The 72,089-nt window shown below is 40.6% G+C and overlaps 1 pseudogene; it reads right to left on the reverse strand.

Moving 5' to 3' along the window:
* Positions 1 to 14,774: 14,774 nt before the first annotated feature.
* LOC115644302 lies at positions 14,775 to 43,426 on the reverse strand (annotated as a pseudogene).
* Between the last annotated feature and the right edge of the window lie 28,663 nt (positions 43,427 to 72,089).

Raw genomic sequence — 72,089 nt, forward strand, 5'->3', positions numbered from 1 at the left:
TGCTTGTACGAAATAAAGGCGTCTCAGGCTGTCTGATCAAATCATTAAAGTGGTGGTCTTTTCCCCTACATCATCGTCCAGAACAACCATTCTACATGGCTGGAATCCACTATTCAAGGATTTAAAAAGCACCATTCATTTTTCTCCCTGAATGTGTCACTAGTCCCCCAATGTTTTCTCTGGTGTGCTGTCCCTATGTTTAACTTGGGTCCTCATGTTTGACTTGCAGTACAAATATAGCTTCCACTGTGTTTGACTTATGAACACTTAATTTACATCAGACAGGGGTAGGTGAATAGATCTGCTTTATCTGGGAGAAAACCTCTCTGTCAACTCTACCATGTTACATAGTTTAAAACAATGTTTCCCAAACTTGGGACGCGTCTTGTTTAGGGAAAGCCCCTGAAGAGCCAGGTCGGTTTCTTTACCTGCCGCATCTGCAGGTCCAGCCAATCGAGGCTCCCACTGGCCGTGGTTCACTGCTCCAGGCCAATGGAGGCTGTTGGAAGCGGTGCAGGCCGAGGGATTTTCTGGCCACCATTTCCAGCAGCTCCCATTGGCCTGGAGCAGCGAACTGGAGCCAGTGGGAGCCGCGATTGGCTGAACCTGTAGACGCGACAGGTAAATAAACCGGCCCGGCCCGCCAGTGGCTTTCCCTAAATAAGCGACAGAACAAGTTTGGGAAACACTGGTTTAAAACATATATTTTAGTAGGTACACACAACTCTGTGAAATGTATGTAATGATGATATTTAAAATGATACTAATGATCAGGAGGACACTAGTTTTCATTTGCTATCTTACAAGACACTATTTATGAATAAATACTAAGCAAGTGGTGTGTTAGATGTTATGAGTTTTTCAGGCCTGTTAGGAGTTGCTGACACAGAGTAGTGAATTCTTTTTTTGCCAACTGACACCAGTGGGACTCTGTCACAATATTTCAGTAAGGATGAAAGAACTCAAAAAACTTTCCTCTATTCTACCCTCCTTCACCCCTCATCCCCCCCAAAAAACTTTTCAAATTATATGAAATTCCACCATAAAAAATAAACTTTGACCAAATTTAATTTCAAGCCATTTGGTCAAAAATGTTTCAAATTAATGTGAAATGATTTTTTTCTTCATTTTGATTTCAATGAAACTAAAACTTTGTTGTCCTCCCATCTCTTCTTATTCCCTCTTCAAACCCTATCCTTATGAAAAAAGAAAAAAAAATCCATTCAATTTGAAGTTGATTTTTAGATTTGAATAATTTTGTTCAAAAATCACATAAATAAACAGAAAATTTGAATTAACTAAAAATAATTCATTTAGCTCCTTATCTTTTTAAAGAAATTAATTTCCATTTTTTTTACCCCCTATGTCTTTTTATCTGTCTCCATTTTACCATTGACTGGAACCCAGGTCTGGCAATAGAGAGAAAAATTGCCTATATATATCCAAAAAAAGAAACATGACTCATATTCCCTTTGTTTTTGGTAGGATACCACTAATTTGATGAGTGTATGCAGAACATCCTATACAAAGGAGACTTCCGTTTGCTTCAAGTTTACTTTATGTGGATTACACTCACGTTTCAGATCAAAGTGACTACATCTGAATCCAGAGATGTTACCTCTGTCTGATCTTTTAAAGACCAAGCTATCTGAATGCTTTAAAAAATGATGACAAGATCAAGAGACTAGTGGCCTAGAAGTGAAGTAGCTTTTGAAAACAAGTGCTAGAAATCACAATTTTTAAACAAAACAAAACAAAATCCTCAGTGTTTTGTGGTTGGTTTTTAAAGTCTTGAAATAGTTTTGAGTAGATATCTTAAAAATAGCAAAGAGTCCTGTGGCACCTTATAGACTAACAGACGTTTTGGAGCATGAGCTTTCGTGAGTGAATACCCACTTTGTCAGATGCATGTATTCACCCATGAAAGCTCATGCTCCAAAACGTCTGTTAGTCTATAAGGTGCCACAGGACTCTTTGCTGCTTTTACAGATCCAGACTAACACGGCTATCCCTCTGATACTATCTTAAAAATGTGTCTTCATGCTGAAATACCATGTGTAGAACAAATTTGGAGAGGTTTGCACTTCATGTACCTCTGGCTGCCTTTGAATTTTGCATTTGAGCCACAGATTTTTTGACTTTCAAAGTATGTCACCTGTGCTTTGTCAGGGTTCCCTCCCCACACTGAACTCTGGAGTACAGATGTGGGGACCCACATGAAAGACCCTCTAATCTTGTATTCCACCAGCTTAGGTTAAAAACTTCCACAAGGCACAAATTCCTTTCCTTGTCCTTGGACGGTATTGTTGCCACCATCAAGTGCTTTAAACAAACATTCAGGGAGGGGCCACTTGGAGCCCTATCCCCTCCAAATATCCCCCCAAATCCCTTCACTCCCTTTCTTGTCGTTAACAAAGGGAGTACAGAACAAATCCCTGTTTTTTAGGATACTTAATATCAATCAGGTTCTTAAAAAAAGAATTTTATTAAAAAGAAAAAGTAAAAGAATCAATTAGGATGGAAGATAACTTTACAGGGTAAATAAAAAGATTTAAAACCCAGAGGATTCCCCTCTGATTCTGCTTCTGAGTTACAAAACAGGAATAAAATTACCTCGTAGCATAGGGAAAATTCACAAACTAAAACAAAAAATAATCTAATACATTTCCTTGCAATTACTTACAATTTCTGTAATTTCAGGATCTTTTTAGGAGATGTTTTTTTCCTGCTCTGGTCCCTCTCTCTGTCTGATAGGGCACACACAAAGAGAGTACAAGCAAAACCTCCCGCCCCCAGCCCCTGATTTGAAAATATCTTCTTTCCTTATTGGTCCTTTTGGTTAGGTGCCAACCAGGTTATTTGAGCTTCTTAACCCTTTACAGGTAAAGAAGGGATTTTATGCTACTCTTATCTGTATGTTTATGACAGCCTCATACTGTCTCTTTAGTGCAGAGTTCTGGAGGGGTGGAAGAAAAGGAGTTTACATGAATTGTTTGGTCACTGGATATTCTGTCAGAAAGCTGTCAGATTCTGAGATGGGCATGCTGCATGCAACATGTTGTATTTGATTCCATCTTCTCCAGAGATGTAGGGAAGTTGGTGGATACATGCTTCTGAGGGAAACATGACTGGATGACTTCACTCTTCCCTTCCACAAGTTTTAGAGCTCTTTGCCTCTTTTGCCAATTCCTTTGATTCCATTTTTCAGAGCAGGGGAAAATGAGACCAATGATTTTTTTTTTAATTTTATTGTTTTTGTGGGGGGCAGGTATTCAAGATGCTTGTACAATTGAAATAAACAGGATTTCAGTTTCTTCCTGAACTATATATCTAACATATTTTATTACCACTAAATTCACATATGGGGGTGTATTTAGAAACAAACATATGAGAAAAGAAAGGTTTCCTGGGACTATACTAATAAAACATTTAAAAAACCAAAACCTTCTTCTCCTCATTTGGAGGACAAGTGAGTTTTTTAAAACATTTTAGAAACTATATAAAAGATTCACTTAATCTATCACTGAAATATAGCTGCCTTTGGGTGATATGTGGCAGCTGTTCACACACACCACACTACAATGAGAGTTTACACAATTTATGATCAGATCATGGATTGCTGAGAGGTTTGTTTTTTTTCTGAAGTCCCAACTTCTGGGATTGTGTAATTACATGAGAATCTCAATTTTCATTTTAAAAAAAAGTAAATTTCTAGCCCTCATGAGTTTCAGGGGAAAGCTTTCAAATATGACTTGAGCGCATTTGGGGATGTAATACTGAGTCAGTGGACAAAAGCAGTGTATCCAGCTGAAGCTACAGGGGGGATTTTGTATTGGCAGAATGTATGTATTTGACTTTGGGATTTGGCTGAGAGACTGACATTTACATCTCTACTCTTGTGGAAAGTGCCAAGTGACATTTAATGAGAATAAGTGTCCAGGCTCTTAATTTTACAACCTTGGCAACAATGCTCTGTTTAATACTATGCCTGGACAGGTGTAGGCCTGAGTTATAGGAAGCAGTGTTACTATAATTACTAACACCATTTCTGGCAATACACTGTATTTTACTTGGGGATCTCCCATTTAAATACTGACTGGGTCCAATTGCTCTTAGCTTGTGAGAGCTGACAAGATCACATTTTGGGTTCAGAGGGAAGCAGGATAGAGCTCTGACCTGAAGAAGAGCTCTTTGTGTCTTGAAAGAATGTCTCTCATCAACAAAAGTTGGTCCAGTAAAAGACATTGTCTCTCTAATATCCTGAAAGACTGACATGGCTACTATTACACTGCATACGTGTAAACAATTGTCACTTAAAACAGATGTGAGCACACAAATCTGTATCAGACAATGCACTTTAGTTTCTAAGCCTCCAAGCTTTCCAATTGTTTACAATTATTTATTTGGTTTAAAATGCATTTCTAGGTTTAGGGAGGAAAATTGTAGTCTTATGAGTTGTTGCTTCTGTGTGCGTGGATTTTTTTTTTAAACTCTCAGTGAACAATCACCTTTTTGCTTCAACTTCAAAATAAACCAATAGCCTCACTGCACAGCTAGGTGAATAAAAAGAAAGATATTTTCAGCTTAGTGCACACTTTATGAATAAAATGTGCAGCTGCGTGAACAAAGACGAGTCGCTTTTACTGAACTATAAAAGTCCTTCTCTGCCCTTGAATTCAGATAGAAGCTATACAAGTTACAAATAGTTCAAATTTATGTTCTTCCTGCTAGTTTTATTTAAATATAGTAGCTTTAAAGATAAGCCCCTAGTGGGATTGGGGGAAGGGAAGAATTGGATGGATGTGCATGTTTCTTTTTGCAAAAATGTCATGTTTTTATGTTTCTGCAGTGAGTGAGAACAAAGGATGTGGTTATTTCCATAAAGGGAAATCAGCTACTCTAAAAAAGAGATACAAGAGGTTTCAGAATGAAACAACAAAGTAGTAAGTCAAGAATGGATGTTGTAAACAGATAGTGGTGTTTGATCCATCTGGGAAGTAAAGTGTGTGAGAGGGTGAAGAGAATCTATTTTTTTCTCCTTTTACAAGAGTTACAACAGCCCTATATTTGCAGCTCTAAGAAGGCATCGAGACATGAGTGTAACTAATGTGAGTTATCCATGGTAAAATATCTGGCAGGAAGATGCTAGCAGATAAATACATTAATCATCTGTCTGCTTACTGCTGATAATCAGTGGATATAGCTACAGCAATATGTTGAGTCTCTACAGGGTTAGGATGAAGATTTGATCAAGATGGGATTTGCTTCTGAACTCAGTTGTACCACTGAAATATATAACAGCATGTGTAACAGTAGCACTGCACTAGAATACTTCGTATATTTAGCTAGGAAAGAAGGGATAAGTGATTTCAAAAGGAAAGAGGACAAGTGCCTTCTAAAAGCAGAAGAAAAATCTCTCAAAAGTTTTGAGACAGAAACCAGGCTGAGGAGAAGTAAAGCAACAGTATATGAGAGAGTGTTTAAGTCAGTTAAAAATTCAAACAGGTTTCAGATTTGTAGGCAATCAGTCAAAAAAAACCCCACATATAGATGAAGGAGGGAGCGTGGTATAGTAGTTTAAGCAGAGGACTGATTTTCTGAGTAAACTCTGGAAAGGCCCTTAGTTCTGTTTCAGTCTTTCTATCTGTACAGTAACGCTGTACTAAAGAGAAGAACAACATATTTGTATTTTCATCTACTTCCTCTAATACTAATGTTTACTGAGCCTTGAGGTTCAGTGCCGATGTTCCCCGCTATTATTGCTGTTTCACATCCAATACAGCAGCTACACTCCAGTCATTGGAAATCCAAACAATGAACAAGTGTTCTAATGAGATACCTATTGCCATCTCACAATATTAATCTTGCAGATCAGTTTGTCTGGATGTCAAGACCTTTATGGAAATACAGCTAGAAAACTCAGGAAAGAATCTTCTGTTCTCATCTAGGTCATCTGCATAACAAAAAAACTTCATTCTGACATCGCAATTTTCTGTCAGCTTTCTGGCTCAGAAGGTCAAATATTCTCCATTATTGCCAGGGATTAGCAAAAAAATTCCAAATTTATGGGAATACATTGTCACTTCCAATTTGGCACCCAGTTTGCAAGGATCATTCCATTTTTTTTCTGAAGTGTCTTTTATATTTGGATAACAATTATTTTTAGGTTCTTTTTAATAGCTGTATTAGTATTTAACTCTATGCTCTTTATAATTAAAGACATTGATCTTAAATAGCACTTTTCACAGCTTCCCAGGTCAGGATGGTGTCTGCACTGAATTTTCAGTCCCATGTTCATTATAATACCATCTATTGCCATGGAAATTTCTATGGTGTAACAGACTTCTCTTTAGTGCATCATGCAACATCCAAACAGGTCAGATGGAAAATGAGGAGGAACATTAGTGCTTTAAATATAACTGGTAGTATCTTAAAATATCTTTCAATGATAAAATCCCTACTGGAAACACACATTAAAAGGCAAAATAATTTATTTAGTTTCTTTTTATCACTGGAAAATCCCATGAAATATGATTATGGTTGGGACATTGATGTAATTAAAAATGACATTAGAGAAAATTAAACTATGTATTTATATATATTAGCTTGTAGATAGTATTAAAAAAAAACTATGTTCATGAAAGATGGAATTGAGATATTGTGTATAAAACTAGCCACAGCTATGGAGCAGGACATGAACCTACTCATTTTATAACATTATGAATGAAAACTGCATTAAAATTCTTTTAGCAGTGGCATCTCTCTAGTTCAACTTGCATACACTTTTAATACTGATGCAAATAGGTACTAGAAGAAATGTTGTTGTGAAAGAGGGAGCTGTATCCATATATAGTGGGCTTGTAGTAATGTAAAAATATGACCGGAGAAAGACTGGAGAATCAATAAAACTAATTATAACCTGCAGTATTGCTAATGTTCTAACAAAAGTCACACAGGGTCTCCCAGTGAGAGGTGCTTTCTACAGTAGTAGTTGCTTCCCAAGAGCCCCAGTACACGCAATAAGATTGTTGTACTCATTTGGGGCATGGGGGAAAGTATGTATCTGCATGCATCCCCTTCTTCCAGCATATTAAAGTATTCAGCCTTTTTCTCAATTTCTTTTTGATAAAAATGCTTAAAAATCCATCTATCAAAAAGACATAAAAGAACAGAACTTGCTAGAATAGTTGGTCTAAGATTATTATTGTAGAGAAATTGTTGATATGGTGTATGAATTTAAAGTCAATCACTATATAGAATATTTCTAAACAGAAGGGGGCAGCTTGGAGGTAAAGGGCCAGAAGAACAGTATCTGGTACAGAATGTACAGATGGAAGTTATGGTAGTACACTTCTACCCCAATATAACGTGACCCCATATAACACTCATTCAGATATAACATGGTAAAGCAGTCATCTGAGGGGGCGGGGCTGCGCGCTATGGCAGATCAAAGCAAGTTTGATATAATGCAGTTTCACCTATAATGTGGTAAGATTTTTTGGCTCCCAAGGACAGCATTGTATCGGGGTAGAGGTGTAAAAGTTTATACCTGTTGTCTGAATTGTCATTGTCTTTTAGGTATAGATTTGTATGTCACCTCCATGTGGATTAAGTAATTCATGTTGATTTAGCTGGCAAATTGTATTGTCTTTGCATTAATTGACAACACTGCAAGCACAAACTAATATTTGAAAGCCAAGCTGTAGTTGTTTCTATCTTGCACATCTATGTGTGAACTATTAACATTTTGGAATTCTGCACCAAATGCTTACCTATACATCTGTTTCTACAAAGTATATCCCCACTATTTGTGTAACTGTTGGTAGATAAAAATCTTGCACCAAATGCCTGTATATTCTTTGGTGAATAATATTTCAAGTATCTGTATACAAAATCTGTATTTTTGATATGCATATTTTACATTTGTACCAGTATGTCCCTGTAAATACCCTAGAAACACGAGGTTCAGATTTCCCTTGCACCACATCTAATCCAGGAAACAGACACTGTGTTGCTGTAACATAGGAAAGTGTTTCAGTGAGCCTAGAGAACATTATAATGATCCAAGATGACCGAAGTACATCACATTGTAGCCATGCCCTTTGCTTGCCTCAGAATGCTCTCCATGAAAGGGTGGGTGGCATGAATAGTATAGACCTTTCTATGCTGGCTTTACACTATGTGGGATTGCCCTACAACAGAGCAATTTCCATCTTCCCTTTACATCCATTCCAACAGAATTTAGGTTGAGCTGAAGTTCTTGTGTAAACAGATTCTAAAATAAAAAGAATTTGACTGGCAAATTTATTACATGAAAAAATAGAAGGCAGCTCATTTTTCCACAGGTCTATGGACTCTGTAGTGCTGACAGCAATAAAAAAATCATTTCTTGTTAGAAATTAAACAGTTATTTTTCAGAACATGCACATCTGATATGTGTAGTAATGACGTGACAGTTTTACAAGTACTTTTGTGACCATAATCTCATTAACCAAATCAGTTATCTCCTAGTATGAGTTGACATTAATAGGCAGTGAAAGTAAAACATTCAGGGGCAGGTAGAATAAAATTAGAAAAATACCCAAACCTATTTTAATTCATTATCACATTGTCAGAACTGACTTTTAGGGACTATTGTATAAACAGTGTTGATAGTGATGAGATTGTATCTTACTGGTCTGCAGAAACTTGAGCTGTGTGGTATTTGACAGATACTAGAAACAATAGGGTTAATGACATCATAAACTTGAAGTATCTGTACACTCAAAGAAATTACATGGAAGGAATGACTTCTGAGCTGATAGAAAAGGCTTGTTGCTGTTTCCTGCTGTTTGGGAAGACAGTTTAAAATAATAATGGACCAAGGTTGGGTGGTTCAGACTGGACAGGCACCAAAGTGTTGAAATGCTGATCTGAACTTTATCCAAACTCTTTGAAACTCTTGAGTTTGCAAAACTTGACTGAATAAATCAACTGACTAGAATTTTTTGGGTCAGATCTAGGGTATTTCATATTTCCAGGAGGGCCTGAAATACATTAAGAAAAGGCTTTCTTTGTGATTTTCAAAACTTATATGTCAATATCTGTAATTTCAGTCTGAGCTAGAATCCAGAAGTACTAAGGCACAGGGGAAAAAAGAGAAGTAGAAAGAAATATTAACCAACTCTTTTTGTACCTCAAAGGGCTTGATCTGGGATGTGTTGGACTTCTGGGAGAATTATTAAATGGGATAGGAACTCCTTTCCACATCCCTAGTTATAACAGATTATATATTTCTAAGTGTCTGTTTTATATAGTAACAGACTGAGACCAACTTATCTTGACATCTGTTTCAGATAATAATAATAAAAAAATAGATTTGCAGCACACAGCTTTCTTTATACAAGGCCCCAAATGGTTATATTTAGATAAAAGATTATGAATAACAATAGCATATCTATTGCACACCAAACCTTTTCATTCTTTGACACTGAAAACAAACAACTGAAATTTAAAACATAAAAGATATTTTGCTTATATTGAATATATTACTAATTCTGCATTTTCTGTAAATAAGGTGATATCCAGGATGGTTCTGTTGCGATTACGTGGAGACAAACTGCTGTCATTGGCTCAGACATGATCTCTGAGGAATGACTGTGTTTTAGATGGAATAATTGAATAGATTATCGCTCATTCTGACTGAGGCCTCAATCATGCAAGCACATTTATATGTGTATAATTTTATCCTCATAAGTAATGCCTATACCAGTGTTTCTCAAACTGGAAGCAGCGTAGGCTGAGGGACTTACTGGCCACTGCTTCCAGCAGCCCCCATCGGCCTGCAGCGGCGAACTGAAGTGAGTGGGAGCTGCGATTGGCCAGACCTGAGACGGGGCTGGTAAACGAACCGGCCCAGCCCACCAGGGTCTTTCCCTACACAAGTGGTGAGCCCACTTTGAGAAACACTGGCCTACACAATCAATGGATTAAATCTTGGTCTTCCTGAAGACAGTCGTAAACTTCCTATTGATTTGAATGGGACTAGGATTTCACCCAATGGGACTATTAACAAGAATGAAGTTATGCACATGCTCAATGAGTTTACAAGACTGGGGCTTTAGTACAAAGCACAGTGCTTCAGACTGCAAGTAGTCTGTTCATAGTGTTTGAAAGTGGATGTTTGTATTCCTTTTCCTTGATCTCCTTTGAAAAATGTACATTATTTATATTCCCTGAAATAAAATTGTTCCCAAATGGAAAATCTAAATTAAAAATATCATTCATATGTTATTAGAGTTTGCTGCAATAAAAACACAATACTTTTTAGTTTCATTTTAGCAAATAAACTGTTTTACAATTTGAGCTTTCAAGGGATTGCCATAGCAATATAGCAAACATTTTCTCAAAGCACAAACTCTTTTGAAGAAATGATTGGGTATATTATCACTCTTGCATTTTATGCAACCTAAAACTGTAACTTTCTTTTTTGGGAGGGGGAAATAATAAATCATGTACATGGTTGCATAAAATGTTTTATTCTTGTTGACCAGCTGTTTAGATTCCACAAGAATGCAGCCATGGGAAAAACTGAGTAATGCTGACAGCAGATGTTCTTGCTTTCCTTCAGAGTTTCACAGCTTATGATTCTAAACAACGAAAGCTATAAAAACTCTTCTTTCTATTTTTATTATTGTAGAGAACCTGTTATCTAGAATCAATAATGGAAAAGTAGGTGGTTATCTTGTTTTTAGTGACTTCAGAATGCTTTTAGCACTCTAATACGTCAAACCCCAAATGTCCTATAAACTTAAGCTAATAAGTTATCTTTCCTATAGAAAATTACATTCCATCATCAATAAAGATGAGGTTATAAAGTTCCATTCCTATGGCTGAAAACTTACTCTTGTTTGTCATCAGATGGATGTAGAATAGTTTTTCTCACACCTAAACAAGAGAATTCTGTTATGTCAGGGTTCCCAGTTAATTTAAGATCAATCATATACATTTATGAAACTTGAGTATTACTTGCTTTTAGGGTAAAAATTCCTAAACTCTTAAGCTTATACTCCATCTCACTACTTTTAAAAAAAAGTGGTATGATGTGTACAGAGAGACTCTGGGCACAGGAAGATCTAGTTCACAGCAATCACTGTCCCAGATATAATACTATTATTAAGAGGTATGCTAATGGACTTTGGGTAAAATTGATTTTATTTATATTTGGGGGTTTTGTAGTAGCTGTTAAAGTTAGTATTTTTTTTAGCACTTAGCAAACAATAATAACTAGAGATTAGGAACATAGCAACATAGTGCAACTAAACCCACAAACATAGAAAAGGGGTTTATTTTCCAAAAGCCCTATGCCACAGGGCCAATTGAGACAAGACAGCGGAGTCTGTAGATGTAACAATCTGTATATACACAGGATATGCATTGTGTAGATGATATCCTCAATAGCCTGCCCTCTTCTTTTCTTCAGAGATCGCGTCCAGCTCCATTGAGGCGTAGTTCAGTGTTGTGGCTTGTTTGTTTTGCTTTTGTTTTTAAGTGTTCAAGGCTGCAATCTACTTCATCGTCAGGGGCAAATTCTGACAAATATACATGCTAGTAATGAAATCATCATTTTTTGCATCACGGGGTAGGGAATAGTAGGCTATACTGAGGCTTTGTGATGGCTCTTTCTGTAGGAGGGTTTGGGGTCAGGATTTCTACAAATGGTTGTGGCTAGATAAGTCTGCAAAGAAGGACCCCGATTTAAGCATGTATGTAATTTTGTTAAGGTGAGTAATGTTACATATGTGCTTAAGCATTTGTAGGATTGGAGCTCTGTGTGGCTCCCTTGGTCAACTTCTATCCCTGAGCACATAGTAAATCATAGAGGTGCTGTTAGTATGGCGAGGCTGCTGTCACAGCTTCATGGTGACTGAGCAACTGCTCCACACTCTGGACCTAGATTTGAGGTGATTATTATATATCTCCCCCAAAAATCATTTTAAAGAGAACAGTGTAATGAAGAACCTTTCCATTTGAAAGGATATCTAATTAAACCCATAGCCCAAGTATTTCTTTCTTTAAAAAAAGGTTTAATTTGTTTGTTCAACAACATTTTGGATTGTCCTGCTTGAGTTGCAATTAAGGCTTTGTCTTCAATTGAAAGAAATATATTCACGTTATTCGGCATATGGACTTAAAACTGAGGCTACCAGAAATGGATTTTGCGTACCTGGCATGTATCAATTTTTATCCTTCCAGCTCTTCATTTGCAGTAATTACATTGTTAAAAGATACAGAATAAGGAACATTATAGTTTAACTAGTGTGTAAAATGCAGCTCTACCCTGGCCAAAGCCTACAAGTCCTCTTTCAGTTCTTCTTGTGCAAAACTTGCACTATCTTCAATGAGAGCAAATGCCCCAGATAAAGGATTGCAGGATTTGGTGAAATTGGCAAAACCATGATATAAAATATAGGCAAAATCCAAACTCAATTTTGTATAACGTTTGTCCAAAGTCTGTTTTTTTTTCTCTTTGCTACTGTAATTCCTTTAGTTTTCACACTTTCCTATAGGCTATTGAGTGTAGTGAAAAGTGTGTTTGGAAAATTTGCATGTTTTCTGCTTAAGGCATGCCTAAGCTGAAGGGACTTCTTTGCAATCATTCACATTCAACCTACACTACATAGATTCTACATACTAATTTTAAACTGTGGATATGTGAGAAGTGACTTCACTGTACATAAAATTGGCACACCTTCAGTGCATGCAGGGGAATAATTTGACCCTCTATGACATGACAGTTTTCTGTACAATTTTTACTACTGTGAGCAATGCAGAGTCAATATAACTACAGTAGTGAGCACTGATTTCCCTTCTGACTTATGTATAATCAACACATTCAAAGTGCAGTCACTATCTGTGGTGATCATGCATGAACCAAAAAGATCCTAACCTGACTTTCAGGTATTGAGTTGATTTTTGCAGAGCTACTGATTAGAATTAAAAAAAAATCTTTTGATGTATTAACTAAGCAAATCTAATGAGGCTTGTGAGATAGGAGAATTATGGAATTTGGTAAAATTGTTTTTTCAGGCATTTTTCTGACAACAGTACTTTAGCAGCTAGTAGATACTGTATATAAGTTAGTGAATTACATTGGAGAATAGAGTTAGCTTGGCCTTTTGGATGGTTTACAGTACACTTAGCATTACAACTGAAGCCAAATGATCCTTTAGGAAATATTCTTCCCTTTGTTACCTCTGTGCTTCCCACTGCCTTTGTTGGGGTTGCATAGGTTTCTGGGGGGTTGTTTTTCTTTTTTTAAATATTTACACATAGCACCTAGAGGTCTCATTATGGTGGGCACTGAACAAACACTTAACAAGAGACCACAAACATTTACAATCTAAACAGAGAAGATAAACAAAGGATAGGAGAGAAAACTGCAGGACAGTGGCTGAAATAGAAACCTAGGTCTTCTGCATCCCAGTACAATGGTCCACATTACCTCTGGGGTGTAACTAAGGCATTAACTGGGCTCTAGGCATACAAGTTCGACTAAAGTCTTGTTGTGACAGCCTCAGGTGCAGTTAGATGGGAATAAAGTCACTCCATATAGTGAGTGTGGAGGATACCAAAGCCATAGATATAAAGTAATCCTTATGAAGTGCCCATGGGAGAAGGGCAGGGATGAAAGTAAGATGAAAGACTTACCGGTACGGAGACCTGACTCTGGGCCCCCGAAGGGGTGCAGGCTAGGGGTCAGCCTTCCCCAGCCAGCCCTTCCGTGCCACTGGGGCTCCAGCGGCGACTTAAAGGGCACAGAGCTCTGGCCACTGCTGCAGTAGCAGAGGCTGGGAGCCCCAGGCCCTTTTAAATCACCAGATCCTGGGGCAGCTGCCCCTTCCTCCCTCCCTCTGCCTCACCCCATCCGCAGCCTTGTGGGGGAGGGGCAAAAGGGACAATGATGATAAAGTGCTGCCACAGCAGTGCTTTAACATAATCTGTGTACAGGCCGGTGCCAATAGCCACTTCTTACCAGTATGCTGTACCAGCCTGTATCAGCCCACTTTCACCTCTGGATGAGAGAATCAACAAGCTTCAGAGAAAGTAGTTATTAATTAGACTGCTTGGTATTGGTTGGTAGTATGTATTACTGTTACAGGAATCTCACATGCGAATGGACACTGGCTACTGTCATGTGACAAGCATATCTGCCTTGGGAACCCTGAACCAGATCATGTCACTAGCCAAGAAATAAAGTTGCAGTTTCTTGCCAGCACTCCAATATGTCAGACCTTCATTACAATTAACACAACTATTTTCCTCTCCATAAGACCAAATGACTGGCTGCAACAACTAGAGGCATGTTTGGGTGGGAGTGCAGGTACAGGGAGAAGGAGATAGATGTGATGAAAGTCATCTAAATAGAATCTTAGGGCCTTCCTCAAACAATAAAACCAAACCAAAGCAAACCAAAACAAACAAACAAAAAAGCCACAACAAAACAGAAGATGGCAAGGAGAGGTACAACCAAATGAAGCAAAAAGGAAGCAGCTTTCAGGACTAAATGCCCCACATTAGCATGAAGTCACTTGGAGAAAAGGGACAAGATAATGACATTTGATCACCTCTAGTCTCCCTCCATGAGCCTTTTTATCATCCATTCAATACAGATCATGATCTTCCATAACAAAAGCCGCTAGTCTGGGGAATTGCTGACTATTTGCAAGATTATTTTTGTGGTGGATCCCATCAGAGCAGGAATGGGACAGGTTCTGTTCCTCCAGGAGAAAAGCTTACAGTTTCTCTTTCATGTGGCTTGGAGACTTCAGCTGAGTGCGTGGCCTGGGCTGGGGGGGCACTGCCTGGTACTGAGTTTGAGACTGTGGAGGGGGTCTCTGCTGCTGACATGGCTGCTTCTGGGGAGCGTGAACTGGAGATTGAGGAAACTCCTGATGTTTCAATTCATCACTCACTTGTTGAATTTACATCAGTGTCTCGTCATCTGCAATTACAAATCCACCAGGTAATTAGTTAATGACTCGGCATGAGTCATGTCACCAGTACAAACAAACAGAAGATAATCCATGCTGGTTACAGAAGGAGTCTGCAGGGCAGCCTGTGCCTGTCTTAGTTAGGGAAGCTGCTGAGATCTTTCCTAGGCCCTGTTCCTCTTATGCAGTCAAAGGTTTTCACTGCGCTGATGGTTACTGTTAGCAGAGGTAGCATACAGAAGCTAGTGCCTTTTAGTTATCTGAATATTTTGGAAATAAACAGAAGGGCAATAAGAAAAAAATTAGTCAAAAAGTAATGTGACATTATTATTTATAGTGAAAAGCTACTACTTAGGGAAGGAGGCTTGGATACTGACAAGCAGTCAAATGCTTGCATAGTTTAAGTGGTATGGTTTTGGGGACCCTGTTTATTTCAATGAAATAATCAAACCTGAATTTGCCATCTATTCCAGACTACCCATGGCCCATCTGTTGGCTGGTAGGGGTCACGGTGCTCACAGGATATTTCAGTCAGTTCCATCCCCTCTTATCTCAGTGCGCTTGCTCTGCTGGACAGCTACAACAGCTTACCAGAAAGCAGGAAATATGCCAAGGAGACTGAACTCCTCTCTCATCTTTTGGAAGTGATCCCTTGAACACAGGGTTGAGACACATCAGCAGAGGGTAGCATAAAATAAGTTTGTCCTGCTGCTGTCTGTAGTGTAATTGTTCTGCAGGTAAATAGAGGATTCCGTACACAAGGGCAATCAATCTTGTACTTTTTACCCATACTAAATGTACTTCATATAGATGAAGTAAAGTAATGGTATTTGGCCACATTATTACCATTTCTGAAAGGCCAGTGACCATTTATGATTTGATTTAGGGACTGAGTGACCCTTGGCTTAGATATTGATCTGATCCTAAATTCCTGTTGAACCATTCCAAAGGACCTAGTTACCCTGATAGTAACTAACACAGAGTTAAATGCACCTTAACACTCAGTGAGGACAGGAACAAGTCAGTTTTAAAACTGTGTCAATGGATCACCAGTAAATCTTTGGTTCCAGTAAGGTTATCCATGGCCGCTGGCAAGATGTTAAACACAACAGTCGCTGTCTACACTAACTGCTGGGCACAAAGTTAATGAAACATGGCAACTAAAACAAACTGTTTCCCAGAAACTGGGAATGGGCGACAGGGGATGGATCACTTGATGATTGCCTATTCTGTTCATTTCCCCTCAAGTTCCTGGCATTGGCCACTGTCAGAAGACAGGATATTGGGCTACATGGACCATTGGTCTCACCCAGTATGGCCATTCTTATGTTCATGACTCCTCAAGGTCATGTTCTAACATGTCTTAGCTTTCTAGTGAAGCCAAGCCTAACAGGTTTGTAGTTTGGGTTTGACTCACATGAGCAACCAAAAGTTCAGTTGAACTATCCAAACCTCCCAGGTCTGCAAGTTCAGACTGGATATATTCCAAGAAAAGGCTATTGGGAGATTTATGGTCCTCCCTATTGCTGGTCAAGCCAGTCACACCATGAAAACATCTAATGAACATGTAGGACTTAGTTAAACCCTGTTCACCCTAATGATATGATTTACCTGTAATGATGATTTCATTGTTAATTATTTATAACTAATACTCTGTTGTATTCTTGAATTAGATTTCTCTCATTACATATCTTTTCTTCTTTTTCTGTGATCACTAAAACTAAAACTCAGTCTAAAATTTCAAAAATTACTAGTGATTTTTGCATATTTCTATGTTCAGGTACTCAAGTTGAGACATTTTAATGGGGCCTGATTTTTAGAGGATGAATATGATGTGATGGCCTAATTTTGGCAATTAATTTAGCAATTGATCTTTGATTATCATCAGATAAGTAAGCCCAGTAGTCTGTGATAGGATGTTAGATGGGTTGGGACCTGAGTTACTGGAAACAATTCTTTCCTGGATGCTGGCTGGTGAGTCTTGCCCACATGCTCAGGGTTTAAATGATCACCATATTTGGGGTAGGGAAGGAATTTTCCTCCAGGGCAGATTGGCAGAGGCCCTGGAGGTTTTTCGCCTTCCTCAGCAGCATGAGGCATAGGACACTTCTTGGAGGATTCTCTGCAGCTTGAGGTCTTCAAAGCACAATTTGAGGACTTCAGTAACTCAGACATAGGTTAGAGGTTTGTTATAGAAGTGGATGAGTGAGATTCTGTGGCCTGCAGTGTGCAGGAGGTCAGACTAGATGATCATAATGGTCCCTTCTGACCTTAAAGTCTATGAGTCTATAATAACAAAATCTCTCTTACGCTCTATACTTTCTGAAAATCTGATCTCTTTAAAGTGTCTCAGGCTGCATATCCAAAAAAAAAAAAAAATGGAGGCATCTCATATCATTCTCTAGGCATGCCTACATTTCAAATGCAATTAGTGAAGTTGGTTGTCTTTACATATATATAACTTAATGAGATTCTCAAGCTTACATGTAGATCAAGGATGTTCAAATAATCATGGATGATTCTCTGAGACAAGCTTTTGGACGATCTGTTCTCCCCTCACTGGTAAATAATAGTTCTTGAAAATAGCACTGTCTTGTTAAGAACAACTATCAGTAACCAAGATTAAAACTGGCAATTTAAGCGTAGAATTTCAGTGTGACAAAATTCCGTTCTTTCTCTTCACTATTTCTGAGCAGTTTGTGAAAAGAACTAGGAGATTTTAAGTGGTCAGACAGCAACATGAAAATTTCAAGGGCTTACCCTGTTCATATCTTTGTGCTCTCTTCTTCCTGATACAGTAAATCAGCAGAGCCAAAAAGATGATAAAGAAAACTGAACCTCCTGCAATGCTCCCAATGAGAACAATGTCCAGCAGCCCTAGCTCAGAGAGAAGAAGGAGATGTCACAGGGAGAGAAGAAAACTCCAATGCAAAGTCTGGAATTTGGTCCCAGTGATCTGGAGGATGTACACGTGAAGTTTATGACATGGATAATGATTAATTGTATGAAAACCTTGTAGTTAATATAGCATCTTTTGTCCTAGCATCTCAAAGCATTTTCACAAACAAATTAAGACTCATAATACCTCTCTGAGATAATGTTAAGTATTATTATCCCCATTTTACAGAGGGGTAATTGAGGCACAACACGGTTAAACCACTAGCTTATGGTCACAAAGAATTCTGCTTCCTGCCAAGTTTTCATGGAACACAGAGTTATGAAATGTGTGTGGCATAGGCTTTATTTGATGAGAGTTCTAAGGAAAGTTTGAGGCAGAATTCACAGGAGTACCAAGAAGTTTTACCTAAGCAACAGTAGGTGTCATCTTGCAGCTAGATAGTCAAACTTCAAAAGTCTTGTTCTAGATTGGCACACAAAGATCTGAATGCCCTTCTGGCCCTTTTAGAGACTTTCAAAATGCTTTGAATGGGCAAAAGTAGGGCTCACAGTCTGACAAAAAACAGACTTTTTCAGTGGTGCTTCCTACTGGGCCAGAAATACTGTGAGAAAAACTTGTCTCGTGGTATTTCAGAGCATGCTTTTCTAGCCTTGGCTGGAACTCTAAAGAACTACACAATAATTAACAACAGTGAAGAAACAGAAAAACTAACCAGACTTTATGTAACCTCAAAACAAATGTTTGGTTTGATCTGAGGGTGAAGGTTGATTGGATTGTTCCTTATTTTATCCAAATAGGCTCGCTTATATCTCTACTTCCCACATCCAGCACCACGCTTCTTTGGGAGTGCACCTAGGCATCTGGAATGTCTATTTGATTGCATGCATTCAAAAGCAGGCCCTTTCAGAAGGGATGCTGAGGGGGGCTAAATTCAACACAAGTGTAAAATTGCTTGTTGGGGGTAAGTTGGTCAAAAATGAGTGTGAAGTACAGTAATGTGCACTGGGTGTGCAAACAAATACCATGTACGTAGTGAGAATCAAAACCTGACTCAGTCCTTCCTTGGGCAGAACTCCCATTGAAGTCGATTACGGTTGTATCTACATAAAGACTTCAAAACTTGTGCCCAGTGGATAAAGGAAAAGTGAGTAGCAGGAAAGGCAGCCAAAAGGAGAGTGTAAGACACAGTCCTCTTCTATCCCTCAATGTGTCACTCAGACTTGCTTTGCACACTCACTGAATACCAAACCTTTACACCTTAAAGCTTGTGTGAGTTAGAGATTTCTGCACCTATATGATGCACAAATCTCTAATGTAGAGTAGATCCTACATAGAGCTGGACCGATTTTTTTTTCTCCTCACTGACAATTATGACTTTTCAAAAAATCATAAGCAGAAATATTTTGGCTGACAACTGAAATAGCTGAGTTCAGAAATGGCACCTAGGAGCCCTATGGGAATTGTAGATCAGGTGCTTTATGCTTCAATTCTCCTCTGTAGGCTGGGCTCCCAGGTTAAACTATATCCTCAGAGATGCATCACAGTCTCCCTCCACCCTCAGGTTAGGGAAGGGGATCAGGCTGGAGAAGCCACCCTCAAACAGCTCTACAGTTGATCTATTGCCCAGGGAAGAGGATTCCTCCTTACTGGCCCCAGCCTCTTTGCCCATCTATTTAAGACAGATCCTTGGCACAGAATTGGAAGAAAGGGAGGTTCAAACTCTGCACATATTTTTGCATGTTTACACACATTTATGTTTGCATACAGTTCTCCCAAATGTGTGCGCATATGGGGCACTGGATCATAAAACAAATGGATATTGGAAAGCCCCATTTAAATTTGCAAATCCGAAGTTTTGCTCACAAAATGGAAGTGATTGAGTATGCAAAAGTGTGCACATGTGTGAGCAAAAAGGTGTACATACTTTAAATTCTGTGTCTTGAAATCTGTCTTTAATTATCGCAAGGCTTCCCCTTCTTCTCTTGTAAAAGGACTGGCGTGCTGCAATGCTTAATTTCTTAGAGTCTGCGAAGTGCTTTGTGATCTTTCAAAAAAAAATACCCTATACCAGTGTTTCTCAAACTAGGGTCGCCGCTTGTGTAGGGAAAGCCCCTAGCGGGCCAGGCCGGTTTGTTTACCTGCCCCGTCTGCAGGTCCGGCAGGCTGCGGCTCCCACTGGCCACAGTTCACCATTGCAGGCCAATGTCAGCAGCTGTTAGTGGCAGCCAATATGTTCCTTGGCCCGCGCTGCTTCCAGCAGCTCCTATTGGCCCGGAGCAGCAAAGCGCAGCCAGTGGGAGTTGCAATCAGCTGGATCTGCAGACGGGGCAGGTAAACACACTGGCCTGGCCGGCTAGGGTCTTTCCCTACACAAGCGACGACCCCTGTTTGGGAAACACTGCCCTATACAATTATCATCATCGTTATCATATTATTTGGGTTGCAAAATGGCACCTGTAAGTAGCCCAATTAAAACAAGAGATTCAAGTAATAATAATATTGAGCTCTTATACGTTACTTTTCATCCATAGATCTCAATAGGTCAGTATCATTATCCTCATTTTACTACAGAGGAAAACTGAGTCACAGGACGGTGAAGTGACTTGCCCAAGGTCCCCTAGCAGGCCAGTGGCAGAGCTGCAAATAGATCACAAGTCTACAGAATCCAGAGTCCAGTGCTCTGTCAACTAGGCCAGTGGTTTCCAAACTTATTTTCTGGCAACCCAGTTGAAGAAAATTTTTGATGCTCATAACCTAACGGAGCTGGGGTTGAGGGGTGTGGGGTGTAGGAAGGTCTCAAGGCTGGGCCACGGGAGTGAGGGCTGCAGGGTGTGGGATGGGGCTCTGGGCAGGGGGTTGGAGTGCAGGAGCAGGTCAGCACTCTGGGCTGGGGCCAATGATAAGGGATTTGGGGTGCAGGAAGGGGCTCCTGGTTTGGGAGGGCTCAGCGATGGGGGTTGGGTACACGAGCAGGTCAGGACTCTGGCCTGGCAGTGCAGGCTCTGGAGTGGGGCTGGGAATGAGAGGTTTGGGGTGCACAAAGAGGGTCCTGGTTTGAGGGGGCTCAGGGCTAGGGATTGGGGCCTCGGTTTAACTTGAGCGGCTCCTGGTCAGCAGTACAGTGGGGGTGTTAAGGCAGGCTTCCTGGCTGTCCTGGCACCATGCTGTGCCTGGAAGCAGCCAGCATCAGGTCCAGCTCCTAGGTGGAGCATGCAAGTGGATCTGCTTGGCTCTCACCCACAGGCACTACCCCCGCCCCTGCTCCCATTGGCTAGGAATCCACAAATGGGAGTGCGGAGCCAGTGCTCGGGGTGTCGGTTTACACCCAGTGAGGATTGGCCTTGAGTGATGAGAGAATGAACTTCATACAATAAGCTCCAAGTATTTAATATACACAAATGACTGTGACAGTAAGAAACAGCAACTCTACCTGCCTTAGGGTGACTGCATCTTTGGACCATCCACCCTATGCTTGTGTGTCAATTTAACAGAATTACCCCTAGCTACCTTTGAGAATTATTTCTTGAGTCTTATATCTGCACCTCACCCCCTTTGAAAGCTGACTGGTTTTATTTATTTGCAGGCTTTCAGTGGCACTTCTTGCTGCAGCATCTGGCGTAAAGGGGGACATGACCTGAAAAGTTTTGGGACCAGTGATCTAGATTATAAACTCATTGGGGTATGGTCAATAGGCCAAACTCTCTGCGTGGAAAACTTCACTGAAGCCCAAGGAATTAATTCCACAGCAAATTTGACTCCATATCTTCACCTGTATACCATACAGCATGTACTGCAGAGTCACTGGTCAACGCATATTAAATAGTGATGATTTAACCATTGGAATCTCTAATTTAAAATATATGATTCTTTTGGGGTAATAGCTGTAAATGCCCATTTCTGTAGCTATGATTCTGGCAAAACTAAAGGGGTAATGCCTGCAGCACTGTTCCCATTGTAGTAAGTATGTAGGTTTCTACCACCTGATTGCCAATTTTACTTATGTTACTGTTAAACTGCTTGGTGTCTGAAGCTGCCAGATGCCCAGATTAACACGTCAAAGGGAACATGTGAGTTAATTGCATAGTTGGAGATTCCTAGACTATAAAGCAAGCAGGGACTATTGTGATCATCTAGTCTGACTTCCTGAATAAAACAGGCCACAGGATTTTACCACAGGTGGGAAGCCATCAAATTTGTTCAGATATTACTTTTAAAAACACACAGGTAATGAAATTTAGTTTTTAACAATTTTTCTATTGACATTTTAGCTAATTAAAAGTGAAAGGATTTTGGAGACCTGATTAATTTTTAATTTGTTGACTTCTTGTATTTTACCAAGTTGGACAATTAAAGACTGGTCATTTTCAGGTGTGTTTCACTGATTGCACACTAGCCTAATGCTGCTGGGCTTGCCTCTCCAACACTGCAGGACACTGTTTCGTTCAAACAAAAACAAAATTTCCACTGACGTTTTCCCCCTAAAGTTTCATGAAAACATTTTTATGAAGAGCAAGTTTTGTAAAACCTCTCCTTTAAGAAAATCTACACCTGAGGCCTCATCTACTTGATTGCTCATTTAAGCCGCTCACCTCCTAAAACACAGCTAATTTCCCAAAAGCTCATTGCAAAGGAAGCCCATGCTTTATATGCACATGTTAAATAACATAATAAGGACATCCATTTCTTTCTATCAGAAGAATCCATCTGCCAATGTGGCACCACTGGCTGTGTAGATACAAGGGTGGAAAAGATCAAGACTTCCTTGCACCTAATTCTCCTGTCACTTGGGGCTTGTCTACACTTGAACACTACAGTGGCACAGCTGCAGCACCATGGGCACTACCTACATTGACAGGAAGGTAGCTTCGCATGGTAGCTAAGTCGATGGAAGAATTCTTCTGTCAATCTAGCGCTGTCTACGGTGGGGGTTAAATTCTTTGAGCGATGTAGCTGGGGCAACCTAACTTTTTTTAAAAAATGAGATTGATCTAAATATGTTCCTCAGGCTCATAACAAAATTTGTGCCTTGAGCACCTCAGTTAAGTTGACGTCACCCCCAGTGTAGATGCATCTAGGTCGATGGAAGAATTATTTTGTCAACCTCGCTACTGCCTCTCAGAGAAGTGGATTAAATATAGTGATGGAAAAAACCCTTCTGCCATGGTAGCAAACATCTACACCATTGCATTACAGTGGCACAGCGGCAGTGCTATAGCTATGCTACCGTAGCACCTGTAGTGTAGGCACAGCTTTACACTGGTGTAAATCAAGAGCAATTCCATTGAAGTCAATGAAGTCACATATGTGTACAGTATAAATCTGGATTAAGAGAGAGGAGAATCAGGCCCATTCTTGGGAAAGATCGGGTGTTAACGGATGCCCTGACCAATTTTCAGCTTGGGTAATTTTATTCTATCCAACTAAAATGACCTCTGAAGTTGTAATGGTCAGTGTAGTGCAATGGATACTGTTGGTGCTGTAGAAATAATAAAAGAATAACAGCTGACAAAAAGGGTTTTGTTTTTTGCTTCCTGCTGTGTAGCACTGCATAAAACCTACTTCATGTCAATTCCCTCAGTTGTTTTATTGGGCTGCCACTAGTTTTAGAATCAGCACCCTGGAGACAGCTATACGTTTGTAACTCTTTGTGGGCTGTGATAAGGAGACCTTGTCACAATATAGACTTTGTCCCTGAACATTTGATTTCCTGATCATCAGTTCTCTTGCTAACATCATTTTTAACTTCACATTTGAACTCTGAAGTAAGGATTCTGGCCTTGGGTGGATATTCAGTCTTCCATGTGCTATTTGTATATATTGGCCCATTTACAGAGAGCATTCTGTCATTTTGAAGCAAATGCAAAGCAGGTTTGTTCTTCTGTTTCACCTCACATGTCACCTTTATTAATTTTTGTGAACATATCCATTTGATTTCTGGTTTAGAGATAATTTCTGAAAGAGAATAGAAGAGGCAGTCTGTGAAGATTTCTAATTTTAAGAAGTTAATTATTAGAACTGGAAAGATCCACAGAATGATACAAAGGAACCTGGCGGGATTTTATAGGCATTGGTCGAACATAACAAAATGTGAAAGGATCTGGGGCAAATTAATCTGAAATACAGATATTCAGTGAGAGAGAAAGTGGGAAAATAGCAAAGCCTGAAAACATAAAGGGGAGAGCGAACAGCACATTAGACCCAAGGGTAGGTGGGGGAAGTGATGTGGCAATAACAAAGAAAAGGCCACCACAATACTGGCCTGTATGTTTATTTTTTTTTAATATAAGAAGTTTAACTCCTTTATGACTCATTATCACTTTCCTCTCTGTTCCCTCCCTACAGATCTGTACAGTGTTTCTTCTTGAGATAACATTTCATTGTTTATTTACAGAGAGAGAATCCCAGTCCCTTTGTCCTATTCAATTTTGAAACACAAGAGGCCAGATCACTCTAGCTCAGGTAGGTCTACACTGCGCACCTTACAATGGTGTGGTTGTGCTGCAGCAGTCATGCTATTGTAAGGAGCGCTGTGTAGCTGCTCTTTAGCGCCGGGAGAGAGCTCTCTTGGCGAAAAAATATAACCACCCCCAATGAGGGGTGGTAGTTTCATTGCCAGGAGAGCAGCTGATGTAGCACTGTCTAGAGTGACACTTTTTGTTGTTAAAATGTTTGTCATTTGTGGGGGGGGAGGGGGCATATTCCTGAACCACAAAAGTTTTAACAACGAAAGTGTCAGTGTAGACATAGCCTCAACAGACTGCGGCTCAGGATGTCTCCTGCGGCTCTTTGCAGCACATGATATTAAAACACTGAGTGGTTTAATTATTAACCAGTCAAGATGCTTTTATTCTGTTATTAACCAATTAAGTTACCAACTTGCACTACCTTATTTCCTGTGAGAATAATACACACACACACACACACACACACACACACACACACACAAAATATTTCCCATCATACTGTTTGAATGTTTCATTTACTATAGTAATATTCATAATGAATTCACACTACTGTGGCTCTTTTGAGTAATGTTGATCGATAACTTGGCTTCTGAACCACTGAGGTCTGAATATCACTGATCTAGTTCATGGAGAACCATGCAGACATGGCTGAAGGGAGGAGCAAACTACCAGTTTCCTGCAGCAAAAATGTTGCCACATCATCCCATCTGGTAGAAGGAGGTACAGGATCCTGCAGACCTGGCAGATTGCAAACCCTCCCAACAACTCTGCTCTCCGGGGTCCATGGATACAGGAACTCTATTCCATCCATACAGAGCCTGGAGTCAACTTGTGGGCTCCCCTGACCACCTCCTTCTCTGTCTCAGGCACAAGCTGGCACTAACTGGGGTGGCTGCTCATTAGCAACCAGCGAGAGGACCCAGAGTTATATCTATATTACCATACTCAAAAATATAACACCTCCCTCCCAGATCTGTGTGTGGAAAACTGAGCACAGAGCAGGAAAAGCCAAGGAAAGCAAAACATCAACTGCTGCTCTATCTCCACCCACAAATACCTCAGATACCATGCAGGCTCTCAGACACTAAGGTGGTTGCTTGGGACATAGGGAGACCGCAGTATTTCCTCTCTTCCATACAGGAGGCCATCAGTCCAATTAAGCAAACACACATTGCAGTTACTATGGGAGAGAAACTATGCTATGCTATGCAGGGACGAGTTGGCATGAAAGGTATGGGGAGGGGGAAATTACATGAAGGCTTTACATCATAGAGCAGAAAGACAATAGTCTCCCTCTATGCATGACTGCATCTGCAATTCTGCATTCAGTTTTGGGCACTAGAAAGACTGGAAAAGCTATGTCAATTTAAAAAAAAATACATCTCTGCCTGCCATAGCTATGATGGTATAAGTGTATAGGCCAGGTCTTAGTCACATTGCTTAATGCACAGCTGGAACGTGTTCAAATATGACAGTATAACTAACTGCAGTATAAAAACAGACTAGACTAGAAATCGTCTTAGCACTACAGAGGAAATGAAGCTATGAATAAGCTGGTTTCTGTTTCTTATTATACACAGGAAATTGCTAATGGAGCTCCCTTTGTGGAATCTCTATTCCTGGTGATGGTGCATGAGCCAGAAATAGCCCACCATGTCTCTGAGTCCAGGTTGAAGTTGCAGGCACATCAGTTGGAGACGAAGAAGCAGCAACTTTTTGAATTTGCACAGTGTAAAAGTAATCAGTCATTGCAAAAAGCCTGGAAGCCCTCATTGCTAGCTTACAGTCAGTAATTTTTCAGAGTACAGCACTTCAACTAGAACACTAACTACCGAGCAAACACTGTAATCCATCTACTGAATAAAATGTATGTGTATGTGCAAAGTATGGCCCTGATCCTGCTAACACTTAAGCAATTGCTGTGGGCTAGACAAACACTACTCATAGATTTTAGGGCCAGAAGGGACCACAGTGATCATCTAGTGTGACCTCTTGTATAACACAGGCCATAGAATTTTATCCAATAATTACTGCATCAAGCCCATAAATTCAGTTTGAGTGAGCATGAATTTCAGAAAGATATCCTATTTTGAAACATTCTAAATACTGTGGACAGATAGCTAGCGTCCTGATTCCTAGATTCATATGATGATGCGAGAAGATAAGCTTTTACTTTTAAAACTATTGAAGTTAATATTTAAAATCAAATTTACGTAAGTTTAAGAGGGAAGGTACTATACATCTGGCTTGGGTTATGGGGGATTACAAGTATCAGTTACAAGGTTCACGAGGTACATACATATCACATAACCAGCACAGACTCAGACTAGGGTGCGGGAGTTTTTAAGGCATCAGTGAACAAGTGGACTCGAGTCCGCCACCCATGGAATGTATTAAGAGTCCAAGTCAGTATTGGTGTAGAGAATAAGTACATGGGTTCATCAGGGAAGGAAGTGGGTTATTTCCCTGGTCAGCAGTCTCAGTTACTCGACCTGGTACTGGCAGTGTCCCGTGATCTGTTCCATGTAGACATCTCTGGACCACCTGATGGTGTTGGACACCATGAGCTGTCTCATGAGCCGGGCACAGCGTCAACCAACTCTGCACGCTCTCAGTATCAGCTCGCCTAGCTATCTGATCCTCACGGGCATCATATCACTGCACCTCACATCACTAGTCAAGGTAAATAAAAATCAATGATTCAAAAAAGTTTTTAAAAATCATTTTTTTTATTTAAGTTGAATTTTTTTGATAAAATGCTTTGTGAAGAAAAAAAAAACCTATCTGAGCTATAATGCATCTCATCATGGAATAGGGATAATAAATTCTATAGTATGAGACAATATATTCATGTAATGTTTAAGAAAAGTTTTGTGAATGAGTTCCAATAGTTCATGGATCAGGGACCTAATCTTATGCGATTCCAGAGGCTTCTGTATAGATTATTTAGGTTAATCTTTCTATTTACCCCCTGGGTCTTGGTATCTTCTAGACTGAGCACTATCAGAGATACTTAGTTTTGCAGTTCTCCAACTGTGGATGTGTGTCTCCAGAGATAACATGCTTGTTAACAGCAAAAAATGTTTTAAATATATAGAGGTGAGAAATAACAGACCTCAACCCTATTGTTTGGCTGCAAGTTTGTGTACATGGAGTCAATCCCTTACCTCTCTCTAAAAAGTGCAAAGTTTCAAAAAGTTCAATGAATAGAAGATTGCTGGGGGAGGAATAGATCTGGACAAGGAGAAGCAGTCTGGAGATAAATGTGAGATAGGAGGGACAGGCAGCAGAAACAAAAGTGTAATTATTTGAGTAGCAGATTCCAGAAGTCTTGAGGTCTTTCTGAGTGTAGCCTTCACTGATTTGAGATCTACCATACCATCCTCTCACTAGAAGGAAAAACCTACAATAGTAGGCTGTAAAAGAGACCCAGTTTGGGAATAAGAACCATTCAAGAAATATGTTTGCTGATGATGTTTTAAAGGAAGTCATACCAGTAAGTTTGTGGAAGTCACTTAAGCACTTGGATTCAGAGACTGTAAAAGTGATAATCTCACTTTTAACAGCAGTAGCTTCTTCTGCTGGTGTAGAAAGAATATTTTCTTCTTTTGGACTAATTCATTCCAAATTGAGAAATCGTTTGGGACCTGAAAAGGCAGAAAAGCATGTTTTTCTTTTCCAGATTATGAACAAAATGGAAAATGAAGGTGAAGACAACTGAGTCAGCTGCAGGAGCCAACATTTGAAGTTTCTCATGTTGACTTGGTTGATATAATTGCTTTAAATATTTCATTTAACTATTTTAGTTAAAATAATGTTAACAAAAACTTGATTTTAAAAAACTTGAATGTTTAAATTAAAAAATTCATATACTTGTTTTGTTAAATCATATGTTTTCTGTTAAAAGAAGAAAAACCAGAATACATGTTATTTTAGTTAAATAAAACAATTTAAATGTCTGTCTGGTGATGTTCTCCTTCTAGTACAGCATGGCAAGAAAATTCTCCAAATATTAATGATTAACTTGTTGAACTGGAGATATTTATGAATTCATTGGAAGGTGAACTATCTGCTTCAATTACCTTTAATAAATGAAATAACCAAACAATCATTCATTTTCTAATTAATCTGAAAAGTTTTCAGAATAAATCACTTTAAAAATGTATAGTGGTACCTTCTAAAAATGAAACCTACATCTACCTCTGAGTTGTGAAGAATATGCATTAAGGTTATAACTATCACCAAGAAAGCACTTCTATGTAGAAATCCATGATTAAATCGAGTCTTCTTGTCCAGTGATTTAAATCAAATCCACCTTGACGCTAATGGATTTTGTCCTCCCAACACTCTTAAGAACTATATTACCATGTCATAGCTGGGAAACTGAGGCACTGAGTAGATTAAGTCATTTGCCCAAGGTCACACAGGAAGTCAGTGGCTGAGCTAGAAATCCTATCCCAATCTTATTAATCCCAGTCCAATGCCTTACACCAGGGGTCCCCAAAGCGGTGCCTGTAGGCTCCATGGCGCCCGTGGGGGCATCTTAATGCGCCTGCGTCCTGGCCCCCAGGAGAGCACCCACCGAAATGCCACCGAATTTCAGCAGCATTTCAGCAGACAAGTGATGTCATCGAGAGGCATCGCTCCCAAATTTCGGTGGGGATGCCTCTCAATGACGTCGCTTGGCATTTCGGCAGGTGCTCCACCACCGCAGTGGTCCTTCGGCTGGCGCCCACCAGCCAAAAAGGCTGGGGACCACTGCCTTATGCAGTAAACTTTGAAAAACGTGACCTAAGTATAACGGATATACTGATGCCTACCCGAGTCAGCAGGAAGTCTGTAACAATAGCTCTGAGAGTGTTGATTTGAGACTGGTCACCACTTCAGAGCTTTGCTGTGGCAGCAGAAGTCCACACACAATATAATTAATGCTTTAACTGTTCTTCCTTCTTTGCTGTGCCTCGTTTCATGGCCCCCAAAGTCCCAGTAAACTTTACCACTAGGCCATTTGTTTGATGGTGGTAAGGGGTGGCAACCAAGTGGTTCACCCCATGAGCTTCCCAAAGTCATTTCATGATCTCCTCCAGGAAGTTAGTTCCCGAATCTGTAAGGTTGTCAGAGGGCTAGTATCTTAGATGGTAATAACTATCCTTTTGTGAGAAAAGGGAGGCTAGTTGAGATGAGATGGAGCTGTTGCAACACTTTTCCTTCTACAACTTTCTTGGCTGAAGGTAAAGGGAACCAGCCAAAGATGTCTTAGTTGACACTGGTCACCTCCATCTAAATAGCAATTATCTCGATAAAGAAAATATTTTAAAACATTAAAGGATTTCTGCATTTTTTGCCTTCATCTTATAAGTCAAGTTAGTAGAAAAAATCAGGAATGAATGTCATAGTAATTTTTTTTTAAATTCTGCTCATGTTTCTTTTCTTTAGAATTTTTTTTAAAGGTCATCAAAATCTTGACATTCATAAAATTCCAATCAGCTGTAATAATTGGTCAATAAACAAGAAAAAAATTCCAAACATATTTCCCCCCTCCTTTTTTTTTTAATTCAAAATACAAAAAAATTCAAACCAGTCCTGCTTATAAGAGATGGAACAGGTGAACAGTAAACAGGAGACCCCAGCTGATTACAAATAAAATGGGGGCTAGATGCTGAAGCATTTACTAATTGTCAGGCTTCAGATGCAGCAGTTCAACACTAATGCATGTTGTAAACATGCAAGCAAGCTAGTAGGCTCAAAAGCAAGGAATGAAAACAAAATACTGTAGAAGGAAAATCTTCATGTTACAGAAATTTGTGCAAGATCTCAGGCTTTTTCAGCAGCCTCCTGTTTTAGGAGATTGTTTAAGTATTCCAAATGTAAAGAGCACAATTCTGCTCCACATCACACTGGTTAAACGACCTAGAGGTATCAGTTCCTTGAGTGGGTGCTTAAGAAAGGTTTCACTGTCTGTTGTGAAATCAGGGCTTGAACTGGGCAGCAGCACATGTACCAGCACTCTCCTGAGCTGTTTTTTTGGGTTCCAAAATGTGTGTCTTATGGAGAAGAACGCAAACTTAAGGACCTAGTGGAGTTCAGGGGTATATTTGAATCCCAGTTAGGGGAGCTGAGCCCAGCAGAGCATGCAAACAGTTCAAACATCTCTGCAATCCATTGTGAGGAGCATCTCATTTTGATGTCTCAAATGGGTTATTTTGTGGGAGGAGCCTGGAACAGTTCTACTACCGTTTCCACTCCCCTAGTTTAGACCCTTGCCTCCCATCCCTCCCAAATGTATAAAAACCAGGGTTGGATATTTTGTGTAGCAAAACAAAGGCTTACTGTGACCTGAGCTAACTTCTTCCATTGTTCTTAGATACCATTCTTTTTGCCTGGCGGAGTTCGTGGCTGATGTGAGAGAGAAGAAATCAGATAGCAGAGGGAAAGAAGGGAACAGGGAGACTCACCTGGCAAGAGACGAAAAGGAGGAACCCACCCAAGAACAGAGAAAGGGAATAGACGCAAAAGAGCTAACTCTTCAGTGAAAAGGAGACCACGTGGCAAAGTTAGAGACCACAAGGAAACAGGATGGAGACTTATTCAGCAGAAGAGAATGAGAACAAGGGGGCTTACCCAGCTATGGTGGGAGGGATGTGGAAGGTGACTCACCCTGAACGCTCGGAATTAAGTTCTCCACTTGCAGACTTCCCATGCCATTGTACACAGCCACTTTGTAATTTCCGCTGTCCTCTTCCACCAGGCAGTCTATTTTCAGGGTTCCATTGGGGAACATCTCATACTTTCTCCTATCCTTGTAATATTTCACATAAGAATCTTTGCCTTTCGTGAGGCGTAATGAATTTTTGAGCCATGTTATTTCCTGTTACTTTTCCACTTTGAAGTCAGGAATGTTCAAGAAAACAGAACCATTCTGAATACCATATACTTTAGGGGCTTCATTTGCAGAAGAATAGAGGAAGAACAATACAGCCCTATTAGTGTCTGTCCAAAGCATCTATGGAGGAGCGTTAACAGTAGACACTACAGCATTAAATAACTTGGTCATAAAGTTAAACTCCCACATTTCCATTATTTCCCAAACCACTCTTCATTAATAAGGTGGGCATTTATTTAGCTGCTTTCATCTCAGGACCTCAAAGCAACTCCCAAAGATTAGTTAGTTAAGCGTCCCAAACACCCCATTTTAATTCTGAACACAGATAAGTTATGGGCCAAATTTTCAAAAGTGCCCTTAGGAGTGCCTTGGTTTTGGAGGTGGTCCTTTATGATGCGTTGGGCCTCATTTTCAAAGGCGCTGAGCACCTGCAGCTCCCACTAAATAAAGCTTGTGAACACAAATTTCCTCTGCAAATCAGGCTGTTTTATGTGCCTCAAGATGGGCACCTACAACTGAGGCAGCCAAAATTACTCAAACCACTTCTGATGATTCAAACCTGTGGCCAAAGTTTTCAAGTGACCAGTGATTTTGAGTGCCTCAATTTAAACTTGAGACAGGTTAAAGCCCAGCTGCTCTGCGATTTCTGAAAAAATCAGCTTCCTTTAATGTGTCTCGAGTTTAACACTGTAAATCCTTAGTCCCTCTTCAAAATCTTGGTCTAAACAACTTCCCTAAGGTCACACAGTGAGTGGCAGAAGTGGGAGAAAGACCCAGAGGTCCTGTCTCCCCCACTTCTGTGACCTCAGCATACATTCCCTCCCTCCAAGAGCTCTATTTCATGGGTATGATCATCTGATAAACACAGGCCCAAAGGCAGGTTTTTCCCTCTTTTCAGGTCACCTTTGACTTCAGTTCCCTTTGTGCAAAACAGATAACACCCAGTTCACAAGGGTGCTACTGCAAGTGGTTGTCCAGCACTTGAAGATGTTAGGTGTCACATAAGGGCTAAATATTGGTATTATTAAGAAAGGTAAAGGCTGTTTAGCCTTATTCATGTTGTTACTTATAAAGAAGCATTCATTTTCCCATGGTATGTTCTGTCATAAGATCTCATGCCCATTTATCTCAAACTGAATCTAAATCTAAAAATCACAGCCTCTGCATACAGAGTAGTAAGAGCAGATTGGGTTTTTAGAGCACAGGTTTTGCCTGAAGGTGACTTCAAACGAGAAACTGACTCTACACAAACATTTCTGTAGATTCATAGTCCGTACTGCATAAGCAAGTTGATAAATAACATTTAAACTATCAGGTTAAATGCATGCTTGTAAGTTTCAAATAAAATAAATTCATTAACAGCAAAACTTTAATTCATAACTAGGGATTATTCAATCTTCCATTTGCTAAATTAATTCCCCCTAATCTACAGGATAAAACTATACTGGTAGGCATGGTGAGCTATGCCAAATTATTTTTTACACAGTGTGAGTTCTTTTCCCCATAGAGAAAAACTAGGTTTATAAGTCTTTTATTACAATATATCATTCTTTATTATAAAAGTTTTCATTATATCTAGGATATGATAAAATATATCATGGAGGAAAATTGAAAACTAATTGCTGCTTTGTGGAATAGTAATATTGGAATCAATCCAAAAAATTAGAATATCATGCTTGTGCAGCAAAATAATTATTAGAGAAATCTGAAAGGGACAACCCATTAGAGCCTGTGAGAGGATGAAGGGCTTCATGTAGGGTGACCAGATGTCCCAGATTTTATAGTGACAGTCCTGATATTTGGGGGTTTGTCTTATATAGGCATGTATTGCCCCTCAGTCCCGTCCTGATTTTTCACATTTGCTGTCTGGTCACCTTAGTTTAATGCAATGCATCTGTCAGCCCAAAGGGAAGCTATTCTTGAGCTATTACAGTTCTTAAAAAGCATTCAGCATTTCTAATGGAACATTCTGAAATCACTCACTCTTGGAAGTGTAACTATTTTAATAATATTCGTTCTCCCAATAGGTGTTAACTGGAGCACCAAAGCCCTTTGTAAAACCTGCAGCATTTTTGACAAAGAAAAAGAATGTAATTCAGATACTTGCTACTTCTCAGAATTACTCCCAGATATTTAGAGTTATTATTACTCATTATTGTTTGTATTGCATATTCTATCATTTATATTTTGCATGTGTAGATGAGGGAAAGCTGATCAAAATCCTGAGGAAGGAAAGCTCAACAGTATTCCAATTGATTAGGAATCCCGATAGGTCTTTAAAAGTTTGCTTGGTCTCCCAAATCAGTGGAGCAGAAGTCTGAGCGTAATGAGCACAAACAAAACAAAACAAACACAAACAAACTTTTAGTCCTCTATCAGAAGGGTAGCTGTGTTAGTCTGGATCTGTAAAAGCAGCAAAAAGTCCTGTGGCACTTTATAGACTAACAGACGTATTGGAGCATGAGCTTTCGTGGGTGAATACCCACTTCGTCGGATGCTCCAATACATCTATTAGTCTATAAGGTGCCACAAGGCTGTTTGCTGCATTTAGTCTTCTATATAGACAATGAAACAATATTTTTGATCGTGCCAAGTGAAATACTCTGCAAAGGATAGTGATTAGAATTTAGCTACAGACTGCTCAGATGCTGTCACAAAGAGGATCGGATGATTCATGTGCAGTGAACTAAAAAGAGCTGCACTAATAGTACTTTACCCATCTGAGAAAAGAAGCATTCACTTTCAAAGTTTCAAGCATTTTAAACAAATAGAGCCATTCAAGGAAATCAAGAGTCTATTTTAAGTCCATAGCAAGAATATATTCCTTATTTATCTAGTCCTTGTACAGTACATAGAAAACATTAAACAGTCATCATAAATGATCTACTGTTGAATTTATTCCTGTCATTCATGAATGGTTCTTGTGTACTGAAGCCACTACTTCTTCTAATAAATAAGCCACAAGCAACTAAGTTTTTAGATCAAAGTTTTAAAAAATAATTGCTGTAACTATAAATAATATCAATAGGTATGTACCTAATGTAACTTACGATCTAGACCAACCCCACCCTACCATATGATCATTTGTATCCATCAGCCTTTCTGTTAATATTCCTGTGTAAAAAATACTTGCACTGTCAGTTGTTTCCCTTTAATAAAATGTTTGTTACTAGAAAAGAGAAATGGATCTACACGATGCACAGTGAAGTTGCTCTTGAATAAGGTTAAGGAAAAAATGCAACAGCAGCTTCATTGAGGGCAGTAGGAAAAACTCCAGGCTGACATTTACCTATATTAATACATGTTGGATAAAGGATTGTTAACTTGAAGCTAAAATCATTTACAAAGTATTATTATAAATATTATAATTGCAAGCTTAGGCTGTGGATTCCCCCAGAATGAAAGCTAAATAAAATAATAATAGCCAAGAGATCTTACAGCACTTTGCAAAAGAAGGTAGATATCATTATCTCCATGTTACCAATGGGGAAAGTGAGGCCATGTGCTTAACAATGGCCTGGTCTACACTACGCGTTTATACCGATCTTAGCAGCGTTAAACCGATTTAACGCTGCACCTGCCCACACAACGAAGCCCTTTATATCAATATAAAGGGCTCTTTAAACCAGTTTCCGTACTCCTTCCTGATGAGAGGAGTAGCGCTGAAATCGGTATTACCATATCAGATTAGAGTTAGTGTGGCCGCAAATCAACGGTATTGGCCTCCGGGCGGTATCCCACAGTGCACCACTGTGATCGCTCTGGAAAGCAATCTGAACTTGGATGCACTGGCCAGGTAGACAGGAAAAGCCCCGCAAACTTTTGAATTGCATTTCCTGTTTTCCCAGCATGGAGCTTTGATCAGCACGGGTGGCGATGCAGTCCCAAATCCAAAAAGAGCTCCAGCATGGATCATACGGGAGATACTGGATCTCATCGCTGTATGGGGAGACAAATTTGTTCTATCAGAGCTCCGTTACAGAAGACAAAATGCCAAAGCATTTGAAAAAAATCTTCAGGCTATGATGCATGGTGCTGTGTGACAAGCATAACGGAAAGCCAAAGAATCAAATGGACGCTCATGGAGGAAGGGAGGGGGGACTGAGGACTCCAGCTATCCCACAGTCCCCGCAGACTCCGAAAAGCATTTGCATTCTTGGCTGAGCTCCCAATGTCTGTAGGGTCAAACACGTTGTCCAGGGTGGTTCAGGGTATATCTCATCAATTTACTCCCCCTCCCCCCCATGAAAGAAAAGGGAAAAAATAGTTTGTTGTTTGACTTTTTTCAATGTCACCGTATGTCTACTGCATGCTGCTGGTAGACACGGTGCTGGGGCAATGAACAGCAGCATCCTCTCCCCTCCCTTCCCCGGTGGCAGACGGTACAGTGCAGTAGGACTGGTAACCGTCCTTGTCATCAGCCCGTGAGTGCTCCTGGCTGGCCTCAGGTGAGGTCGGCCGGGGGCACCTGGGTAAAAATAGGAATGATTCCCTGTTATTCCCAGCAGATGGTACAGAACGGCTGGTAACCGTCCTCATCATAGCAACTGGGGGCTGAGCTCCATCAGCCCCTACTTTTTATGTCTAAAGAAAAGATTCTGTACTGCCTGGACTATCATAGCAGCGGGATGCTGCGCTCCTCTCCCCTCCACTGTTTAATGTCCTGCCTGGACTATCATAGCAGCTGGAGGCTGCCTCCCCCTCATTTTATCTCACTAAAAAGTCAGTGTTGCTTATTCCTACATTCTTTATTACTTCATCACACAAATGGTGGGACCTTGCAATGGTAGCCCAGAAGGGTTGGGGGAGGAGGGAAGCAACGGGTGGAGTTGTTGCATGGACACCCCCTAGAATGGCATGCAGCTCATCATTTCTGTGAGATCTGACATGGAGCGGCTGTGCTCTCTGGTTCTCTGATACACTGGTTCTCTAGTACACTTGCCCCATATTCTAGGCAGGACTGACTCTATTTTTAGATACAATTAAAGGAGGAAATGACCCAGGGCACCATTCTCATTTTTGTCTTTGTGCCCCTGGCCAACCTCAGTGAAGGTCAGCCAGGAGCACCCATGACAGCAGCAGATGGTACAGAACGACTGATAACTGTCATCTCTTCGCCAATTTATAATGGCACAGCAGACAGCACAGAATGACTGGTAACTGTCTCTGCTACCTTGCAAAGGCAAATGAATGCTGCTGTATAGCGCTGCAGTACCACCTCTGTCAGCGGCATCCAGTACACATACGGTGACAGTGACAAAAGGAAAAACGGGCTCTATGGTTGCCATGCTATGGCGTCTGCCAGGGCAATCCAGGGAAAAAGGGCGCAAAATGATTGTCTGCCGTTGCTTTCACAGAGGAAGGAATGAGTGACGACATTTACCCAGAATCACCCGTGACACTGTTTTTGCACCATCTTGAACTGGGATCTCAACCCAGAATTCCAGTGGGCGGGGGCGACTGCGGGAACTATGGGATAGCTACCGGATAGCTACCCACAGTGCAATACTCCAGAAATCGACGCTAGCCTCGGTACATGGATGCACACCACCGAATTATTGTGCTTTGTGTGGCCGCGTGCACTCGACTTTATACAATGTTTTACAAAACCGGTTTATGTAAAATCAGAATAATCCTGTAGTGTAGACGTACCCAATGAGGGCTCAATCCTACAAGGAGCTAAGCACTCTGCCCCCAACAGCAAAGCATTTGAGTACATGTTTCAATCTAATCACGTGACTAGTTATTTTGAAGTCAGTGAGACTACTCCCATGCTTAAAGTGAAGCATGTATTTAAGTGCTTTGCCTGGACTGGGGACAGAGTGCTGAAAACTTTGCAGGATCAAGCCTTAAGATCAGTAGGATGAAATCCTTGCTCTATTAAAGTCAATGGCCAAGAATCAGGGCCAGGAACCTACCCTAAAAGGTCCCATTACCAGTTCTCCAAATATCTGATCTGCACAGCTTCATAAGGGCTAGCTACAGTTGAGAGGGCTGTGTAACACTTCAAATGATTTATCTGCACTGGACTTGCTGTGGCAATAATGATAATTCTCCTAGAGACAAGGGGTCAAATTCATCTCTGATTTTAGTAGAGTTAAACCAGGGAAGAATGTGGCCCATGATATTTAAGTAAGATCCAAGCATTTTATCAAGTCATCCATCCTGCCCCAAGCTTCCCTATTTAGATTTAAGTAGAAGATATGTGGCAGAGGTAGGATCAGTCATATTTAATTATGCTTACACATTTCTATATTAAAAGCACTATTAATGGAATAATTTAAAATATATTGGTAATAACTTGCTCCTCAGCTATAATTGAGTCAGGGGACAGGCTTAAAGTGTGCAGTGTGGACACCACCCCAAGTTCTTACAACTAGGTGAAACCCTGGGACAGTGCACTTATAGGTCCTACCTTGAAAATTATAGCCCTAATGGAACTCGGTCACCGAGTTATTTAACACTGTGGCATAGATGGGCCTAATCAGCACCCTGTTAAGATAGTCATCACCCTTATCTGGGTACAAGCAATGGATGTTAATCTACCACAGTTTTAAACTCTTTCAGTGCCATTTTAAGCAAAGCCAGCCCGAAACAGAAAACAGCCGGTGCAAACTCACCTTTCACACAGAAGAATAAAACCACTAGGCACTTGGCTAGAAAGTTCCCCCTAAAGTTCGTTTTCAAGATCATAGTTGCGAAATGCTCCTGCGGGAAGGAAACCCCTGGCCGGGAAGATGAAGTTCTATGGTGATTAGGAGCCTTTTGCTGCGGCAGCTGTGGGCTGAACAGGGGAAGGGCTAGATCAGCCCTTCCATGCTGTGCGGGGCGCCGGCGGCGGGAGCCCAGGACTCTTTTAAATCCCTGGGCACCGGGACAGCTGCCCCATTTGCCCCCTGCTCATGTGGGAACAGGGGCTGGGTTCCTATGGGTCAGGGCTGCCCGGGGGGGCAAGTGGCGCAATTTTTCCCAGGCGCCGGGCTCCGCAGAGGCCCTAACGCGAATGGCTGAGGCTCCATCCCCGCCCCCTCCCTCTTCAGTCCCTGGACAGCGCTGCTCTGGCTCGGCCCCTGAGCTCCGCCCCACTCAGAGCTGCGTGGTCAAGGGGTGGGGCTGTGAGCTTCAGGCTGAGCAGGGCCGAATTCAGGGGCCCTAACAGAGCTATGCTGCAGCTGTTCAGGGATGCTCCTGGTTTCGCTGAGGCTCCGGATGACGGGGCAGCCGGGGGTCAGGGGCCAGGGCCGGGAAGATTGGCTAAGGAGCATGGAGTCCCGGGCACAGTCAGGGCACAGGGAGGGGGCAGAGGTTGGGGGAGGCATCAGGGAATGGGGAGGTTGGATCGTGGGCATTCTGGGGGGTCTGTCAGGACTCAGCAGGGGGGAGGGTGGATAGGGGTCAGGGCAGTCATAGGATAGGGAGCAGGGGTGGGGTCCTGGGGTGGTGGTTGGAGGGGGTCTTCGGGGGACGGTGAGGGGACAAGGAGCAGGATGGGTCTGGGATTCTGAGGGGGTGGGCAGTTGGGGGGCAGTGTTACAAATTACTCCAATAGGCCACGCACGGTTCGTTCCTAGGCTGAGGCACATAAACAAACCCAAAATACGCAGAGCGTCCAAATAACAAAGTTCTGTTACACTTGAGCGTGGTGAACCCCTGCTAGTCAGGGGCAGACCCTGGCTACAGGTTACAGGGGGTTTATATATGACCCTCATGCATCGTAAGCTTTAAGCCAATAAACAAGCCATTTTCTTATCTTTAGCCTATCACAGTTTAATGTTGTCCTCGTGCTGGCCAGCGCATAGTCCAGCTGTTATCTTGCTGGAATTTCCCTTAATTGCGCTGTTGCTAAATGTTTTTCTGTCCTTTTTCCTGTTTATGGTTTTACCTTGTTTTAAGACAGCCCTAGGGACCCTAGTACATGATGTGCTCACTTTTAGTTAATAGTGGACCTAGGCCTCACGGAGTAGGGGAATTTACAAAATGGAGTCGCTCATGCTAACTGCCCTCAACAGGCAGGAGGTGGGTGGGGGTCAGATAGGGGGCAGGGTCAGGCTGTTTGGGAGGCACAGCCTTCCCTACCCTAAAGCTCATTCAGCAATTTGAGGCTTGAAGAAGAGCCAAGCTGTTAGCTTGTCCATTAGGGCTGCCATCTCTTTCACTTCTCAAATGCCAAATTATAGCCTATATTTAATTTCAGTGCTATAGGGAGATTCATGTCAGGGGAGGGTAGCTTCACTGAAAATTAGCCACTGGGGAAGGATTACATGAGAAGAGCAATATCCTTCCCAACCCTACCAAGGGAGACCACCCTCCCACCATTCCCTAAGACTCCAGAGGGGTTAATTCAGTGGTTCTCAAACTTTTATACTAGTGACCCCTTTCACATAGCAAACCTCTGAGTGTGACCCCTCCTTATAAATTAAAACCACTTTTTTTGTATATTTAACACTATTATAAATGTTGGAGGCAAAGTGGGGTTTGAGGTGGAGGCTGATAGCTTGAGACCCCCAGTAATAACCTCATGACCCCCTAAGGGGTCCTGACCCCCAGTTTGAGAACCCCTGGGTTAATTTAATTTTAGCACCCTGTGTCTATTCACATGCATGTGCTATTTTGAGCATTTCAATTTTCACAACATAGGTTCATCCCAGATTCTGGAACAAGTTCAAATGCTCAGTTCGTGGAGTATGTACATAAGCTATACTAAAGACAAACCCACAGTAACCGTCTCCAGTTTGTGAGGGACCCCATGGAGCCAGTCTCTAGGAAACAGATAACTGCATGGTGGTGAAGTCCATTAATGGCTATTAGCCAGGATGAGTAAGGAATGGTGTCCCTAGCCTCTGTTTGTCAGAGGGTGGAGACGGATGGCAGGAGAGAGATCATTTGATCATTACCTGTTAGGTTTACTCCCTCTGGGGCACTTGGCATTGGCCATTGTCGGTAGACAAGATACTGGGCTGGATGGACCTTTGGTTTGACCCAGTATGGCTGTTCTTATGTTCTAACCTAAATGAACCCAAAGTTATGGAGACAGATATGAGTCAAGGAAGTCAGAAAGCTGGAAAAATCTCTGACTGGATGGGCTCAGGCATTTGGTCACAAGCTAAGGTGGTTTAAAAGTTTTGGATTTTTTTTTAGCAGATTTTTTTTTATTGTTTCTTTAAACAATCAAATACAGCAAGTAGCAAATATTTGGCAGCACACTTCTGAAACCCGAAACCATATTCAGGTTTTGGCAGACTAATTTCAGCTTTTCAATTAAAAAAACCTCAACAAATTTTGAAGGAAAGCAGACATTGTCCGTGATTTTTTTCTGCTTTTTAAAAACCCCTAGTTTTCGATCCAAAAAAAGTTTTGATGGAAAATATTCGTCCAACCCTTTTAATGAGGTTTAGTGCCTTTTAGCACTAGCTTATGCTGAGAACCAGTGATACCTTGTAAAGAAGTTTTCTCAAAACTGGGTTTGTGCCGAGATGCAGAAGGTTTATTTTTCCCAGGACTGCCCATGTGGGGGAGCAAGTGGGGCAATTTGTGCCAGGCCCCGCAGGGGCCCCCAGGAGAATATAGTATTGTATAGTATTGCAATTTTTTTATTGAAGGGGCCCCCAAAATTGCTTTGCCCCAGGCCCCCTGAATCCTCTGGGAGGCACTGCTATGGGTAGCGGATAATGCTCCAGCAGCAAGTGACGTTGAGGAGCGTGTGTTAGACTTTTCCTTTATCCCTGATCCTTCATTGTCTAAGGCAGAGCTTTATCCACCTGGGCTGCCATTCCCTTCATCTGACTGCCCTTATGAAGTTGTAATGAGGAAGGTTTGCATGCTGCTCGACCCAGGCTGTTTTCTACTAATTGTCACTCAGAGAAGCCCATTCCACTATGGGGCCATCAGGAATGCATTGCCTTTACTAGTATCATCCATCTGCACCAGGGTGGGGAGTAAAATTAGCAACTGTGCACCAGGGAAGGAGATTTAAGTTTGATGGAACATAACTATCATGAAATCAGGTTTAGGGGGAGGTTACTTTCTAGACTCTCTAGAGAATTCTCAGACCATTTAGCTTGGCTGGGTCATGAGGATTCAGCTGAGCTTTTGCTGGGAATGCATCAGAGCCCGGATCTGGGCCTAGATCAGATGAGATAAAATGTAGATGCCTTCTGCTGTATTGAGGTAATGAACTTTTCCTCTTTAAATAACCTTGATCAATATTTAGTCAAGAAACTTCCTGACCCTCTAATAGTTGCATCATATATCAATCTCAGCAGAATTGTATATTAAACAAAAAGAATGTGTGATATGGAAAAGAAAAATCTGATATTGATTCACATGTGGTGCAGGCATCCAAACAAATCACATGGAGACCTCATCTGCTTCTACACTTCACTGGAAATCACTTTGAATGGTGGAGAGAAAGAAAACTTTAACAACTTCTTTGAAACATTCTTATCAGGAGTGTTGGCAGTTTTTTTCTTTTTCCTACCTCCTAGTTCATCCCAATCTGTGTTTTTATGTGTTACATTCTTTCAGTGCTTAAGTAACGCAGAAACCGGCTTCCAATTGAATGTTAATAGACTTCAGGCTCCTGAGTCACTTAGGTGCTTTTTATAAATGACTAACATTTTCAAAAGTAACAGAATGACATTAATACTCTCTTCCACCTGTAAAGTAAACTTGGCTGGGTTTGCATATGCATTTGTTTGTTTTTTATGTAATATTCATTCTCAATACCATTCTGATCACTGGCTTGTTTCTGTTTATTTTCCTGAGGGTAAGGACTAAATCTCTCAGTAAATATGTGAAGAAGAAAACAACAACAATTAGTTTCAATTTCTCTGAGCATAAAACAAAACAAGATGCCTGTTATATTTATAATTATGTTAGCTTTTCAAAACTGATTTTCTATTGAGGGGAGGGAAAGGGAGAAAGCAAAGACTTTCAATATGATGAAGATTAAAGAGTTCAGTGTTCGATCTTAGGAAAAGCATGTGCAGTATTGGACACCTAGAATCCACAGTGTCTTTTCTGCATTGACATATTGGCAAATTAGGATAGATTTTGACTACAGAAATGTTAACTTTTCAGTAATAAACATTTTGAATTGCTTGCGAACAATTCAATATGCTGCTTGTTTTATTTTGCATTTTAGAATGCTGCATTTTTAATTTCTTTAAGCTGATTCTTTTAACATAACAAGAACCATCTCACACGTTCTGGGACTGAGTAGTACAGCTGGGTGAATATTGCAAGAAAAGTGTGTGGCTACATCGTTTAATTTTTTAAACAAATTTGCTTTGAATCTGTTTACTCTTTTTTGTGGGTGTGCTTGCTTTTTGAGAATATAGTTTTTAAGGAGTCTATGGGCAGCAATGTTGGAGGGAAGGAGCAAATGTTAAGCAAACATTGACTTTTCAGAAAGTGAATTTTGAATCCACAAAAGTATTCTGACCGGAAAACACCCTCAGCCAATCAGTGAACAAAAACGTAACATAGCGTTGGTATCAACTCGAAATGGATCAACATTTCAGAATATCAAATACTTGCTACAATCTGTCCATAATAATCCACAGACCAAGAATTATTTCCAGAAATTATTCAATAAATGTAGCTCACAAATAAATTGATATTTGTATTATGTCTGCTCTCAAAGGTTCCAGAGAGACAAGGTGGGTGAGTTAATATCACAAAGATTCCAGTCAGAGGAGAACCTTGTTTTATGGCATGTAGCTCAAATGCTTGCAAAACAATCTTTGCCCCAAGACTATAAATTGTAGAAAAATAAGCCTGTCTATGGCAATTCTTGGGCAAAAAGAAAGGGCAAAATTGGACTGTTCTTGGCTAAAATTGTTCAGTCACATCAACTAATTAGTAAAAGGCTGATGTCTAGCCACTAGATCCTGAAAACACTTAAGCATGTGGATGTCTGTACTCACATGAGTAGTCCAATTGAATCAGTTGTAGGCGAACATTGTATATTGATACCATCCAGGCAAATATAACGGCTCTTAACTATTTGCTCACCATAGCGTTGGCAGACAAGCCTGCTCTATGTGTAACTATAAATTATTAATGGTAGTGGTTACTTACATCAGATCATAATTCTTCACCGTGTCAACTTCTTCCACCGCATATGTTGATGATGCCGTAACTTCACAATACCTTGCATACACGGTAACAGGAACTTTTCTACAACTGTGAGCTGTACCAAACTCATGGTACCACAACAGTATAAAGTGTATCAAGGGCCCTTATTTTCCTCTAATTTGCAACTTTTTTCATAAATCTGCTTTAATATTCTTGCTGCTCATGTTACATTGGATAATTATCTACTTCAGTCACTCTCTCTGAGGTAGGAAGGGGTCACTGTGTAGCCTCAATGTTACTTTTAGGAACTGAATATGAAAACTTTTTGAATCATGCTTTAAGCCTTATACTTGGGGGTATGATCTCTTCCCCTATTCTAATCGACAAATTGAGTAAACTTTCAGAGGTTTCTATCTCCAAGAGCTCAGCCGTTCTAGAAGACAATCAGGGACAGAATTCCCTAGATTTAGTTCATCTCTTAATATTTCCTGATTAGTATATTAAAAATTCACCTCAGGCCACTCAGTTCTCTCAGGTTGGGGTGAGCCTTGTGCTTTTCTGTATTTATAAGCAGCTCTGACTCCCCTCTTCCATTATTACTTCAATCTTAATTTTCCTTGTTATGCAGATAATATGCAAATATCTTCTGGTGAGTTCAAATCCACCTCTATTATTACTGATTAGATAGCTCAGTGGTTTGAGCATTGACCTGCTACACCCTGGGTTGTAAGCTCAATCCTTGAGGGAACCACTTCGGGATCTGGGGCAAAATCAGTACTTGGTTCTGCTAGTGAAGGAAGGGGGCTGTACTCAATGACCTTTCAGGGTCTCTTCCAGTTCTATGAGATAGGTATATCTCCATATTTATTTTATTTTTTATTAACATAATTATAAAAAAAGTTACATCAATAAAATGACTGCCTAATTTACACTTCTGTTTTCTCCCAACCCACAATACACATTCCCATATTTCAGTTTTTGCCTTTCTCCTCTAGTCTTTTTTGGTCCAAGTGTATCCTTGGAGCATATTGTTCTACATAATTCACTAAATTTAAATGTTATCATTTTGGAACTATCTTCCAGATTAGACAAAGTACATTATACTATACAAAGGATGTATAGGGCATTATAACACTTGTTCTCTAAGAGTGAGTATTGCAATCCTCATCATTTCCACAATATTTCAGAAGGGTTAAAATAATTGGCTCCCAAATAAAATCTGCCACACATATTTATCATCAACCTTTTTAAATCATTGGGCTAGTTTGCAGAGGGGAGTATCCACAGGATCTGCAATGGGGCTTTGGTTTGTTTTCTTTAATCCACGGCCTTGCTGTGGTCTGGCACAAAGTCATCCAACCTCAGTTAGAATTCAGGGAGGGAATGTGTCTCAGGAGGCAAAATATCTTTAAAGATCACAGGCTTATGGAGAAAGCACATTTACTGCTGATCTCCCTTAGGCAGGTGGTCTGTCTCTGAGAGCATATGTGTAAGGAATAATGCTAGGCCACGCCTGTACCCCTGCCTGTTGGAGCACTCTTTCAGGGGAAATGCATCTGTTCATCCTCTGCACTTAACATACTGGTATCTTTGGTGACCGACTCAGGAGTCAGCCACAATTTGTGCACTAGCCACATCGTATAAAACTCACATTAGGTCAATGTTTTGAATGAAGTCTAGGCTGGTCAAGATTAGTGATAGGCAAACATCAATAAATTTGAGGTCTAATTTGCCAATCCCTAGTATGGCAAATCCAGGAAGGTTCCTATGGTTTGTAAAACACCCATCTAATTAACTGGGAGAAAGGGAAGGGGATCTTAGGTATTATGATGATGATGGATGCCTGTACAAAATCCTGCGATAGATATAGATTCAGACCCATTACCCTCTGAGAACATCAAGAGGTGGGGTGGGAGGGGCAGGGCTGGCCTTACCATGAGGTGAACTGAGGCAGCCGCCTCATGTGCCAGACTGTGGTGGGGAGGAAGGGGGGTTACCAGTAGGACCCAGAGTGTAGAAAATTGTGTCTGCTGCTGGTGCGTCTGTATTCTCTCTTCTCTAGATGCACAGAGGTGGTGGAGTGCTGTGCTGGAGGAAGGATGGCACAAGAGACAGAACAGGCAGGCAGGAGAAAATGTGAGAGGGAATAACAGAAAGCAACAGGGAGTTGCAGGGAGAGAGAGGAGGAGGAGGAGGAGCCTCTTATGTACCTCTCTAGCACCCCCAGGAGCCTGGACTGATTAACACCAGCTTCTCAGGGAGCTTACTGTTTCCTGCTGCTTCCCTGAACCCACTTGAGGAGAACAGAAAGTCAGCTGAAGTAGTAGGAGCCAGTTAGGCCTTTAAGTATCAGAAGGGTAGCCGTGTTAGTCTGGATCTGTAAAAGCAGCAAAGAATCCTGTGGCACCTTATAGACTAACAGACATTTTGGAGCATGAGCTTTCGTGGGTGAATACCCACTTCCTCAGATGCATGTAATGGAAATATCCAGGGGCAGGTATATATATGTGTGCTAGCAAGCAAGCTAGAGATAACGAGGTCAGTTCAATCAGGAGGATGAGGCCCTGTTCTAGCAGTTGAGGTGTGAAAACCAAGAGAGGAGAAACTGGTTCTGTAATTGGCAAGCCATTCACAGTCTTTGTTCAATCCTGAGCTGATGGTGTCAAATTTGCAGATGAACTGAAGCTCAGCAGTTTCTCTTTGAAGTCTGGTCCTGAAGTTTTTTGCTGCAGGATGGCCACCTTAAGGTCTGCTATAGTGTGGCCAGGGAGGTTGAAGTGCTCTCCTACAGGTTTTTGTATATTGCCATTCCTAATGTCTGATTTGTGTCCATTTATCCTTTTCCATAGAGACTGTCCAGTTTGGCCGATGTACATAGCAGAGGGGCATTGCTGGCATATGATGGCGTATATTACATTGGTGGATGTGCAGGTGAATGAACCAGTGATGGTGTGGCTGATCTGGTTAGGTCCTGTGATGGTGTCGCTGGTGTAGACATGTGGGCAGAGTTGGCATCGAGGTTTGTTGCATGGATTGGTTCCTGAGCTAGAGTTATTATGGTGTGGTGTGCAGTTACTGGTGAGAATATGTTTCAGGTTGGCAGGTTGTCTGTGGGCAAGGATTGGCCTGCCACCCAAGGCCTGTGAAAGTGTGGGATCATTGTCCAGGATTGGTTGTAGATCCTTGATGATGCGTTGGAGGGGTTTTAGCTGGGGGCTGTATGTGATGGCCAGTGGAGTCCTGTTGGTTTCTCTCTTGGGTTTGTCTTGCAGTAGGAGGCTTCTGGGTACAGATCAACAGCCCCCAGCTAAAACCCCTCCAACGCATCATCAAGGATCTACAACCAATCCTGGACAATGATCCCACACTTTCACAGGCCTTGGGTGGCAGGCCAATCCTTGCCCACAGACAACCTGCCAACCTGAAACATATTCTCACCAGTAACTGCACACCACACCATAATAACTCTAGCTCAGGAACCAATCCATGCAACAAACCTCGATGCCAACTCTGCCCACATATCTACACCAGCGACACTATCACAGGACCTAACCAGATCAGCCACACCATCACTGGTTCATTCACCTGCACATCCACCAATGTAATATACGCCATCATATGCCAGCAATGCCCCTCTGCTATGTACATCGGCCAAACTGGACAGTCTCTACGGAAAAGGATAAATGGACACAAATCAGACATTAGGAACGGCAATATACAAAAACCTGTAGGAGAGCACTTCAACCTCCCTGGCCACACTATAGCAGACCTTAAGGTGGCCATCCTGCAGCAAAAAAACTTCAGGACCAGACTTCAAAGAGAAACTGCTGAGCTTCAGTTCATCTGCAAATTGACACCATCAGCTCAGGATTGAACAAAGACTGTGAATGGCTTGCCAATTACAGAACCAGTTTCTCCTCTCTTGGTTTTCACACCTCAACTGCTAGAACAGGGCCTCATCCTCCCTGATTGAACTGACCTCGTTATCTCTAGCTTGCTTGCTAGCACACATATATATACCTGCCCCTGGATATTTCCATTACATGCATCTGAGGAAGTGGGTATTCACCCACGAAAGCTCATGCTCCAAAACGTCTGTTAGTCTATAAGGTGCCACAGGATTCTTTGCTGCTTTTAGGCCTTTAAGACTCTGATATCTTCCCTCACTCAGGCCCTGCTTCCAGCCTGTTTATTTGTCCCCTTCAACTGAGTGTTGAGAGCCACTATAGCTGGCACAGAACAGCAGTCATGAGTGAAAGAAGAAAACGCCCCTCTGGGGCATCATTCAGAAAAAGAAAGAAAGCAAAGGAAGCTTTTCTATCTAATCAGGAAGGAACTCTCCTGAGATACATAGACACATGTTCACGGTGAGCCTTCTGGCCCCAGTGAGAATGTGAGTGGTGAGGAGATGCCTGATCTTCCAGTTAGAGTGCAGGTGACCTGGCAGCTTTTGCAGCATCCATATCTCCATCTCAAATAGATATAACCATGCACATTTCTGAAGAAAAGTGTAGATCAGAGAAGAGTGTGGTGGAGGCACAAGAAACAGCTGCTGCTGAGTTTAGTTCGTTAAGTCTAGATGATCCAGGACTGTGGACCCACTTGAGCAGTAGCCTGAGGGACTTCCTTGTACTGCATAGGCCACAGCAAGCGAAAAACTTCATGTTCCCCAAAGACAATGAAAATAGAAGTTTCCATCCAACACATTACTGGCGTGAAATCCCCAACAGTGACAAAGTGGAGAAGCCATGGAACAAAGGACTGGAAAAATCTGTCTAGAACTCTGGCATGACATGAGAAAGCAACCACCAGAGAGCATTCCATACGTGAAAAGAGCTTGAGATCAGACTAAGGGTAAAGGCCATCATAGATGATCAGCACCAAGAGATGATTGCATTAGAGTCTCTTTACTGGCAAAATGTTCTGAAAAGGCTCATTGTCATTGTGAGAATGCATGCTACCCAAAATCTAGCACTGAGTTGCACTTCAGATCAGCTGTATGTGACAAACAATGGAAACTTCCTTAAAATTGTGGAGCTGATGCTGAGTTGGATGCTCTACCCCAGAAGCATCTAAGAAGAGTCACCACCCAAGAAATGTACACACACCACTACTTTGGAAAAACAATTCAAAATGAGATCATACAGTTACTGACAACAAAAGTCAAAGAGAAGATTGTGGCAGATCTGAAGTCAGCCAGATATTACTCTGTTATTCTGGGCTACCCACCTGACATCAGCCATACGGAACAAATGACTTTAATGGTGCATTTTATAACAACAACAGAACCTAGTGAAAATGTCCCTGAAATGGTGACTGTCAGAGAGCATTTTCTAGAAGGTATTGACATTGATGATACTACAGGAGCTGGTATAACAAATATGATTCTTAAAAAGCTGGAAGATATGGGAATTGCAATAGCTGACATGAGGGGTCAGGGCTACGATAATGGTGCCAACATGAGAGGAAAGAACAGAGGAGTGCAGACATGGATCTGAGAGTTAAACCCTCAAGCTTTTTTCATTCCATGCAGTTCTCATTCATTGAACTTAGTGGTCAGTGATGCAGCATCAGCTTCTAGTGAGGCTGCTGAATTTTTTAATGTAATCCAAATCATCTATATATTTTTATCTGCATCAACTCATCGGTGGCAAATTTTGAAGCAACATCTGGGAACATCCTCTCTGACACTGAAACCACTGAGTGCCACAGGATGGGAAAGTGGAATGGAAGCAATAAAGCCTATCAAACACCAAATTGGGATGATAGATGATGCCATAGTTGCCACTATGGAGGATAATGCTATGACAGGAACTGTTTGTGGGAGAACAGTGGCAGAGGGAAATGGAGTCACCAGAAACATACATAACTTCAAATTTCTGTGTGGCTTAGTGTTGTGGCATGACATACTGTTTGAAATAAATGTTGTAAGCAAGAGACTCAAAAGTGTTGACCTTGATATATCTGGAGCAATGGAACAACTGGACAAAGCAAAGTCATAGCTACAGTCTTACCAGTCAGTTGAGGGATTTCAAACCTTTCTGAAGAGTGCATAGAAGTTGGCAGAGGAACTCCACAGTGAAGTTATTTTCCCACCCATTCAAGAATACAAGAGTCACTGAAGAAGAAAACATTTTGATTAGGAGGCATGGGATAATCCCATAAGAGACCCCAAACAACAATTCAAAGTTGAATTCTTTAACCAAGTGCTAGATTGTGCAATACAGTCAGTTGAACGTTTCATGTAGCACAAGGAACATAGCAGTGTATTTAGGATGTTGTGTGATATTCCAAAACTCCTTGCTATACCTGAAGACCTACACCAGCAATGCAGGGCACTAGAGACAGTTTTGACACATGATGACGTGCGATATTGATGTTACGCCAATTATATTAGACCAGTAAAAACCAGCAGGATCTTATTAAAGGGGACAAGACAAAGATGCCACATTTATTGTGATAACAATTTGATTCATGACTAACGACTAATATCTTAATTCTTATACACACACATTATACCTAATACCTATACATACACACACACACACACACATCCATCAGATGTTCTGCAGCTGCTGCATAGTTACCAGTCCTGATACACACACATTATACCTAATACCTATTCACACACACACACACACACACACACACACACACACACACACACACACACATCCATCAGATGTTCTGCAGCTGCTGCATAGTTACCAGTCCTGAAGATAGCTTAAGTTCATAGCTTGATTTTGTAGCTTGGGTTCGTAGCTTGTGGTGGCTAACTGGCCAGGAAAGCTGGGCACAAGGACAAGCTGGATCTCTGTTGGGCAGGCACTGATGTCCTTCCATGTTGGCAGCAGAATGTTACCCAGAGTCTCTCATCTCACTCTTCTTTTTTATAGGCTTTTAGTTTGGATTCAAAGTCTATAGGTCTTGCTGTGTCACGCTGCCTCTGGGTTTAGATTGATCACCCATCAATTGCAGGCGTGACTTTCAGCCTTGAACCTGGCTTTGATCTTCCTTCTGTTGTTCTGGTGTCCTTTTCCTTTTAGGGTGGATGCTTCTTACTTTGTTTAGGGCTGTTGTCTAGGTCTTCAGCCGTTGGTATTTGAACTTTATCTCATCAGGACAGGCTGGGCCTGGAGGTAGATTCCATCATTCATACATACCTCATTCACACATCTAAACTAAACTAATAAGACTACAGCAGGGTTTGCAAAAATGAAGGTTGGAGGAAGCTTTTACAAAATGGAGTGAGTGTTTTAAAATGGGGGTTGAATTACAATATGGAACAGAAGTTACAGTGTAGGCAAGTGTAGTGAATGGTGAACAGAAGTTACATTAATAAAGAGAACAATTAAAAACAATTTCATTTATCAGTTCTACATTGATGCAAGGGATTTAGGTGATCAACTGAAAGCCCTTTCAAGATACATTTCAGCAGGATCAACTCCAAAGGCTGTTCTGGAATATATGTGCACAAATAAGATGACCACCCTCTTTCCAAATGCTTTTGTTGCTCTGCCCATACTTCTAATGCTTCCTGTAACAGTTGCCAGTGGAGAACGCAGCTTCTCCAAGCTGACATTAATAAAAACACACATATGCTCCACAATGACACAGGAGAGGCTGGTCAGCCTTGCAACCATCTCAGCAGAGCATGAGCTGGCCCAGACTGTGGACCTTCAGGAAGCAGTTCAAATATTTGCAACCAAGAAGGCACGGAAAGCACCACTTTGATTATTCAAACAGATCTTCATGCCAGTTTTTACGATACAGACAAGAAAAGTTACATTTGCTGTTCAGGCATTTGAAAGTTAAGTGTTACTTAAAATTTTTGAACAAGGCAATTTAAGTTGTTAGTTCTCCTTTATTGGGGTAGGTACCAGAGCAGTACCATGAGAGGAGTAGAACAGGAAAAAGGCAGAATTGAGACCTTTCAAAGTTTTGGCCCAAGCGAGAGGGCATGTGGGCATCCTTTGAGCTCCCTGCCTCAGGTGCCAAAATGTTGTGGGCTGGTCCGGTGGGGTGGGCAGGGGAGAAGGGAGTCTTTGTCCTGTATTCTCAATAGAGCTTTGTGAAAGTCTTCAATCTGTGTTCATGGGGCTCATGAGAAGCCAAACTACAGATTTTGCACAACTGTTTTGAGAATAAATGAAGGAAGAGAAATTCTCTCATTTCCTGTTTTTTAACTTCCTGTTTTGTGCTGGGCTCAAAATGTCCTGCGTTTAGGTCTGAATATTTCATTCAAATAAACCCCCAAATTGAAAGCAAACTTCATCAAAAAAATTTCAAGTTTTGTCTGGTTAAATGTCAAAACCATCTGAATCTACCAGTTTTGCATAGTTTCTTCCTGAAAACTCATCTATTCAGCCTTGTCTGAAACTTAGGCCACATTCAGGAACCTGAGCAGATTTTAATTTATACTAACTTTTGAAAATTCAATTGCATTCTTTATGTTTGGTGATTATTGTTGTAGTTACACATTTTGTTAGTGTGCCTTTAAAGATATAACCTAATTATGCTAGGGGCACAATTTTCATAGATAATATTCAGGCTAGTGGTAGTGAAACATTCACAAAGACACTCAAATTGTTTCAAATTTGTGCATTTGCATTTTATGCAGCATTTATATTGGTCCCTTTAAAAAAAAATCACACTAAAGTGGATCCAAAGTCAGTGACGTGGGTTAACGCTGGTGGGTTTAAAAAATGTTTTCAGAATTTCTCCATCACCAAATAACTATTTAAAATTTGGGGATTGTGGAAATGGGCAAAAGTGCAGAAATGGTGATGACAATATGTTTGCAGTTTCTAAATACACATATCAAGCATTAGAACAATAAAAATACAATAACGAATAGTTGCAGGATATACCATAAAAAGGTACATTGGTAATTACTCAATATTGGTCCCATGAGACTACTGTTATGAGTGAAGGTACTTACACGTGTAAGTCACTGAAGGATTGGATGCACATTTTTAACAAGACAGAATGTGACAGATAGCTTGTAACTGATCAAAATGTCTTATTCAAAAAACAAAGGATGCAACTCAAATAAGAGTAAGACTTTTGATAGTCAACATAGAGAAAGAGTGTGGAAACAGATAACAGTGTAGAGAGAAATTGTTGAAAACAATACCCCATAAAGAAATGTTGTTTGTCCATATGGGTCAGTATTAATTTCAATTTATTCTGACCTAGTTCTGCTCTCTAAAAATCCAGCTTTTAAAAAAGATGTATTACTCTTTGACAGAAGAGGGCAGTGTTTCTTCACTGTTGCTTGGGAGCAAATCTAAATATTACTTTAAAGATCATTCTCAATAGAGTGTTGTAAACCAACAAATTTAAATGTAATAAATGACCTCTGAATATTATGCTACTTAGTAAAAATAACAAGTAGTGGAAAAGTAGGCATTATTGTTACTTAGTTAATGTCAGCATTAAATTGTATTGACCCCAATGAATAACATATAACCTTAAATATATCAATTGATTTTGTTATGCTCAAATGATAAATTCTATGAAACAGTATCTTAGACTGAAAATTATAAGAACATGATGAACCTAATACTAGTCATTCACATTCTTTACTAAGTAAATTTCTGTAAATAAAAATAGCTTCAAATTTAACAGAAAAAAAAAACATAGCACTGGTGATCTGATATTTTAGAAATAACTCTTTATACTGCCAAGTTATGTCTAAGCAGGGTAGCTGAAGATTCTGGAAATTGAAACTGGTTTGGCTAAAATAGGAATCAACCCACATCTCTGTACTAAACCACTTGTGATATGTAAACTGTAGCCCTAACTCAGGAAAATACTTAAGCACATGTTTACTTTTAAGAATGTTAAGCCTCTATTCTTAAAGTGCCTTTCCTGAATGAGGATGCTTTGCTCAATCGGGGCTATGATAGGGGTATATACATCATACTGACATTAAAAGGGTTAATTGTGGGTAGGCTCAAGTAAGGCAGCTAGTTGCAGGTGGAGGGCAGGCCAGTCCAAATGAAGATGAAGCCCAGCTGGGGGAGGAAATGGATGGTGACCATAAAGGAAGGAAGTCCAAATGAGGTCTTTACTACAGATGGGGATACATGTAGATTTAGCCTACATGGCAGCTTATAATGGGATAATAGAATAAAATACCAGACAAAGCAGCTAAAAGCACTGTAGGAAATGGAAGAATTTGATATAGAAATATGCCTGAGTAAAAAGAAATTCAAACGCCTAATACAGAAACATTTAAAAGAGGAATGACAAAAAAAATTGGATCCGTGAAAAAAAAGATGATTTGTTGAATTGTGCGCTAGAGTTGAGGATGATATACTTGGATAGGAAAAATGAAGTGATTTTTGTTTAGAGTATTAACTGGCCTTTGTGGCTTAAACAATATTTTTTCTGAATAAATAAACATAAAGGTAGACTATGTTCATGTTGTAAGGTAGAAGGCTGATGGCCACTATAAACTATCCAATCAAGTCTGCTTCACCATGGAGGAGAAAAAGAAAGAGGGCTGTGGGGAATGAGGATGAGAACTCTGTGGTTTCTCTTTGGTTGCTAGAGAATGGAAGAAAGGCCTATGTACAGCAAGCCCTGGGAGGGACTGTGGGAAAGGACATGAAGGAAGACCAAGGTAGAAAGAAGTCCAGAGATGCCACAAGGATTCAAAGGGAGCAGACTTTAGCTGTTTACCACAGGGTCCATAGATTGGAATCCATAGGAGAAGAATGGCGTGAGTCCCCCTACTTTTCCTCTGAAAAAGGTGATGTGGAAAGAGACATGAGAGAGGATTATTGAGTTTGGAGCCAGGACTCCAGTGAGAAAGCGAAGAGCAGGAGGACAACCCTGCAGAACCTAGGAAGTGGTGAAACGTCTATGAAGGAGTGAGCCTCGGCAGGGGCAAAGAGTTGTGATTATTTAAGTTGAGTTTATTGAACCCCTTGTTTACTCCAAAAGGGGAGTGGAACTATACATGACCTGATTGGAGGGCCAAATTATGAGAAAAATCTGAAAACAGTGGGGCCAGAGAGGCTGTAGGCAGAGGGTAGATATGCTCAGCAGTGGGTCTAGTCTTCTACAAGGGCTTACATGACTGATTTGTCTCTTTAGCACTTCCCCATGTCTCAGTTTTGACTGAAATGATACAAGAGACTTTGGTTTGTTGTTGTTTTTTTTCAACTTCCTATTGTATTTCTTCCTTTTTTTCTTTTTAATTTAATTTAACATTTTAATACTAGCTCTCCACTAAACATGTTGTGTTAGCAAAGGACAATAGAAATTGATTACTTCTCTTGGGGAGCAATGGGGATTTCCTAAACCTTTGTAAGAGGCTGAGGTTTCCACTTTCAGTCCTAAGCTTAAGGGTTCAAGTAAGAGACAAATGGTTTCCCCAGTACGGAAAAGGGATAGTGGGGAGGTCTCTGTAAAACAGGTATTACAACCCAAACCGTTGAGTCCAGAAGTGGAATGGCGTGCATCTTATCCCTGCCCCCATCCAACACAAAGCTACCCTCTCTCTATCCTCAGTTTGCTCAATCCCTGTGCCTTTAGGTGGACCCTAGACCCATGTAGGACCCTGTCAAGTATTCTAGGAGGGAAATGACAGTACTACTAAAGCAGCTTATTTTCCCTTCCCAACAGTCACTTCCACACAGTAAAGGCAAGATCCACATGCAGACGGTCCCATCTACATGGAAATCTGGATAACTAACTTTGGACCATAGGTCCGGTAACATACACACTAAGATTTTCAAAGCCACCTAAGGAAGTTGGATCCAATTATAATATGGTCTCCAACCACCTTAGCTGGCTTTAGAAATCTCAGCCCTGTTGTGTTTGTTACATAAACTGCTTGTGTCCATACCCTTTGAATTATGGAAGCCACTTCTATTTTATGTCATTCTAAACCACTGAACACATTGTAGCCATGCTCCCAAACACGGTCATATTTAATTTCACTAAGGCCTGGCACTATGCTCCCAGTGTAGTTGAAGCATTTCTAATTGCATACAAAGTGCTTTCTTGGCGAAGTCTTTTTAGGAAACAATAAGGAACAGTAATTTTTAATTAAGCAATTTAATGTGGGTGGGGGGCCGGAAGAAAATATATGGGGTGGGGAAGAGGGAGTTATAATGAATCCATGGTCCAAAGTGTCCTGAGAAAATAGCTTTTTTCTCTCTTTTTCATCTTGTTTTAATTTTTAAAAACTTGTTTTCCAATTATTTTAATCGAACTCAGTGCTCTGGATAAGTGCCAGTTTAAAAAGCTCTGAATACAGTAGACCATTTTTCTGAGGAAAGAGTGTAGCTCAGTGGGTGGTAGTATAAGATTTTTCTATATTTTTCACCAGACATAGAGGAATTTCTTTTTCCTCACTTCCAGTCTAGATACAGAAGAATCACTGTTCAATCTTTGGCTGCCAACAATATTCCCTTTTATAATGTTACCTCTCAAGATAGTCTATACTGCACACTCCTTTCTGTGGTAAGTAGAGTATTTACACTATACACATCACGGCCTGGGTGGACACATAGCCTAGTAATGGACATGGGGAGTCACTACCCAGGCAAATAAAGACACACCTGAATCTGGTGGGTATGTACTCAGGAATGTACCCTACACGTCTTTCTGCTCACCCAAGCTGTGCCTCCCTGCCTGAACTACTGTTTTTAGCAGTGTAATGTCACTCTGACTCTCCACTGCAGGAGTTCCTCCCCTCAATCCCTGGCAGCAGGGAAAGACTACTGAACTGGGGGACTGACAGTCTTTCACTGCCACTGAGAAATGCTCATGAAATGGGGAGCAGAGTCTTTACCCACTGCCTTCCTGCTGCCAGAGCCTTTCACAGACATGTAGCTACATGCCACAGCATAGATGGAGCCTGCTTTTTCACTGCAGTGTTTTTGCTATGTGTAGCCTGCATGCTGTGTAGATATTGCCTCAGTTTGAAACAGACCTGATGCTAGCATATCTGTTCACATGTGCCATCAAAAAGTCCTCACATTTTCAGGTAATGAATTTTAGGAGTTGACAAGCTGAGTGCACTCTGATCAGGTGACCTTGAGATGAGAATCAACATGCCTCATTGTAAATCCCCTGAACCAGCATTTTCCAAAGCTTGGGGTGTTTCCCTCTGTTAGGGCATGGAGGATTAGCTGGGATATGGGCGAAGCATGGACAGACCTTCTCAATTGTTCTCTTGAGCGTGATATCATTTTTTTTAAATGTTAGTCTCTAGCTGTTCTGAAGGTTCTCTTCACAACCATAATGCGATTGTGAAGCCAACGAAGCAATGTTTGCCTGAGTATGCAGCATTCTGAAACAATAGCTCTGAAAGTATAGAGTACTTCCTTTATTTCAATCTGTTACCTCAGAGGTGATACTGTGTCAACATTGCTAATTACTTCAAAGCTCATCCAAGACTATAAGAAAGGAGAGGAAGTTTCAGATGATCAAGGTCTGAGAAAAACATGTTAAAATACAATTTAATTTGATTTTGGTAGTCTGGTAATTGGCTGAGCCTTAATCAGTGGGCTGGGCATTCACTCAGGCCAGGGCTTTATAAAGCCGTGCACAAGCGACCAGGGAGCTTTGTGAACAGAGGCTGCTAACAGGGAGTTTCGCAAGGGAGTTGGGCAGGGGAGTGGAAGGGAGCGGGGGTCCCACGTCGGTTCTATCTGTATCCTTTTAGTCCACTTAAAACCTATAAACCAAACTACATTAAAAACCATTTTCTTTAAACCACCCTTTCATTAACTAGGAGACAATGCAGGCAGAAGCCCAGCAGCAGAGTGGGGGCTATCCAGTTTATTGCACTGAGTGTAGCATGTATGATTACCTGCCCTGTGGGCTGGTGGCATATGTGTGCAGTCGGTGAAAGGAGCTCCTGGCCCTGAGAGACCACATACGGACTTTGGAGGCCAGGGTGGCGGAACTGGAGGAGCTAAGAGAGGCAGAGAGGTATGTTGATGAGTCTTTCCGGGATACTCTAGAATTATCCCACCTCCGGTCAGACAGCCCCTGCGCTGTTAAGGGGGAAAAAAGGCTCAGGGAAGCAGAGCAGTCAATGGGGGCAGAGGGAAACCTTTCCATAGTTGGGACCCTCCTTCCAGATGGTACTGGGGTTGCCTCTCACACTAAGGTTACCTCCCCGGGAGAGGGAACTCCGGTTGCTAGGAAAAGGCAGGTGTTAGTAATGAGAGATTCGATCATTAGAAACGTAGATAGCTGGGTTTGTGATGACCGGCAGAACGTAAGATGACTTGCCTGCCTGGTGCGCAGGTTGTGGATCTCTCGAGGCATCTAGACAGACTTATGTGTAGTGCTGGGGAGGAGCTGTGGTCTTGGAACGTGTAGGTACCAATGAAATAGGGAAGGATAGGAGAGATGTCCTGGAAGCCAAATTTAGGCTACTAGGAAAGAAATTGAAATCCAGGACCTTTATACTGGCATTCTCAGAAATGCTCCCAGTTCCAGGCTCAGGGCCAGGTAGGCAGGCAGAGCTTCAGAGTCTCAATGTGTGGATGAGACGATGGTGTAGAGAGGAGGGGTTTATGTTCATTAGGAACTAGGGAAACTTTTGGGATGGGGAGAGCCTATACAGGAGAGATGGGCTCCACCTAAACCAAAGTGGAACCAGACTGCTGACACTAAACATTAAAAAGGTTGTAGAGCAGTTTTAAACTAGGAGATGGGGGAAAGCCGACTGCTGCAAAGGAGCATGTGGATTGGATACAGACTTCTTTAAGGGGAGTGTCTGATGATAGGGAATCTCCAGGTTATAGTCAGGAGCAGAGGACTGAAGAGGATAATGTAAGGGCCAGATCAGATGATAACAGTCACATAAAAAAGAATCTGGCACATCAGAAAAGGACAGACAAATAAACAGGGGCAAGTTTTTAAAGTGCTTGTACACAAATGCTAGAAGTCTAAATAATAAGATGGGTGAACTAGAGTGCCTTGTGATAAAGGAGGATATTGATATAATAGGCATCACAGAAACCTGGTGGACTGAGAGCAATCAATGGGACACTATCATTCCAAGATACAAAATATATCAGAAGGACAGAACAGGTCATGCAGGGGGAGGAGTGGCACTATGTGAAAGAAAATGTAGATTCAAATGAAGTAAAAATCTTAAGCGAATGTTCCATAGAATCTCTATGGATAGAAATGTCATGCTCTAATAAAAATATAACATTAGGGATCTATTATCGACCACCTGACCAGGACAGTAATAGTGATGATGAAATGCTAAGGGAAATTAGAGAGGCTATCAAAATTAAGAACCCAATAATAGTGGGGGATTTCAGTTATCCCCATATTGACTGGGAACGTTGCACTTCAGGACGAAATGCAGAGATAAAATTTCTCGATACTTTAAATGACTGCTTCATGGAGCTGCTGGTATGGGAACCCACAAGGGGAGAGGCAACTTTAGATTTAATCCTGAGTGGAGCGCAGGAGCTGGTCCAAGAGGTAACTATAGCAGGACCGCTTGCAAATAGTGACCATAATATAATAACATTTAACATCCCTGTGATGGGAAGAACATCTCAACAGCCCAACACTGTGGCATTTAATTTCAAAAGGGGGAGCTATACAAAAATGAGAGGATTAGTTAAACAAAAGTTAAAAGGTACAGTGACTAAAGTGGAATCCCTGCAAGCTGCATAGGCGCTTTTTAAAGACACCATAATAGAGGCCCAACTTCAATGCATACTCCAAATTAAGAAACACTGTAAAAGAACTAAAAAAGAGCCACCGTGGCTTAACAACCATATAAAAGAAGAAGTGTGAGATAAAAAGACTTCCTTTAAAAAGTGGAAGTCAAATCCTAGTGAGGCAAATAGAAAGGAGCATAAACACTGCCAACTTAAGTGCAAGAGTGTAATAAGAAAAGCCAAAGAGCAGTTTGAAGAACGGCTAGCCAAAAACTCCAAAGGTAATAACAAAATGTTTTTTAAGTACACCAGAAGCAGGAAGCCTGCTAAACAACCAATGGGGCCCCTTGACGTTCGAAATACAAAAGGAGCATTTAAAGACAATAAAGTCATTGCGGAGAAACTAAATGGATTCTTTGCTTCAGTCTTCATGGCTGAGGATGTTAGGGAGATTCCCAAACCTGAGCTGGCTTTTGTAGGTGACAAATCTGAGGAATTGTCACAGATTGAAGTGTCACTACAGGAGGTTTTGGAATTAATTGATAAACTCAACATTAACAAGTCACCGGGACCCGATGGCATTCACTCAAGAGTTCTGAAAGAACTCAAACATGAAGTTGTGGAACTATTAACTAAGGTTTGTAACTTGTCCTTTAAATTGGCTTCGGTACCCAATGACTGGAAGTTAGCTAATGTAACGCCAATACTTAAAAAGGGCTTTAGAGGTGATCCCAGCAATTACAGACCGGTAAGTCTAACATCGGTACCGGGCAAATTAATCAAAACCATAGTTAAGAATAAAATTGTCAGACACATAGAAAAACATAAACTGTTGAGCAATAGTCAACATGGTTTCTGTAAAGGGAAATTGTGTCTTACTAATCTATTAGAGTTCTTTGAAGGGGTCAACAAACATGTGGACAAGGAGAATCCAGTGGACATAGTGTACCTAGATTTCCAGAAAGCCTTTGACAAGGTCCCTCACCAAAGGCTCTTACGTAAATTAAGCTGTCATGGGATAAGAGGGAAGGTCCTTTCATGGACTGAGAATTGGTTAAAATACAGGGAACAAAGGGTAGGAATTAATGGTAAATTCTCAGAATGGAGAGGGGTAACTAGTGGTGTTCCCCAAGGGTCAGTCCTAGGACCAATCCTATTCAATTTATTCATAAATGATCTGGCGAAAGGGGTAAACAGTAAGGTGGCAAAGTTTGCAGATGATACTAAACTACTCAAGATAGTTAAGACCAGAGCAGATTGTGAAGAACTTCAAAAAGATCTCACAAAACTAAGTGATTGGGCAACAAAATGTCAAATTGAATTTAATGTGGATAAATGTAAAGTAATGCACATTGGAAAAAATAACCCCAACTATACATACAATATGATGGGGATTAATTTAGCTACAACGAGTCAGGAAAAAGATTTTAGAGTCATGGTGGATAGTTCTCTGAAAATGTCCACGCAGTGTGCAGAGGCGGTCAAAAAAGCAAACAGGATGTTAGGAATCATTAAAAAGGGGATAAAGAGTAAGAATGAGAATATATTATTGCCCTTATATAAATCCATGGTACACTCACATCTTGAATACTGTGTACAGATGCGGTCTCCTCACCTCAAAAAAGATATTCTAGCACTAGAAAAGGTTCAGAAAAGGGCAACTAAAATGATTAAGGGTTTGGAGAGGGTCCCATATGAGGAAAGATTAAACAGGCCAGGTCTCTTCAGCTTGGAAAAGAGGAGACTAAGAGGGGATATGATAGAGGTATATAAAATCATGAGTGATGTGGAGAAAGTGGATAAGGAAAAGTTATTTACTTATTCCCATAATACAAGAACTAGGGGTCACCAAATGAAATTAATAGGCAGCAGGTTTAAAACAAATAAAAGGACGTTCTTCTTCACGCAGCGCACAGTCAACTTGTGGAACTCCTTACCTGAGGAGGTTGTGAAGGCTAGGACTATAACGGTGTTTAAAAGAGAACTGGATAAATTCATGGTGGTGAAGTCCATAAATGGCTATTAGCCAGGATGGGTAAAGAATGGTGTTCCTAGCCTCTGTTCGTCAGAGGATGGAGATGGATGGCAGGAGAGAGATCACTTGGTCATTGCCTGTTAGGTTCACTCCCTCTGGGGCACCTGGCATTGGCCACTGTTGGTAGACTGATACTGGGCTAGATGGAACTTTGGTTTGACCTGGTACGGCTGTTCTTATGTTATGTTCTTATTAAAATTCAAAAATATGCCAAGGCCTTTAACAGCGCATGGCTGGAATTACACTGGGGGCATACTTAACTTTAATTTTCCTGCAGGGGGAATCAGCTTTTAGAAATTTGGGAAAGGCTGCCCAAAACTATTCATCCATTCCCCTGTTCTTCTAGCTCTTAAAGATTTTCCTCATGTTTACTCACTTTACCTTTTTTGGCAATTTTTTATTGATTTGGGTTTTACAATTTCCTTGCTATTGAATGTCATACAAGTAAAACAGGAAAGCTGATTTCCCCCCCCCCCAGTAAATGCATGCACAATGATAAGACAAAATCATTTTCACATTAAAGCATACAGTAATATTGATATTTTCTTATATTAATCCATGCCCACATCTAGACATTGTATAAAAAAATCAGTTCATTTAAGGAAAGAAATTTAATGGAGTAAAGAGAAGACATGCATAGCAGTAAATTAGGTTTTGTTTAAATTGCAATAATGCAGCAACACAATGAAGAATTAATATGTTCTTCTCCAGAAATTTCTCATTCAAAACCCACAGTGAGCAGTGGAGAGGCTTGAACTAGACCCACTTGGTAAGTTGTCTGTGAAGGGTGCTTAAATTTGGAACTAAACTGCTGCCACAACACGCATGGATACAAATCCGTGTCCTATTAAATCAATGGTAAAACTTCCATTAACTTCAATGGGGCCAAGTTTTCACCAATGATCAGCAATAGCCTGTTTGGCTTTACAGCCTTGTATTGTGTTAATCAATCTATTTGTATTTTAACTTTTCTGGTTTAAGAAAAATGAGGCAAAAAGCACAAAAGAGTCTGAAAACTGAAGAAAAGAGGAAACTTGTCGCATTCACACAATTTTTGCTAAATTATGTTTTGCACACCTGTACTACCCACATTATAGATTTGTCCTTGTTTAACGGAAGATATGATATGGGCAGTAATATGATAATAGTATACTTATCTAGTTTGTAAATAGTAGAGTACTGTCTATTCAAAATATCTTGTAGTAGAATGGCTAACTCAGAAAATATGGATCCTTTTTTAACAGACTATCACTGAATTTGCTCGCTTATTTAATCTTTTAAAGAGAATTTAATCTTTTAAAGAGAGTAGTAACTGATAGAATGGAATATATGGTATCATTAAACATAAGTGGTGTGAGAGAGGACAAATTGCTAATATATGATGATTATGAAAAATAAGTTGCTATGAGTTTTGTAGTCTTCATGCATTGTAGCCTGGTTTCTGCATGTCAGGCTCACCTGCAGAATCCTGAAAAGATTCATCTGTGAACAACAGAGTGAAAGGAAATAATAAAATTTCACTTAAAAATGCACTACACTAGCTATAAAAGAATCAAGAGAAATCCTTGAGTTCACTTCTTCTAATAGTAATAATATCTAGTTCTTAGTGCTTTTCATCAGTAGATCTTAAAGGACTTCACAAAGGAGGTTAGTATCATTACCATCAATTTACAGATACAGAAACTGAGTCACAGAGAGGTGTACCTTCCATGTAAGCATTGTGGAAATTTTCAGTGAAGTAACCCGCAAGCACTCTTAATATAGGTAAGTACTATATCCACTCAGACAGGATAACTTAGTCAGAAATCATAAGGACCGAATTGGTGCCCAGACTACCATAATTCTTCTTTCATAAAGATATTAGCCTATTACTTTCACTACTTTGTGAATGGAATATTAAAAATGTGCACCTCTGTATACTGACTTTTACCATACATAGTTGTCTATGATGCTGAATGTGATTCTTCATCACAATGCTGAAGGTAAGTCTATAATTGTTGACCTAAAAGATTTGTACATAGAGACAGGCTAGCTCTGTATCAGTTAATATTTGCATAATTAGCTGGTGCGTATAATGGCATGGCCCAGTCCTGCCAGATGAGGAGGATAGATGTTTCATGACAGCCAGAGAATGACTGCCTTCAGTACGCTGTTACATAATTAGGTGTTATGTAAAGTAGCTTTTTTTTTTCTGGTGGGCAATACTTGCCACTGAAGAATGTTAGTCAGCACAAACACAGTGCCTGATTTATAGACTCATAGACTCATAGACTCATAGACTCTAGGACTGGAAGGGACCTCGAGAGGTCATCGAGTCCAGTCCCCTGCCCTCATGGCAGGACCAAATACTGTCTAGACCATCCCTGATAGACATTTATCTAACCTACTCTTAAATATCTCCAGCGATGGAGATTCCACAACTTCCCTAGGCAATCTATTCCAGTGTTATCTTATTGCCATGATTGGAACCTTTGTGTATAGAGAGACTTCAGTGGGAGTTGTTGTGGGTTCCCACTACCTATGAAAATCAGACCATATGTGATTTAATTTTTTGTATTCACTGATAAAATGAGTCTGTTATGGATAAACTATAATCTATTGTTTTTCAAAGCCAGGGTATGGGTACCATTTCCATACTTCCCCATATTTGGATTTCTTGTAAGCTTGACAATAATTTTGAATTTTCTGGGTACATAATGGCCATCTTTTGATAACCAAAACATTCTTTTATTCATTTTTCTCCTGCCATCGTTGCATCACCTAAAATTAAACTTTGGTATGTCATGTTTACACATGAAAGATTGTAGTCTTTGGATTGTTCAATTTTGGTTCATTCAGGAAAGTTCTGCCATGATAATAAATTGAGTCACACAACAGCAGAAGTAAGATCAACCTTCCGCTGCTTTCTTTTAATGTTATGACATTTCAATTAAGTTCATTATATATGTGTCCAGTTAAATTTAGTGGTATATCCCACCACCACCAAATAAATAAATAAAGGAAATAGTTGGTACAATGATGGGGAGAACCTACAGATAATTTAATCTAGCCATGATATTCATTTTCAAAATGTTAATGCAATATCTCCATGAAATTTAAAAAAAAGAAAAGGCTTTCTAATGTTTTGTGTTGTGAAACTAATTTTAACAGGGGAGTAATTTAAAAATGATTTTACAGTTTTATAGAGGTCTGAATGTTTTGTCCTGTGGACAGCCACATTTTCTACAGATAGATATTTAACTGTGGACATGATATTAACCCGAAACACGTGTAAACCTTCCATTTTATTAGAGATGGGGAAATCCTGCAGAAATTCAACTTGGATGTATGTTAGTACATTTTAATAAACCTAAACTCCTTGCTATTTGCAGTTATGGCATAAGGGACACCATTCAATCTGCTAGAGCCCAAATCGGGTATGCAATATTTGACAAATGTCCAAAGTGGGAGATATTCAGAGTCTTTATGTAGAAACTTTTAAAATAGGAATGGGATCCATTCCTTTAGTGTAAACAACACTTTCTATAACGTGTTTCATAATTTTTTTTCTGATGTAAATATTCATCAATAAAAGTAAGGGGACATTCAATGTGTTGGAACATATGGGTAGCTTTGGGATTAAAGTGAGTGATAGCCCTCAAAGTGTAATTGAGAGGTATGGTGGGGGCGCTATAATGGTTCTAGTGCAAGAATTCACTATATTGAAATCACGAATTTTAGAATGGCTTGTGTCGTGCACAGAACTGAGTTTGTCTTGGCTTTATCATTGACCACCTTTGTGCCTTATATAAATCACTTACATTGTTTGCCTTCTTATTTATCTTCCATCTGTTAAATGTGAATAAATTACTAAGAGTTCATTAGCTAAAGCTTTGTAAGGGAACATAACCCCCCCCACGTCTCGTTGGATAGAGCTTTGCAACTGTTTATATGGGATCTTGTCTTGCAATCAAAACCTTTTGGAGGTTGCTGTCACTGGTCGGATACTGTACCAGGGCCTTGATTGAAATAGTAAACTGTCAGTCCCTGTTGCAGAGCCCTGCCATTGATATAAGCATCTATGATTTTAACATATAATATTGCAACAATTATATGCTTTTAGCTTTATTAGTTTACAGGCCCATGCAAGCTAAATAAATGCAAAATAAAAGCCATGGTTTTAGTTCTCAAAGAAACTTGTATTACTGTGGCACTGGGTGTGCACTGGGTGTGCTTAAACTAGATATGAGGAAAGCAGGGTACAGAACACTAACAAAAGAGGAACTAGGAGGGGACAAGGGGTCCCTTGGAGGCCAGTTCAGCTATAGGCAAATATAGTAGCTTTGCTTGTATAAGGTAGATCACAAGGAGGGGTCACAAGATAACCAGCTCAACACTGCCCAAAACACAGGATATATGTAGAAATAGCTTGCTAATTTGCAATATTCTATATGGTAATGCTTTTGCAATATGTAATTGCAACCAAGGGGTCATAGAACAGTCAGCATAATTAACAATAACTGGAAATACCCCAAGATAAACTTACAGTAAATAATCTGCTGATTTGCAATATTAATTACCAAAAAAAAGCAAACAACTTGTGTAATCAATATGACGTTTTGCGGTTTTAACCTTTATAAGCTTAGTAAAAATTGTGAAGGGCAGAGCAGCCTACCTCTTGCGTGAGGTTACGCTGTCTCTCCCTGTATGCATACTTGTAATCTCGTAGTCTTGTTTTATCAATAAAGGTTGCCTCAGGCTGTCTGATTCAAATCAACTGGGTGGTGGTCTTTTCCACAACAGCTTGCAAACTGGTTTGAAGTTGACAAGCACCATATACTGCATGACAATTATTCTTGTATGGTTCAGCAGACCTGAATGCATCTGACTTGAATTTTCAGCCAACCAGTTTGGTCTGCTTTACATTTTACCATTACCCTTTGATCAGTCCTGAATCAAATAAAAATGTTTCTGTAGTTGCCCATGTTGCATGTCACATTGCTAACAGAATAAAGCATCCATGTTTTTAATTACTTCTGTTTCTATCTAGGCTGTATTTATTAGCAATGTTTCAGGGTAGCTGGCAATTAAAATGGAAAAATAAATAATACATGATGCATTTTTGTTCAAGCTAATCTTGGTATTCTAACACTAGCTATGTGTGAGAGGAGGCTATGCCATTCCATTTTGTTTGTGTTGATTGAATGCTCTTTCTGTAATTGAAATGTGAAAAAGCACACATATGGTGAATTGTTGGAAAAGGATGTAGGAAATAGAATTTTAGGGTTTTGTTATACTGCCTTGGAGTAAGGATGAATGATTTGATCTCCTCTATAAAATTCTAATAAAATGTTATAATAATCTATGCTAATATCCTGAATGTGTTTAGTAACACTCTCAACAGCTGTAATGTTTCAGGTTCTAGAATATTGTACTTTTATAAGGGAGGGAGTATCCTGAAGCCTGACCCTTCTTTTGAACCTGGATATTTTATCTATGCATGTACTTCTTTTTTGAAAGCTGGGAATGGCTTAATTTAATTTCTCTGTTCTTCCTTTTGGTAGTGAGTATCAAAGCTTTTCCACTGTGCCCTGCTGCCACTGAATGTAAATTGTTACTTGAAATGAAATGGTTGGTGGGAGATTACATAGCCAAAGTATGCTATCATACCATTTTGCATAGCCAATCTTGCTGTCACTAACAGATCTTTTATATGTAAAGTCACTGTATGGGCCATGCAAGAAGAAAGACATGATGCAATGGTCATTGTTTAATTAGGGTGCAACTTTATTCACTTAACATATCCGGCAATACTTGTTAATAAATCCTATCATGCAGATCTAAGTCTCCTTTTCCCCTGATTCTTTAAGAGATGCCTTCCCCTATATCCACTTCCAATCCTGTTTATGATGGATCAGTATCCCTTCTAGAACAAGTACCTGCACTGGACACCTGCCACATCTGATACCAACTGATTTGTGACATGTTGTCCTAATCTCCTTACCTACCCCCCTGGGTCCCTGACTGGCTGTGGGGAAGGCAGAAAAACTCACCCTAATTTTCCTCATCTCAGCTAACCCTGCAAAAAGAGGGAAAAAATTCTTCCAGCTCTCAAAGGAAAAAAAAAAGTAATTAGCAAAAGCCCACAGCAGATCATAAAAACCTGGACCTACTCTGATCACTTACAAGGGGAAAGGGGTGCATCTGACCAGTGACTGACAGAGGATTTCCTTCTGGAATGCATGTGGTATAAATCCCCTTCCTGGTGGGCCAGCTGGTCTGGCCACTTCCAGTCCCTGCCACCCAACACCTCTTGGCTCTGTTCAGGTATGTCCACCTTTTCTTTCCCTCACAAACCAAATGCAGTTAGTGATCCTTAAAGGAGCCTTGTCACCTTTTCTTCCTGCTGGCAAGATAAAGATGTACTGTATTCAGTTGCAGTAAGCTCATTCTGAAGTGATCGCTTGTATTCCTGCAGAACCTGTCAGGAAAGGAAAGCTATCTTTATGTCCCATTTCTTTGTCTTTAGCAAGATGTCACAGATATTATAATATCCTGCAATATCCTGGACAAATCTGGTTGAACCGAGTAAAGATGTTAAACTCTGTTTAATAAGGCTTGAGAGCTTATCATAATGAAAGTGCAATTGTCTGTGTTTATTGAGGGATTGTATGTATTTCCAGGGAAAGGATAAATAGGAAAACAGCAGGGTGTGCTTAGATAAATTCCCTGAGTTTGTAACATCTCCAGAGAAATACCACCACCTTGAGAGGTTTGCATATGCTCATTCCTGTTGGATTGTCCATGGATCAACTGACAAAGAGTCTTTAGATAGATATCATAGTTTTAAACTAGGTCATGGCCTCCTTTCTGATCCAGCCAGCAGACTGGATTTCTGATCCAAGGTGGTCCCAAATATTAAGAAAAGGCTGGAAGAATGTTGTCCCTACTGAGGTGTCATAAGACTGAGTGCTTGTTCTGAGCTGAAGCTGTAAGGAACTTATGACCGCAGGGATAATCCTTATGTAGGGCTTGAAGGACTTATCACCAATCAGAAGTCTTGTTGAAATGAGGGGTGATCTCTAGTAAACTTATAAGCATGTTTGTATGTTTTTTTCTGTTTTTTAATGTTTCTACCTTAAGAATAAATTTGCTTGCTTAGAAACAGCTGTGTGGTAACTGAGAATAGTGGCAACTACACTGTGTACTGTTTCTCAGGAGAGAAGCAAAGCGGGAGATAGCCTGTTTTTTTGCCCAGAAAATCACGGTATAGTCAGGGAAAACTTTGCAGCCTGGAAATATCCTGGGCAGAAGCGGGAGAGAGACAAGTGAGGCAATAGCTGGGGAGTTGGAAGCCTAGAGTGGGTGCCCTTGCATCTCTACAGAGGAGGAGAACAGGTACAGTTGCCCTGACTGTTACACATGGTTCCTGTTGGTTCACATGTTCTCTAAAATATCACAAATTGGTGTAGGGAACATAAGCCATATTTGGATTTAGGCCTGAGTAACTTTGGTCAGGTGCATGTTTAATGAAAATTAGCATTGCTAAAAGATGTCTAAAACTTCTTTTCTTTTCTGTTTTTGCTTGTAAGCAAAAAGCTGTTAGGGTAATCTCACTCATTTGCCCTTAACTCTGCTTCCACCTCTTAGGCTACGTCCAGACTAGGTATTAAAATCGATTTTAGATACGCAACTTCAGTTACGGGAATAACGTAGCTGAAGTCGAATTTCTAAAATCGAGGTACTCAGCCATCTGGATGGCACTGCATCGATGTCTGCGGCTCTCCGTGTCGATTCCGGAACTCCGTTTGGGTTGATGGAGTTCCGGAATCGATGTAAGCGCGCTCGGGGATCGATACATCGCGTCCAGACTAGACGTGATATATCGATCCCCGAGCAATCGATTTTAACCCACCGATGCCGCGGGTTAGTCTGGACGTGGGCTTAGAGTTGTTTTCCCACTGTCATAACTTAACTTGTCATGAGGCTGTGTGAATGGGTGGATTTGCAAATGCTGAATAATCATTAAATATAATTTAACAACTAAGACCTTTATGCCTTAGGCCTAATCAGAAGTGTGTCTACTAGTTCCTTATCACATACAACCTTCTTGAATCCTGTTTTTGAGAGAAGTATGTTTGTGGTTACCAACAAACTGGGGCAAGACATCTAACCACTAAACTGAAATTTTCACTGTGGCTTCAAGATATCATTGGTTCATGTTGAACTATAGCCAACATGTTGGAATCCTTAACTGGACAAGAAAGTCCCTGGGATAATGTGGAGGAGTCACTGAGCCCTACAAAAGAAGCTATCCATGAGGAAAGAAGATTGGGCCTCTCTTGTATCACCACACCTCAAGTTGTATCCTTTCCTCACTAGACTGGCCATCCAGTGGAGAGGGAAAAGACAGTGTCCACTAGCTAACCCAAGCCTGAAGTACACAAATGAGCAAGAGGGAGAGAAGACCAAACTTTTCCCCCTGCATGTGAAAAAGCTGCAAGCTACAACTGATCATCAGTAAAGATACTTGTAAATATCAACCTAGTTCCAAACTAAGACCAGTTGTGTAGGCTACAAACTTTGAGACAGTGTAAAAATCTTTCTGTAGAGTAATTGGAGGACTCTCAATTGCTCATTGCTCATTTGTCTGTTTTTTGTGTGACCCACTGTTCCCCAAAGTACAGTATCTCCTCACTTAATGTTGTAGTTTTGTTGCTGAAAAATGCGACTTTAAGCGAAACGATGCTAAGCGAATCCAATTTCCCTATAAGATTTAATGTAAATGTGGGGGTTTGGTTCCAGGGAAATTTTTTTTACCAGACAAAAGACTATCTATATTGTGTATCTATCTATGTGTACACACACACACTATAAGTTTTAAACAAACAATTTAATACTGGTACACAGCAATGATGATTGTGAAGCTGGGTTGAAGTGGTGAAGTCAGAGGGTGGGATATTTCACAGGGAATGCCTTACTGCTAAATGATGAACTAGCATTTGGCTGAGCCCTCAAGGATTAACTGATTGTTAATGTAGCCTCACTCGACAAGGCAGCAGGCAGGGAGGGAGGGGAGAGAGCATAGCAGACAGCGACAGAGACACGACACAAGGTGTGTCTGAGAGTGAGAGATGCACATTTTCCCTTTAAGTAGCTGACCCCAGCCTTAAGTACACTGCCTTGTTAATTAGATCAGTTTGCTGAGACCGCAGCTGCTGCCTGGAAGCTCCCTCAGTCCTGAACCCTGTCGTGTGTACCCCCTGCTCTATGGAAATGGGGTAAGTGGGGTGCAGGGAGAAGGGGGACACTCTGACATTAGCCTCCCACACACTTTCCCTCCCCTCCCCCCCACCCCGCACAGCAAGCAGGAGTCTCTGGGAGCAGCTCCAAGGAAGAGGGCAGGAGCAGCACATGGCGGTGGGGGAGGGACAGCTCAATGCCCGCAATTGCTAGCCTGCTGGACAGCTGCAGCACAGGGAACTTAGAGGAACAGGGAGCTGATAGGGGGCTGCCAGTCCACCCTGATTACAAGCCCCCACCAGCTAGCTGCAACGGGCTGCTCTTCCTGCAAGCAGTGGACAAAGCAGGTGGCTGCCAAAGATTTTAGAAGGGAGCATTGCACAACTTTAAACTAGCATGTTCCCTAATTGATCAGCAACATAACAACGTTAACCGGGATGACTTTAAGTGAGGAGTTACTGTAGACACTAAACCATTCAGTCTGTTTAAACTGTGAGATCCCTGGTTAAACCAGTGTCATTTTAAAGCTACTCTAAATATGGAATTTTATAAATCATTCTATATCTGTGTGACATTACCAGGGAGATGGAGGCATTGTTTTAGTGAGGAGGAGAATTAGACTAGATAAACAAAATTTTGATGTGATTTCTGTGAACAAGTGAATCTTAACAGGAGGAAACAACCAGTGGAGGAAATCATATTTAAAACCAAGACAAGTAACAGCCTCTGCCTTTAACAGACACTTAACTAAATGGCTTAACTAACAGGAAGTGGCTTCTCCCCTTAACTTTCCTGTAAACCTGCTTTCCTTAAGTTGTTCATTATAACTTGATTTAATTACTAATTGTAGTACCTGACAAGCCAGATGAATTGAACCATTGACTCATAAATTTGTAAAAGCTATACTGAAGTTTTTTTTTCACATCAAAACTTCACCACAAAGTAACCTACATCGAGGTAAAAAGGTGCACCATTAAAAATTATTCCTGAGCCCATCCTGTATTTTAAGTACTCAGAATAGCACCCAATAATCCCAACAGTGGGTCAAAAACTTTCTGCAGAATTTTCCATCGTAAAATGCTGACTTGATTATGTCAAAAACCTTCTGTTGGAATGTGTTGATCACATCAAAACTTTTGACTCCCCCCTGTTAGAAGTGCATTCAGAGATCTCAAGCAGGGAGCAACATGATAATTATGACATGGTACATAGAAGTTACTTTAAAAAAATGATGTTGAGGTTTATGTATGTTCTGATTCAACATTACTATCACTTCCACCACTCCTGTTAAGTGTCTACCACTCTTTCTCTGACATATTTTATAATTGCGACTGATTCAGCTTTCAGTCAGCTCTTTGCTATATGGAAAATCCCATCCTGCACTGACAGTATGGTAAGAGGACATTACCTAACAAGTCTATTAAATTTCTACATCTAGAAGCTTTGAAAGAGTCTCAAGGCAATATACACACTAATATCTCTATGCAAATCAAAACCAGGTGAAATTTGTATCTATCTGGTAGGTAGATCTAGATCTAAATAAAGATTTTATTTTTTTTCCAGAAAAATTAGGTTCCCCTCCCCCAGTAGAAATTTGAATAGAAAAACCAAAAATCAGCCTAAACTCAACATATTTTGATTTGGAAATGCTGCTGTACTGCTCTTTAGAGTGGGCTCTGTAGCCAGACTGCTTCTCCCATAATTTATCATATTATCCTTTCCTGAAGAGGGAAAATGGTGTTTTATGGGAGATGTAGTCTGACAGGGAAGACCAGTTTATGAAAGAGAATGGGGACATGAAGAAACCGAAGGATAACTTCCATAAAACAGCACAGCAGCATTTCCATTGTTCAATTAGCAAGATCCTCCACTTTTCA

The sequence above is a fragment of the Gopherus evgoodei genome, chromosome 1 (assembly GCF_007399415.2).
Source record: "Gopherus evgoodei ecotype Sinaloan lineage chromosome 1, rGopEvg1_v1.p, whole genome shotgun sequence".
Lineage (NCBI taxonomy): Eukaryota > Metazoa > Chordata > Testudines > Testudinidae > Gopherus > Gopherus evgoodei.